This window comes from Mus caroli, unplaced genomic scaffold (genome assembly GCF_978045245.1).
Source record: "Mus caroli unplaced genomic scaffold, Mus_caroli_1 scaffold_15, whole genome shotgun sequence".
NCBI lineage: Eukaryota > Metazoa > Chordata > Mammalia > Rodentia > Muridae > Mus > Mus caroli.
In genome coordinates this window covers 82,990,655-83,061,596 of record NW_028227270.1, presented here as the reverse complement: position 1 = coordinate 83,061,596, position 70,942 = coordinate 82,990,655, and the positions used below count along the sequence as shown (strand labels likewise).

The following is a 70,942-nucleotide window of genomic DNA, read 5'->3' as shown; positions in this document are numbered from 1 at the left end:
CCTGCTGACAGAGGGGATTGACTAAGAACTTTTAGGATGACAACATGAGAGGGAGAGGGGAGGGAGAGAGGGAGGGGAGGGGGAGGGGGAGAGGGAGAGGGAGAGAAAACTTCATGAAGACCAGCCCGGTGCTGATGTACATTCAAGACAGAGAGTGTCTAGAGAAGGCCAGCCTGTTCTACTCAGGTAGCCATCAAGTCGCTGACCAGGGTGACAGCTATCAAAGTGAATAAGGACAAAAGGCAGATTAAAGAGAGGACAGCCAACACTCTTCGATAGTCTATGAATTCTTAGAGTGGCCATGTAAGCCAGCATCCCTGCACACTGACTCCTGAAGTACGATGATGTCTATGGAAATTTCTTGTTGAGTTCTGAGTTGGAGATGAGGCATGTTTGAATTGGAGGATGGATTGAGGAGTGTGGAGCACGTGGGATGAACTGATGAAAGCACTTTCTCACCCAAGGTTCCCTCTCTTCAGATGACTCTAGCTTGTGTCAAGTTGACAAAAACACTGACCAGGATAAAGTCAACTTTCATGGTTGTTGTGACTACTAAAGGTAGTGTGTGATCTGCCCATAATCTTGTCTGGGAGAATATTTCCCAAAGGAGGAACATGAAGTAAAAAAAAAATATATATATATATATAAACAAGCCTCATGCCTGGCAACCGTCAACATGAGTGGAAGCCTATGCCCTGCTGGCTTGGTTTTGGGGGTAGGAACCATGTCATGCAGTCACCTTCATGACCCTGCAGGACTGGCAAAATCCCTTTCAAGAACCAACTCCCAGGGATCCATTCCTCCAGCTAGGCTAGCCCACATCCCACTCTCCCCACAGAGCATTGCCAGCTGGGGACTGTGTAACAAGGAACATACAGAGAACAATGGCTGGTGTACATATATATGGGTAGGGGTTGGACTGATTTGTTCCAGGGCTTAAAGGATGCAGATGGAGCTTCTAGGCTTTCAGGGGGGAACTGCAGGCTAAGTAGACAGGAAAATGGAGGCATACACTGTTAGAATTTATCATCCAGGACCTGGCAAGATGGTCGCTGTTAGGGATAAGCACCAAGACATTGAACCTAATTTATATGGCTGTGAAGCCAGTTGCTTCTATGTTGAGTGTAGCTTTTGCTACCCCATCTAAGCTCCAGAAATGGGCCCCACTACCAGCCCCTGCCCAGAGAATATTGGATCTGTAGATGAAAATCAGACACATACACATTGCTTAATTTCAACCTGCCGTCTTGGCTCAACTGTTGGGTGCCTCCAGTCTACCCCAGCTAGTGTGCCCTTCCTACTACTCCCAGCTCAGCACTCTAAATCTGCCCTCAATTTCAGTTGCTCAGCTACCTTCAGACCCAGCTCAACACCCCAACCTCTCACCTGGAGAGGCAGCCTATGGCCACTCTGCTGGAGATCTCACATGGCTGGTTGGCTTTTCTCCCTCCTAAGCAAAAATTATTTTCCTCTTTCACCTGCATCTGCTAGCTTGCCTGTGGGGTGAGGGGTGGGGACCTGGAAGTCCCACCTATTCTGCCCATCTCATTGGCCACTAGCATCTTTATTGATGGATCAAAAACCAATTGGGGAACAGGACCTTAGCACCAGCACTGCCCTTACACTTCTATTGTATTTTCCTTATTGTAGAGTTATTATCACTCAAGTGTTTTCATTATATTTCTTTCAGAAATATAGAAAACAATTTGAGAAAAAAAAGGGTACAAGAAGCTATTCTAAGTTCAGAGCTAATTACTTTTTGAGTTTAAAGCCTGTGTGGTTAGGGATTGGTAAGAATCCTGGGGGTACCCACCAACTGTATGCTCTCTGACTGAAACAATCTAGCAACGTCATCCGGAGCACAGCACTTTTGGATGAAGAGAACTGAATTTGAATCTCACCCTTAGTGCTATCCTGTTGGCAAGCCTATCACTTCCCCTGAGCCTCTACAGCTCACAGCCCTTGGGTTGGTCTCCAGGATTAAGTCAGACAAAAGATGGAACAGTTAGCAATTATATCTGGAGCAGAGTCCTCCTAGTTTGCTCTCTACTGCTGTGATAAAACAGTCTGACCCAAAGCAATTTAGGCAAGAAAGGGTTTCTTTGGTTTCTCATAATCTACCACTGAGAGACATCAGGGCAGGAACTGAAGCAGGTCTGAATCAGAGACCAAAGAAGAATACTGCGTACTGGCTTGCTCTCCAAGGTTTGCTCCGTTTGCTTTCTTATACCCAGGACCACCTGCTCAGGAGTGGCACCACCCACACTGAGCTGGGTCCTCCCATATCAATCACTAATCAAGAAAATGCCCCTCAGACACGCCTACAGACCAGTCTTACAGAAACATTTTCTCAATGGAGGTTTCCACTTCTTACATGATCATAGCTTGTGTCGGGTTGACCGAAGTCTAAGCAGTGAAAAAAACTAACCTCCAGGTAGCTGTGACTTCTCCCTAAATGGTGGTGTGTGCTCTAGGGCAGAAAGGTGCGGTTAGGTGACAGATCTGGAAGTTGGAAGGACACTGAAAGAACAGCAGTGGGGACTCCACACGTCTGAACACTGCAGAAGCTTCTGTGGCGATCTTTTATGACAACCCAGAGGCTGACTTCTAGTATGTGAGTGTGGAAGCCTTGACGACCCAAAGAAATGAGTCCACGTCTGCCTTGCAGCACACTGGGAGGCCCATCCTTCTCCAGCAAGGAAAAAAAAAAGTCTCTATCATGAGACAAAGACAGGGTAGTGGGGGGTGTGACAGTGATGGTGGGCTTAGGAGGCATTGTGATATTTTTGAGGCTTAATTTGGGCCAGTATCTCTCTGGGAACAGTAGCAGTATTTCTCCTGTGCTAGAGACCTTGTAGGTTGAATCCCTCCCCCAAGATCTAAAAATGATGGGGTCTGGGAGTGTGTCTCAGTGTGGAACACTCACCTAGCATCACCAGGCCCTGGGTTCCATCCTCAGGACCATAAGAAAAACAAAAAACAAAGAAGGGACATTCTGATATCTGAAAGTTTTATAAAATGCACAGAGAAACAGGTCTGAGCCCCGCCCCTTCTATTTTTGTTTGTTTTCTTCTTCTTCTTTTTTTTTTTTTAAGATTTATTTATTTATTATATGTAAGTACACTGTAGCTGTCTTCAGACACTCCAGAAGAGGGCACCAGATCTCGTTACGGATGGTTGTAAGCCACCATGTGGTTGCTGGGATTTGAACTCTTGACCTTCGGAAGAGCAGTCGGGGGCTCTTACCCACTGAGCCATCTCACCAGCCCCTTCTTCTTCTTCTTCTTCTTCTTCTTCTTCTTCTTCTTCTTCTTCTTCTTCTTCTTCTTCTTCTTCTTCTTCTTCTTCTTCTTCTTCTTCTCCTTCTTCTTCTTTTTGAGACAGGGTTTCTCTGTGTAGCCCTGACTGTCCTAGAACTCACTCTGTAGACCAGGCTGGCCTTGAACTCACAGAAGTCTGCCTGCCTTTCAAGTGCTGGAACTAAAGGCATGTAACACCATTGCCCCAGCCAGTCTGCCTCTCAACAGCACTCTACAATCAATTAAAAAAAAAAAAAAAAGCCGGGCATGGTGGCGCACGCCTTTAATCCCAGCACTCGGGAGGCAGAGGCAGGCAGATTTCTGAGTTCGAGGCCAGCCTGGTCTACAAAGTGAGTGCCAGGACAGCCAGGGCTACACAGAGAAACCCTGTCTCGAAAAACCAAAAAAAAAAAAAAAAAAAAAAAAAAAAAAAAAAAAAAGACTAATTTTCCCCACAATATGAGGGACAACTGTTTTCAGCTTGGCATTCCATATCTGGCCAAATGATCAAATGAAGTGAATGCTGGAATAAGAAAACTTACCGACAAACGAGTCCCAGAAATGGACCATTTTGTGCGCATACTCGGTTGAGATTCTGGAAGACGTATGGCTCCAAAAGGAGGGCAAAAGTAAAGATAAGGAAAGCCCCAGGCCCCGGGAGAGAAGCCGTGGCTCACACCTGGCAGAGATCTGCTAGATAAAGGGTGAATCTCACTCAAGCTAAGGGGCTTGTTTCTAGAGCAGCGGCTCACTTGAGGATAAGCCAAACACTGCTTTCAGCTGCTTTCTTCAAGCAATGAAATGGCATAACTGATGTGAGAGCTTGCTTGCGTTAGGAAGATGATTGCTTAACTAGAGAGGAGCTTGGGGTGAGCTGATGATAACAGGCAGCTAAGCAAAGGGCAGGGGTGGGGAGGGTTACAGCTGTACGGGATGGGGAGGTTGTAATAGGGAAGGATTATGATAAACTCACTACATAAAATCATCCACCAGCGTTGTTTACAGTAGATGGAAGCCATCCAGATGCCTGCCAATGGATGAGCGGACAAAGAAGATGTGGTGTGTCCACACAATGGAATATTATTTAGCGTTAAGAAGGAAGGAAATTCCGGTACATGCTGTGGCATGGATAAACCCCGAAGGATTGTGCTCAGGGAAATATTCCAGACATGAACAAAGACTGTGTGATTCTACTCACAGATGATCTCTAGGGCCATTAGATTCATAGGGTCAGGACAGTAGGGTCAGGGATGGTGTGGAGGGAGGGACAAGGAGTTAATATTTAATGGAGTTTCAGTTCGAAATGATGACTAAGTTCAGGAGTAGATGGTGGTGATGGTTGTACTCAATATCACCAAGGACATTTATAGAGCAGGCACGAGGGCCCAACTTTGTATCCTCAGACCCATGCATACCACCATTGCCTCGGAAGCTCTCAGGCCAGCATCTGTGAACAAGAGACCTGGCTTAAACAAAGCTGGGCAGTGAAGCTTTATCCTCAGACCTCTATGTGCCTGTATGTGCCTGACGTATGAGCATCTGCATCCACACACACACATACGTGCACATAACCAAATGCACACACAAACACACATCATACAAGTTGTGTGTGCATACGCGTTGATTAAAGACATTTTCCATTTTGTTTTCTTTCATTCTAATAAATATGTACTCACTTCCTTAATATTTATTTGTAATTAGGAGGAACAACAATATGAACTAACCAGCCGGGCGTGGTGGCGCACGCCTTTAATCCCAGCACTCCGGAGGCAGAGGCAGGCAGATTTCTGAGTTCAAGGCCAGCCTGGTCTACAAAATGAGCTCCAGGATAGCCAGAGCTATAAAGAGAAACCCTGTCTCGAAAAACCAAAAAAAAAAAAAAAAAAAAAAGAGGCCTTTGTAACAATATGAACTAACCAGTACCCCCAGAGCTCCCTGGGACTAAACCACCAACCAAAGAAAACATATGGTTGGACTCATGGCTCTACCTGCATATGTAGCAAAGGATGGCCTAGTCGGTCATCAATGGGAGGAGAGGCCCTTGGTCCTGTGAAGAAGGTTCTATGCCCCAGTATAGGGGAATGCCAAGGCCGGGAAATGGGAGTGGGTGGGTTAGGGAGCAGGGGGAGAGGGGAGGGGATAGGGGATTTTCGGAGGGGAAACTAGGAAAGGGGATAACATTTAAAATGTAAATAAAGAAAATATCTAATAAAAATTTAAAAATATTTATTTGTAATAGCAACTGAAATAAAATGTTTTATATTGCCGGGCGTGGTGGCGCACGCCTTTAATCCCAGCACTCGGGAGGCAGAGGCAGGCGGATTTCTGAGTTCGAGGCCAGCCTGGTCTACAAAGTGAGCTCCAGGACAGCCAGGGCTATAAAGAGAAACCCTGTCTCGAAAAACCAAAAAAAAAAAAAAAAAGTTTTATATTAATGTAATCTCTTTAAAGTTGAGTTCTTTCATAGTTAAAAAGAAAACTTTCAGACATGTCCATTTGTATATTACATTTTCCAGGGAGGTAAACAGGAACATTGACTGTTTTTTTTTAAGAAGACAGGAGCTCCCCCCCCCCCCCCCATTAAAGCCTCCAACATATTTTTTTCCCTATTTAGTAAAGCGCAGTCAAAGGTTTGGGGGCGATGACAAATGACATTTCTTTTAGGTTCCATGGTGGGAAAGGACGCTTTGTTCCAGTCCACTTGAAGCCAAACTGCTAAGTAGTTAAAAAGGCAGGAGCAGTCAGGCTGGTTTGGCGAGAATGACGTGGCCCTCTAGACACCCACCTTTGTAAGACAAAACTGATTCACCAGTTTGTGGAGCCTGCGTACAACGTTCTTAGCTGTTCTTATGTTTGAAGTGTGTCTCTCTGCTGTCAGTTTGGCTTAGATGTTTCAGAGTGAAATCCTGCAAGCGTGTAGACATCGCACAAAGTGAATGAAGCTAAATGTGGGCTACAGAAACCATCCTTTGAGCTCTCCACGTGATTCGCGCATTTTTTTTCCCCCATGTTGAAAGGAAGGCATAAACTCACTTAAGTTGCGAGGCGTCGGTTCAGGAAGCTCGCTGTAGCTAGGGATCTTTCCTACAGCGAAGGTAATTTGCTCTCTGACACCTGTGGCCCATAAGCAACCGAGAGCCAGGGCTGTTGGGAACCTTACAAGGAAATGTCCGCATTCCTCAGGGTAGGATTGTTTTCTTAAACGCTGACTGATAGTGGTAGTAACTGCTTTCCACTAAGTCATTACTCCCCACCTTCCCACTCCTTGGTTTCCATCAAGAGTGACACCTACTTAAAATGGAGATGAAAAAAATTCTAGAACAAAGGTGAATTCATCAATTCCACGGGAGGTGCTGAGATGTGTGCTTGGCCACTTACAAAAAGCCTTAAACAACAACTAAACAAGCCCAAATCACAAAAACAAAACGAAACTAAACAAAAACAGTCACGAAAAGGCAGAGGAGGGGGGCGACGGGGGGGGGGGGAGGGGAGGAGGGAGAGGGAGGGGGAGGGGGAGGGGAGATAGATGGAGGGCGAGGAGTGGCGGTGGGGTTGACATAATTATAGATGAATTCCTTAGCCTTCTCTCCACTGATGTTGTGTGCACAGGAACTCACACGCTTTTAAAATCAGGAAGAAAAATGTTCTCCAAGTTCAGGTTTATCTAAGATAACTGATTTACTGATTTGTTAATTGGGTTCTTGACTCTAACTGGGGTTTGCTGCTTGGCTCAAGGTTTGGGAATTTAGGCAGTGACTTTTGCATGGGGTTTCCTTCCTGGGGAAAATTCTCAGGACCCTAGGCTAGGCGCCTCAGTTGCAATGCTCCCCCACCCCCCAGCTATTTAGATGCTCACTTGTGTTTTATAATCACTGCTGGTTGGTTGTTCTTATTTTGTCTCCTGCTTTCAGTGTCAAAATATTTGGACTTAGGGATTTGGTCATTTTCCTTTCTTTAGTCTCCCAGATGCCAGTGTTTCTGTGGTGGGGGTGGGGTGAGGGGACAGAGGATCACTGTGTACTTTACGGTAATGGTGCGGGGATTGGAGACTTGTATGTTGGGTGTTTGTGAATATCTAGGATGTTGTAACTAGATATGAAATCTAGTTTCACTTTAGAAACTAGATTATGACTTCAAACCTGAATCTCAGTTGTTTAGTATGCAGACCTCCAATTTTACTTTTTCTGAACAATGAAAACTATTTTCAAAACCAAACCAAGAGCAAAGGAGGCAGGAAGATGGCTCAGCTGTCAAAAAGTACCTGTCAGACTCTTGAAACCCATGTGAAAGCTGGATGCAGTAGTGTGTGTCTGTGATTCCAGCATTTCTATAGTGAGATGGGAAAGCAGAGACAGGAGGATGCCCCTGGAGGATCGCTGGCCAGATCAGTATCAGTACACAGTATAGTGGCAAATGGCAAAAGTCCCTTCCAGAGACAATGAAGTCAATAAAGACTGATGCCTGGTGTTATGTTCTGATATTAACAAGCATCACACACACACACACACACACACACAGACACAGAGAGAGAGAGAGAGAGAGAGAGAGAGAGAGATCACGCGAGAGAAATAAAAACAGTGTCTGTAATAGCCAGGAATGAATGGTAGGGTTCTCCTCAGATAGCAAAATGCACAGATGCTTAAGTCTCTTGCACTGTCTAAACAATCCAAGTTATGTATAATACCCAATACAATGAAACAATAATGATACTTATAAAGAAATAATGACAAAAATTCTGTACATGTTCAGCATAGAGGCTTCCCTCCCCCAATCTGCGTTTATTGAAAGTGGGAGGGGGAAGGGGTGTCACAGAGCTCTGTCTGTTCATGCTTTATGACTTGAGATCGCCAAGAAAAACAGGCCTAAGACCCGATATATGAATACCTCTGCTTTGTGTGACCTCGGAAGCATGCACATCACTTTATTATCATTATGTATCCAGACACCCCATTTACTTAGTTTAGGGAAATAACAATCAATAGAACACTTTCTTGGGTTCAGGGGATATGCTATCATGCTCAGAAATGTGTTCTTTCATGCCTGACTAGACAGGAATTTTGGCATAGTGACACAAGATTAGAAACAGACAAAATTCTGATATTCAAAATATCAGGTAACTCAGAGAAGTGCCTGATATGTCTGGGTCTCACTGCTTTCTTCTATTAAAATGTGGGCTCAGTTTACATGACACTTATGCTGGGGTAAACTCTTGTGTCAGAGCCTCAGCGAAGGCCTAGGAATGATGGGTAAGACCAAGACTGCCCAGGCTTTAGGCCTAACCCCATCATGATGTTTCTTCTACTGGCTGCCTTCACTAGACTTCAGGTGAGGAGATTTTACCACCCAAACAGACTCCATGAAGGTCAGCACAATTTATTAGCTACTTCCAGGTTGAAACCCAAGACAAGGGGCAGAAAGAGTGTGTGAGAATTTCATTACTGCAGTATAAAATGTATTTGAAATGTTCTTCTTGGACATTAAATTTTTACCAAGTATGCCACCTTCTTTGGCAACAAAACAAAAAACCAACAGATGAAAGTCACTGAAAACAGAGAAATTCTCCTGTTAATCGGGAAGCAAATAAAAATAAAGAGAGTTTGAGTTTAAATAGATTTTATTTGCTTTATCAAAATGCTTTCCCTAATGAAATCTCTGAAAAGTAGGAAAGATTGTATATACTTACGTTTTACACACACACACACACACACACACACACACACACACACACACACACTTGTAGTGTGCTGAATCAAGCCCAGAGTCAAATGTGTCAGATGAGTGCTTCTCCCCACAACTACATACTCTGTAACTAAAACATTCTCTGCCAATTTAATAGGCCGTTTTCTTGATTGCACAGACTTTTAGCCTAAGCTTTTGTCTGTTCTAATTTATGAAAATACTCTTCCTCTAGCAGGCAAGCTGGCCATTTTGAACTCAGGGCTGGAAATGGTTTTGGAACAAAAGTGTGCCACTTACTACAAAGAGATCATGAGGGCACCCATAGGATTCTGAGCCAGCGAATGGTTCCTGTTAACCTCATTGAAATCAAGGTGTTCTGTTTAGAGTTTTACATGTGCTCAGGATAAGGCCGAGGGCTCTCTCCTAGCTGCAAGGTCATTTCTAAGGTTAACCAGAGACAAGGTTGCCTGTCAGGAAACTGTCTCTGTCACTACATGGGAAGCTATCTACAAGTGGCAGGGAAAAAAATAGCTGACCTTGGTCAGCCCAGCAAGTGAAGACTTCCAGATGCTAAACCTGGTGCTTTTCAACCCCAGTTGTAAGCCAGGCAGTGGTGGTGCATACCTTTCCTTCCAGTGCTGGGGGAGGGGCTGTGGTGTGGTGTGGTCTGTGGGGGTGGGGGTGAGGGTGTGGGGGAGGGGGTATAGTGTGGTGTGGTCTGTGGGGGTGGGGGTGAGGGTGTGGGGGAGACGGGAGGTGTCAGCAGTATCTCTGAGATCAGCTTGGTCTACAAAGTGAGCTCCAGGACAGCCAGGGCTACACAGAGAAACCCTGTCTCGAAAAATCAAAACCAATGAACAAACTAACAACAAACCCCACAAACCTGGTTGGAAGAAACAGACCTTTCAGCCCTTTACTGGACCCTCATGATTCTAAGAAAATCATAGCATACACTGTTGTGATCTCTTTCCAAAAGCAGATTTTGATTTCCTACAGGGCAAGGGCTGGCTGCATCTTACCCACCTTTGTGTGTCTAACATTGAGCCTGTGGGCTGGCCCACGCTGATATCCAATATGACTCCTCATAGAATGCATGTCGACAAAGAGGAGATTTCTGACCTCGAGATAAAGATGGACACTTCGCACCTAGCCAAGAACTTTTGGTTCAGTAGTTGGCACCCTAAGCGTTGTATATAATTTCCATTTTTAAGAATGATTCCATGTGGTACTTCATCTCTGGTCCTTACTCTAGACGTTGGTAAGGCAGATATTCCATTTTCTGAGCTGAGCTCTAGCCTGAGTGAATTATAACAACATTATAACGATGGTCTTCTGATGTTCGCTCTTTAGCATGACCTGAAACAGCCTAGACAACTAATGTCATGTATGTGTCTGGAGTCCACCTCCCTAGCATGTCAACCTACTTATTTTACCCTTTTATCTTCCTGGCTCACCTTAGAGAAAGATAAATGAAATCACAGTCTTCCCAGACAGGCATGTTTGGTTAGTTTTAGAGCCACCAGTATTCTTGGGAAGACCTGGAGGAGAGCGAGATGCAATGAGGTAGGTCAGGAAGCAAGGATGGCCATAAACCTACATCTGGTGGGCTGTGTTTTCCCATCTTCCCCTGCTTTGTAAATAGATTGACCAGCTGTGAGTCTGGGGAGCGGGGAGTAGGGCAGCCCAGCTACCGACTAACCAATGTGAGCACTCAGATGTGCTAGCTATCTCTGGTGGAGGAGAGCCTTTCTTGCTGTGAGGTGTTTCATAGATGAATGGGTTGTATTTAAGATGAATTAGCAGGTTGACTGTGCATCCTTTTCAGGATTGGAGAAAGGAGATCTCCAAATGGTTGAAACTGAGGTTCTACTGTAGTATTTATGAGGACCGTGGCTGTGTGTTAGTCATCGCTGTCTTGCACAGTCTGATACAGGCCCTTCCATGCACTGTGTTATAGTTATCTGCTGGACAAACAAGATGCATAAGAAGGAAAACATTCCGCATCAAATTCCGTGCATTATTTACTGACGACCCAAACGCCTTCCGGATACTATGGGTTGTTTGCGTGGAGGCTGACTTGCGGATACGGATTCTATTTCTAAACAAAGCGCATTTGTCTACAAGCTCTTTGGTCAGGTGAGTTTGTTGTTAGAAACGAGAGGAAATTGATGGTAGTCGAACGGTGGTAGACTTGGGTGGTTGAGCTAACCGTGGTAAACTGTTATCTCACTGTGTGTTTGACTCCTTGGATTTAAGTCGGTCTGCTCTGGGCAATCAGGAAGCAAAAGTGCAAGCAAGATCTGTTGTCAAAAATTGTGTCCCAAACTTGGAAGTGTCATTGCAGAATTAGATAGATAGAGCACATATTTAGAAAACCTCCACTTCTCCTTTACAGCATACCAATGTAGTTTAGTATTTAGTTTTTGGGCTGCTTTAACCAGCTCATGAACATTCGAGAAATACATTGTACAAACAGGAAAGCTAACAGTCATTATTCAAGGAGACAAGAAATATTTATTACCAAGATCTTTAAGTGGTGTTTACTAGAGAGCATTTAACACCACCCCAAGTTATCTAAACCGCTTTTAATGGCTAGTGTACAGGGGTCTGTATCTAAAGTCAGTTTATGGCAACTATGGTGTAAATAGCACTCATCTGCTAACTGGGAGTGGCTTTGGAACAAATCGGTGGAATGTGTTACTCATCTGGAACGGTATCTGTTCAGGCTTCTTGGGAGCAGAAAGGGACCCAAGTTGGGCTCAGGAGTCTACAGGGGACAAACGTGCTCATGATTCTTTTAGAGAAATGGAAAACCGCGTCTTGTTTCTGTTTCAGGCAAAGTCCTGCTATGAAGCCCAGTCTAGCCTTGAACTAAGTCCCTTATGACAAATTATTTCTGGAGAAGCTCTTTTCGGGATTCTCTGTTAAATTATCTTTTACACAACAGAAATCGAACTCTTGGGGCTATTTAAATAGAAACTGGCATGGTTTCCTGGGATAAGCAAAAAGTCAACATTTCACTAGGGTCGTCCCATGGAGTGACCTTCCCAAGCCACTTTATTTCCGCCTCTTGGGGGAGTAGGAAATCCTCCAAAGGTGTGCCACCATGGCTCCTAGAGCCTGAAGCAAGTCCCGCGGGGTCGCAGCCCTCGGACGGGGATCCAGTCGCCAGGTCCCCGCCCCTCGCCTCTGTTCAGGCTTCGGTGGCGCAGGGCGGAGCCGCAGGTTGGGGAGGGCGGCCCCAGGCGTCGGTGACACGAGGGGGGGGGGGGGAGGGAGGGAAGGAGGAGGGCGGGGGAGGCGAGGCAGCCGCACCTCGCCCTGGGAAGAAGCCGACCAGGTGTGGCCTGGGCGCCGGGTGCCAGCGGGGAGGAGACTCGCGCCGCCTCGACCAACACCAACACCCAGGCGCGACCCAGCTCCTCTGAGCCCTCGCTGCCCTCCGAGCCACAGCTCCACTCCGGTTCCCGCGCCTAGCCAGTCGCCGTCCCCGTCTCCGCCCTGCTGGAGCGCTGAGCCCTCGCCAGTCCTCCGCGTTCCGCGCTCCTCTCCGGGAGTCCCTCGCGTGCTCCGAGGCGACGCCTCGCGTATGCCGCGACGCTGAGCGGCTCTCTTGAGTGACCGCAGACATGAGCTGCAACGGCGGCTCCCACCCGCGGATCAACACGCTGGGTCGCATGACCCGCGCGGAGTCCGGCCCCGACCTGCGCTACGAGATGACCTACAGCGGGGGCGGCGGCGGTGGCGGCGGTGGCGGCGGCGGGGGCACCAGCAGGACGTACCACTCCCACTCCCGGCGCTGCATGGTCAACGACCAGAACTCCGACGGCTACTGGTGGGTACCAGCCCGCCGCCACCTAGCTCAGTCCCAAATCTTGGGTGCGGTAGTGGCCCGCCTCCCGGGCCGACCAGGAAACCCAGGTCTAGGCCGAGGAAAGTGCTTTGCCCCAGGTCACGGAAGCGCAGGAACGGGTGTCCCTACGCCTAGCGCTTGCCACTGAGAACAGGGAGCTTGGGTGTGTGCCGGGACCCAGGCGACAGTCCTACCGTGAGCCTGCTCAGAGTCCCACGGTCCTCACCTCGCTTCTATCCTAGAAGCGGCTCCTTTCCACCTCCACTGTGTAGGGGAGCAATGGACGGCAGGGACGCTGGTCTCTCCTTGGTCGTACCCTCTTCCTCCCCACCCCCGGTTGTCCCTTGCAAAGTGGACCCGGTTGTGATTGCCTTTGCTCCAGCCCGCAGGTGGGAGGTCGGGCTAGGCGGAGCTGCGGCCACAAAACCCAGCTTTCAAACTAACGAAAAGTAAAACTTGTGAAGGGGTGGAGTTCCCTTTGCTGCCCGGTGGCCTCGGAGGGACTCAGGACTTGCAACTCATGGTCACCCCAGGGCGACGGCGGCGGAGGCCCTTAGGTTACTTGGCCACCCGAGGGTATCTGCATGGAAGTTGCGCCCTCCACCGGACCTGAAAGTCCCCTGTCACGCAAATGGGTTCCTTTGTAGGGATGGCCTCTGGGCACCGGCTGCAAACTTGGCCTGGACAGGTTTGTTCCGCTCGCTCCCCTTTCCCCACTCCGGCCACTTGGTCACTGGGATCGCACCAGAGTCTCCGCACCTTTAAAAAACAAATTGGCCTAGGTTCCTGGAGACTTTGTAGTAATTGTGGCTCTGGGCTCAGTATTAGTCATCTCTTTGATCTGTATAGAATGGGCTCCAGCTCTGGCTGAGAGGGTGACCCTGGAGAAAGCACTGTGGCGCCCAGGATTAGGAGCTGCGGAGGAACCCACGGCACAAAGGGCTGGGTCCTCTTCCCGGGATAGTTGGGTAAATACAGCGAGGGAGTCACTGGTGGGTGGGAGAAGGTAATGAGCATCCTTTCACACGGTCCCCACAGCTGCTTTCTGCAAGCCCACGTGAGCCGTGAGACTTTTGCGATCCGCCCCTTCCCAGCCCTACCCTGGTCGCGCCTCTGGAGGCGGCCGCCCCACTACCTTAATACTTCGCAGCGCAGTGGCCGCAGGCGGAGGAGGAGAAACCTAATGGCTCCGATGGCGTTTTTTGTTTTGCAAGCAGTTTTAGAGACCGGACAGTCCTTCAAGTTGCAACTCGTTTTCTGTTTAAATTTATTTATTTCTCAGGTACCAGGATACCTTTTCTCATTAGAGATCTTTGTTTTCTTAACAAATTGTGCCCCGAGATTTTGAGGAACGATTGTGTCCGGCAACACCAAGTTTAAAAACTTGGTTTTAAAGTATATTTTAAATTTTGGCGAGCAACCAGAATCTCAAATGTACTTTTGTGTCTTAGCCTTCCCGGAATTCAGTAGCCTATTCTTTTCAATGTGTGGATTACATAATTAAAGTCTGGATCAGAATATGGAAGAATTCTTTAGCAGTTCTTTTCAACACTTTATGAACCAAGTTATTGTCATTATTAATCTATTTAGTCTGATTCTACCAGCCTAGGTTTCTTAGCATTTGTTATTTTTGCTTTATTGGGAATCAGACCCAAGGTCTTACATACAGTAGGCAAGTATTCTACTCCTGACCTACACCTTCAGCCCTCTTACAGTAACAGCTATCAGTGCCTAGTAATTGGTTAATTTACTTCCTTGGTTCCTTATCATCTTATAGAGAAGCAATATTTTAAATTTATTCACTAATATGGGAGCTGTGTAAAGATAAATGTCTTATTAGGATTCTTCCTTAAAACAATTTGGAGAAAAACGATATTTTTTTGTCCTTCAATATTTCTGTGTCCTCCCCCCCTAAAGTCCGTTTCTAAACCTGTCAAGCTTTATATCTTCCAGAAGGCAAAACAGACAGAAGTGGGAAATGACCTCACTTTGAGAAAGGATTTTCCCCCCTAAGGATTGACGTTAGTCAGTGGCCCTGCAGGTTGTCAGAGGTGGCCAGTGACTCAGAGGCTGTCATTCTCTTGGGACCCAGGTGATAGAGTCCTCCCCCCCCCCCCCCCCGCCCCCAGCCCGTTGGACCTGTCATAGTGCTCAATAGAAAATAGCCCATGAGTGCTGAGTTCTGCATTTTCAGTTCATGGAGACTAAGCAGAGAGTCAGGCCGTGTCCCCGGACCTGTTTTTCTGGTAACATTTTAGTTTTGTATGAAGGGAGCTGTTTGGTCATCTCTTATGTTTTGCAGATGTAGGAGGCCCTGTCTGCCCAAGAGAGTTGAGAACCTCTGCTAAGTGAATGGTTAAATAATATTCATGGCTTTTTTCCTCCTCTCTCTACAAAAATCAGCATGGAAACTACTAGTTGAATTTTAAATTATTTGAATCTATGGGTTGAATTGATACAAATGAAATAATTTCTGAAATAAGTGTGTGTAACTCTTCTTTACGTAAACAAGTCTTGATAGAGAACTCAGATCTTATTTTTTGCTGTTGAAATCACCGGGAAATGTGTCTCCTCTGTGTCTTTTCCACAACTAACTCTTGGCCACTTTCAGAACAGTTTGAGATCACGTGTTCACTGTAAGGCCGTCTCCCCCACCCCCCCCCCACCCCCCCCATCACCACCTGCTCTGTGTGTCTTTATTTTAGGTTAGATGGGATCTATAATCACTTTAACTTTTCCTTGTGTTCCACTTAAGAAATAGTAAGTCTTACAGGCTTGGTAATATAAAAGGCAGGAAGTTTGAAAAGAAACTTTAGAGTTTTTTTTTTCTTTGCATAAGACGTCATATTAATGCTCTTTTCAGTCAAAGCAGAATTTCTGTAGTACTTTCTTGTAGCTTACATAAAATGCTAACCACCAAAGTATTTTCCGTCACCAAAGTAACCAGAGCTCACACTCAGCTCTATCACCGACCAAAGGGTAGATTTTTGTAGGATTCAAAGCGGTAGGCAGTAAGCATCAGAAATATGTGGCTGTAGTTGTTAAGGCTTGTTCTTGTCCAGATCTCATTACTTCAAAGCCAAAACAGGGCCTGAGAATATGCTCAAGGGACGAGCCCTTGCTTAGTACACTACACTCTCAGCAGAGCAAAACAAAATAATAATTAATAAACAACAACAACAATAATAATAAAGAAAATCAGAACTAGCAAGAGCAAGCCTCTAAACTCCGGAGTGAATAGAGTGCTGAGGACCACGCAGCCTCACTCGGCTCCCCCTGAGTTGACTTTTAGACTGGACAGACCTGTTGATGTATGTAAAATTTCCATGTCCTTTCATTGACTTAGCATCTTCTGAGCATCTGCTGCCTACATGCATGGAGTTTATGGAAAGTTAAGGTGAAATGAGCAAAAATATCTGAGAGGAGTGTGTACTCTGAGACCACACAAGTACAACGTACAAAGAGTAGAATTGAAGGTATAGCCAAGCCTAGTGCTTGCCCAGTGATCTCAAGGCCTTGGCTTACATACACACACAGCTTCAGAGCGTTCACAAGTAGAGATAGCATCTGCCATGGAGGCTTTAGTGAGTCTTTATTTACTTTTTTTAGAGTGGTGTTTACTTTGTGTAGTAATTCGGCTGATATACAAGGATGGACAAGAACACGGGAAAGTTCAAGAGGTCTGCAGAGTGGGCTCCTTGGTGAACACGCATTGAAGAGTGGAAAGCAGTAAGAAATGGAGGAAGGATCTCAGGAAAGCCTAGTGAAGGGGCTTGGCTAGTGATGGAATCCATGACAGGTTTTCATTGCCACCAGAGTCTCCTCCCGGCAAAGGTCACTGAGCCTCAGCAGGGTGGCTCTCTTGTGACAGCTCAGTGGAGGGTCTTGCTTTGTGCACAGCCTGCCAGAAATCTGGGTGAGATGGCCTTTGCTCTACCGCAGGAGGATGAGGGGAAAGTCTGGGTGTGGCAGGTGCAGTGGGATGGGAAAGTAGACACTGCCCAGGTGTGCTGACAGCTTCAGCCCACACCTGGCTGTGAGACATTCCAAGGACACTAACAGCTCAGAGCCTAGGTAACTCAGGATGCATATTGAAACAATGGTAGAAAAAGGTCCAGGCAAATTCAACTCACAACAGATAACACTGGCATTGTTATTAAACCTGGGTAAATTGTATACTTTATAAAAGGTCAGATCCCTGGTTAATGATAGTTCCCATGCCCTGCCAGACACCTGTGATAAATCAGATATTATGCAAACCTCATTTAATCTCATCCCTCACAACCAAGATCCCAATTTACAAATGGGAAACTAAGGTTAAAATAGTTAAAACACAAAACAAAAAACCAAAACCAACCAAACAAAAAAACCAAACCACTTTGCCCAAGGTCTCACAGCTAACAAGTGGTTGAATTTATTATCCAGGTTATCTCACCATCTGAGAAAAGCTCTGTCGTTAGAGCTCATCTTCTCTATTTGAAAACCCTTTTCTAGCCAGTACATCTCTACTTCTTTGTAATTCTTTTTCAGCCTCATTCTGCATTCGGTGAGATACGTATTTTTTGATGCATTGCTTTGTTTTATTAATACCCTTAGCAAGAGTTTCATGTGCTTAGAAAACCCCACCCAACATGAGTCTGCATTACGTAGACTAATTGTTGATTCTGTATTATGCTGTCTGATTGCTATTTAATAGGACAAAACAGCTTTCGACTGTAGTTTATTTTTTCTAAACGTGGGCTTGGTTTCATTGTAGTCCAGGACTGAAACGTCCTGGGAAGAGGTGTGCTGATGCTCTGATGGCTCAGTGCTGACTTCTTAAGGTGGAGCAGAGAGAACTTGGGTGTGACTTTGAGAGTCCAACCTGACTCGGGAAACCAGTCTTTCCAGAGGAGAAACTTCTAGAAAATTTTAGAAGCGTTTCAGTCTGTGGGAGTAATTGGGATCTCTGCTCCCTGCTCAGCCTTTCTCCTTCTCCATCCTAATGGATCCCAGTGGCCCCGACTCTTTTAAAAACTGAAAATGGTTAATTGTGGTGCTGGCGTTCAAGCCACAGCCCCGGAGATTCCCAAGACCAAGACACTAAGACATTGAGCCGTCCTTGGAAGCAACATCCTAAATAATGCTAGCAAAGACCCACAATCTATATCTCAGCACAGACAGGTCCGGTTGGAGGGATTCACATACTTTGCCACCATGAATGAGAACTATATTTCATCACGACAACAAGGCCCTTTAGAGAAGAGTGGCCACAAGCAATTGAAGGTTTGGCTTGGAAACAAGCTTTGTGACAAACAGCTTTATCTGCCGTCTTGGGGGGGGGGGGGGTGGGGAGAGAAGGATGTTTTCAGCGATGGCAGGACAATGTGTAGATGATTTTTTTTTTTTTTTTTTTTTTTTTTGGTGAGGTCCAGTAAAACAAGTGTAAAGTTTTGCACAAGAATATATTTCAAAACAGAGTTCTTTGTTTTGGCATTGAATTTGTTCGAAACAAATATTTTGGTGACATTTCCACTAAACGATAAAAACAAAAAAGGAAGACATCTTTCTCTGAGTTTTCTTACTCTTTCTTTTATACTACTAAAATTGATCATTCTCACTTAATTGCCTGAAAGAGTGCTTTTGAGTCTTACAGGACTCCTGAAAATACCCCATACTTTATGCCTAGTCTGTACCTCCCCACCCTTTCCCATTAAAATATAAATTTCCTTTAATGGCTACAGTACAGCATAAAATTGTATATATTCACAAGTACACTGCACAATTTTAATGTGTGAGTCCGCAATAACTTCCTTGGTTTCCTTTAGGTCTGTGTCTACTTTTTTTCTCTCTCTCTCCACACTGTCCTTAAAATAACAGCTTGGGGCAAAGACAGAAACACAAAAAGGAAATTTCAGAACAATGTCTTAACCGCAGGAGCAGCCACCACCGACAGACCGCTGGGCTTCAATTCTTCCTCACCCTGTAGACCTAACTGCACGCTGAAGCCCTGCCCCACCCCTGCAGGTGGGTGTTCCCACCGGTTGGAGATGCAGGCAATCAGGCAAACAGCTTGAGTGTCACTCCTGCATGGTTAAAGCTGGTTGTGAGCTCCACTGTGCCAGCCTTGGGGTCTCTGTGAAGGTTGTGGCAGTGTGGCCAGTTTGTCCCTTCATTTGCAGCAGCCACCCAGCATATGGAATGCTGCCTCCATGTTTTTGTTTGTTAGTTTGTTTGTTGTTTTTCAAGACAGGGGTTTCTTTGTGTAGCTATGGTTGTCCTGGAACTAGCTCTGTAGACCAGACCAGGCCGGTCTCAAACTCACAGAGATCTGCCTGCCTTTGCCTCCCCAGTTCTGGAATTAAAGGTGTCCACCAACACAGCAGCCACAATTCTTATATGGGTGCAAAATTTAAGGTCAGAGGAGACCTGCTCATCTAAATCTACAGGAGAAGAGAGCTTTACTCACTCATTTGGGTGGGATCAGCGACTGGCATGGGTGTACTCATAGGTTGAGCTCCTAAATCAGGGCGACCTGTTTAATGTCATCAAATGGTCATGTGCTTGCCTTTGTTTTTCTTCCGATTTACTGAGCCACACAAGCAGGCCCTGGGCACCTGCAGTGTACAGAGCTGTATGTTGTTAGATGCCTGTAGTAGGGGTAGCCACACCTGTGTGAATAAGTTCAAGAGAAGTGGGGGCAGAGTGAGCAGGCAAGCCCTGGGGAAGAGGCATTCTTGGGGCACCCAGCAACTCACCTGATGGCTGGGATCAACCTTATATGAGGTAAAATTAGGCTCTTTCTTTCTTTCTTTCTTTCTTTCTTTCTTTCTTTCTTTCCATTTTACTTAAGATTCTTTAAAAAAAAACCCAAAAAACTAAGAAACCTAACAATGTATGATATACAAAAAACACTTTAAAAATTATAAAGAGAGAATTGATTAGGCTTTAAGATTAAAGCATTATGTATTTATAATTTCCAACAGACATTTACTGAGGGTTTTTGTTTTTGTTTTGTTTTTTGAGGGGGTGGGGGTATGAGGCATTGTTTAATGAGCCTGAATACAGAGAGACATATTCTTTTATTTTGGGCACACATACATGACTCCAAACAGCCCAAAGGAAGAAGGGAGAGAGATGAAAAGAGAGGACGGGAAGATGTGACCCATGGAAAAGAATGTGTGCACACAGACAGAAATGCAGAAAGATGGCATGGGGGCTAGTGAGCAGTAAAGGTTATTATGCAGTTTTGTAAAACAAAGCATTTTTACCTCATAATGTTGCAGTCCAGGCATCGAAATTTCCTTTCTATACTATTCTGTCAGCAGATGTTCAGCAAATGCTTTAAGACAGCTCATCTTGGGATTTTTTTTTTCTTTCTTTCTTTGAGAGGAATGCCGTTTGAGCATGCTGAGGTAAAGTGCGGCTGGCTGGCTGCTGCTCACAAAGATGACCGTGACCTGCTTTGGGATTTAACTCCAGAACGCTTTTTCCCTTTACCCGCTGATGAAGGGAGCCTTTTACAGAAGCTTAGAGCCATTCTTGTTTAAACAAGTTTTAGAATGAATTCTTTAAAAAAAAATGTTTGTGCAGGCAGGTTCTGTGCAGGCTGAGTCATTTGTCTGAGTCTGAGGATGAAACATGTCAGAAGAGCTGCTCTTCCAAGGATGACTCTTTAATTTCCCAGGAATATCTATTAATTTTATCTTAGAAGTCAATGGTCTTTTTTTTTTTAACCCGAATGAGCTTTTCTCTCCCACCCCAAAGCATTTTTTATGTTCTTTGTCTATAAAATAACACACATTTTAAAATGGAACCTTAGATGCTCAGTGCTTGCTAGCTCAATCCTGAGTGTGGTTTATAAACCTCCCACTTTGAGCTGGGGTTGAAGCTCAGTCGTCAGATTGCCTGCCTAGCCCAGAGCTCTGGATAAATTCCCATCACCACAGAAACTGGGTGTGGTGGCATAGCCTTGTCACCTGCCACACAGGTAGAGGGAGGAGACCTAAAGGGTCTAGCCTGGGTTACAGAGTAAGCATGAGCCCAAGCTGGTGAGTGGAATACAGGAAGAAGAAAAGAAAGAAAGAGAGAGAGAGAAAGAGAGAGAGAGAGAGGAAGAGGAGGGATGGGAAAGGAAAGAAGGAAGAAAAAGAAAGAAAGAGAGAGAGAGAAAGAGAAAGAAAGAAAGAAAGAGGAGGGATGGAAAAGGAAAGAAGGAAGAAAAAGAAAGAAAGAAAGAAAGAAAGAAAGAAAGAAAGAAAGAAGAAGGGAAGGGAAAGAAGAAGAAAGAAAGAAAGAAAGAAAGGAGGAAAGAAAGAAAGGAAAAGAAAGAAAGGAGAAGGGAAGGGAAAGAAGAAAGAAAGAAAGAAAGAAAGAAAGAAAGAAAGAAAGAAAGAAAGAAAGAGAGAAAGAAAGAGAGAGTAGTGCGTTCCCTGAAGTCATTCCCCAGCTCTTGTGAGGGATCTGCACCCTGCGCATGACATAAAGATGAACAACACATAGACGTCAATACTTTTCAAGGTTTCAGACATCCCGTGGAGAGTCAGCACTCAGCCACTTAGAGAAAGGTGAAATAGGAAGATGGACAAGTAGCAATGGCAGAGTCCTTCCTTTCATTTTTCAATTCAGTCCTTCCCCCCCCCCCCAGTCTTAAAGAAACTTGATTTTTGTGTATCTCTCTTCTTCATCTGTTATGAAGCAGGCAAAAACACAGGGTTAGTGTATCAAGTGGAGGTGGTGAGCATGCCAGGCCCTTAGTGAAGGCTGAAGTCCCTTTAGAATTAATAACACATGGATTCTCCTTTTCCAAGAATAGGCAGATACGTGTGGGCAGGGAAGAGGGGAAGATGTCTTCTGTGGAATCCAGTGGATGTCTAGTGACAGAACTGCTTTCCAAAACTGGGGGTGGGGGGGATAACAAAGGGGGCAGCCCCCAATGTCCTGACCAAGTGTGTGGCTGTCCCTGCTCCCCGTCCCTGGAGGCAGCTCATCTGTGAGTGTCCACTGGCATCCGCTAGTAGTGAGCTTTCAGGAGATCCAGAACTACGTTTTGTTGTTCAAGGATTTTCATCTTGTAAATTGACTTAAAATGTGTACGTCACTTTGGATACATTTATTCACAATTGAATTTGAACTTCCTGCCCCTGTGGTATATGTGGTCTCTGTGTGTGGTGTGAGTGTGTCTGTATGTAGTATGTGAGTGTATGTGGAGTGAGTGTGTGTATGTGGTATGTGTGTGTGTGGTGTGAATGTGTATGTGTGGTGTGTGTATGTGGTATGGGAGTGTCTGTGGTGTGAGTGTGCATGTGTGTGTGTATGTGTTATATACATGGTTGGTGTGAGTGTGTGTGTATGTGGTATATGAGTGTCTGTGGTGTGGTCTATGCATGTGTGTGTGTATGTGTGTATATGTGGTATGTGAGTGTGTCTGTATGTGTGTGAGTGTGTAGTATGCATCTATCTGAGTGTGTGTGTATGTGGTATGTGAGTGTATCTGTATTGTGTGAGTATGTAGTTCATGTTTATCTGTGTGTGTGGTGTGAGTGTGTATGTATATGGTATATGAGTGTGTCTGTGTGTGTGAGTGTGTGGTGTGTGTATATGTGTGTATGGTGTAAGTGTGTATATGTGTATGTGGTGTGAGTGTGCGTGTATGTGGTAAGTGTGTCCGTATGTGTGAATGTGTAATGTGTGTCTATCTTTGTGTGTGTGTGGTGTGAGTATGTATAAGTGAGTGCATGTGTGTGTGGTATGTGAGCGTGTCTGTATTGTGTGAGTGTGTAGTGTGTGTCTATCTGTGTGTGTGGGGGGGGGATGCTGGGGATTGAACCCATGACCTTGCTCATGTTACCCCCATTCTTTACCAGCCAAACTTGCTGTTTTATCCATTTTTATTCTGAAGTAGATTTTGATTTATATGAAAGTTGCCAAGCTGATGCAAAGTTCGTATGCATGCCATACCCCATGGCCCTTAACTGTCTTCCTTATGGCTGAGTTTATCGTGTTTTTACCCTGGCACACCTTGTTAGATCTGTTGAGAAAGTCTGGCTTTTATTGTGTGGAGAGATAACTCCTTCCTTCGTGCACTTAGAACTGGCATTCTGTGTGGGCAGCGCCCCTTGAGTCACCTTGCTGAACAGAACTTTCCAAGTGTTTCAGAAGAAAGGTCCTCACCTTTCAATGAAGAAAACAAGCTGGAAGCCTAGTACTCAGGAAGCTGAGGCAGGAGGATTGCTATGACAGTGAGGCCAGCCTGGGCTACATAGTAAGAGAGACGATGTAGACTATGGGGAGAAACTCTGTCTCAAATAACCAAAAGAGTAAAGGAGAAAAAAAAACAAAGGAAGAAAAATAAGAAAAACAATTGTATTTATACAAGACTTTCCAATTCCCTCCTTCCTTTCCTTTCTACATTTCTCCCTTCTTTATTTTATGTAGAATCTCACTGTTGCCCAGCTTGGTTTTGAACCCCTGAACTCAAGCCATCTACCCACCCCAGCCTTTCGGAAGACTTTCGTGATTTCTTATTTATCCTAGTTTTTTACGTTTCCTTCCGCTTTCTGGCAGGTATGTTGGGCAAGTGTTCTCAGGCCGCTGGAATCCTGTACGTGTTAGGACAACAGATGTAGTCTTGTCTGTGTCCCAGCAGGACGGGAATCGTGCCAGATCCCCTGTGTAATGCTGAGTGCAAGCGAGCCTGTTTGTACTCATGGTGCAGGAGTCCCAGAAGCTGCCCAGGGTTTGACAGCTGGATGCTCAGGCCATCCGTGTGCTGCCTGGACCTGCCTCGAGCAGCCAGTGTCGTCATTTGGGAGTGGTTCCCAGGGAAGGCTGGGATCCTCACCCACATTCAGCTAGTGCTGGCTTGTTGGGGAGCCTTACTTGCAGGGAGGAACCCCAAATAAGTAGCAGGAAAAAAAAAGAAAGAAAACGCTTTCCTGTGGTGTGGTAATAATGTAGTCAGGCACTGTGGGAGAGGTTCCCATATTCATGTGAGCCTCCTCCTCTGGGCATGTTATAGCTATTGTTTTCTTAGCATTTTTTTTTCCCCCAGTGCTTTGCTTGTAACCCAGGGTACACGCCAGGCTACTGCTACGCATTGCATCTCCAGCTCATTATCCCTTTTCTTTTAACAGTAGAATTCTTGCTTTAAAACATACAGGGTGGGGTGGAGGTGGGTGCAGAGATAGCTCAGCTGTTAAGAGCACTAACTGGTCTCTCAGAGGACCTAAGGTCAGTCCCCAGCACCAGGATTGGGCAGTGTACACCCACCTGTAAGACCAGCTCCAGGGGATCAGATGTCCTGCCTCCTCAGCCAGCTGCACTCAAGAGCACAGGCACACACTCGTACACACAGGTTACAACTAAGTAAACCTTTAAAATAAGATGTAGAAGGACACACACAGTTCAGTTTGATAGAGGGACATCAAAATGACAGAAGCAGATGCCTATTGGAGCTGGTTGAAGGACCAGACACCTCTAAAGCCCTATAAAGATGCCCATTTAAAGGGTGTGTGAGCATATTCAGGTGTCCTTGGATGCCAGAAGAGACCGTCTGATCCCCTAGAATTGGAGTCACAGACACTTCACGTGTGAGCTGCCCAGAGTGGGTGTTGGGAACCGAATCCGGGTCCTCTGTGAGACTGGTGTACATGCTTAACCACTAAGCTAGCTCTCTATCCCCAAGTTCAGCATCGTGCAGTATATTTGTCCACCATTTTCATACATGTTAAACATAAATTGATGTGTTGTACATCTCTATTAAACCAAGTGGCAGTAGGCAGGACTGCGGCTTGATTGATAATCATCAAATTAAGAACGTAGAACGAGCCTCGTTGTGGCAAGAAACTTCTGCTCAAGAGCTGGTCCATCTTTTTCTTCACACCGAGATGTCCTTGCTCTTATAGCTTCTTGGTATGACTGTGGAAAATGTGTGTGTGGTTTTTTCTGGGTGGGGGGATTAGCTTTGCTCTTGTCTCCTGTGGCTGGCCATAGAAGGACATGTGCTGGGAACTTGGCTTGTGGGAGGGAGGGAGGGAGGGAGGAGGGATGAGGGACTGACAGGCCAGATGAGATCACCAGCTGCCCATGTGTCACTGGCCATGTGGACCTGAGGGAAAATTGCTTTGAAGGACATTTTGGGGTTAATTCTATGAGATTTTGGTAGCACACCAAAATTTGAGCTTGGGAGGCAGAGACAAGGAACTCTGTGAGTTTGAGGTCAGCCTGGTTTACCAAGCCAGGGATACACAGAGAAACCCTGTCTCAAACAAACAAAATGTTCTATAGATTAGAAAATAGTATGGCAACCATTTTAATTTCCCTGACTTGGACCATTGCCTTCTGGTTATATTGTTGTCTTCATTCTCAGGAAATATATACTGAAATGTTTTGGTTGAAAGGTCACTGTCATCAAATGGGTCAGGAAAAGGTGATATATTCACACACATACTTACTGGGGCAACCACCGCGTGAACAACTGTGGCGTCTGAGCTCACAGGACCACTTTTGTGCCAGTTTCACACGCAGCCTTTGTGAAAGTTTGATATTACTTTTAAATCGATAAAAGTCATCTCATGTCTGGGTTTCTTTGTCTCCACAGTCAAACCGGCACCATGTCTAGACATCAGAATCAGAACACCATCCAAGAAATGCTGCAAAACTGCTCAGACTGTCTGATGCGGGCGGAGCTGATAGCGCAGCCGGTAAGCTCCCCTCACTTCTCCAGTCTGATCCTGGCCCACGCTGGTTTCTGGGGAGTTCATGCCCTCATCGCAGCCCCTGTGTGGTTGGGCCTCTCGAATCATGAGTGTCTAGCGATGGTCCTTTCCGAACAGTCGAGACAGAGATATCATCTTAATCTATTTTCTGTTGCTAGTAACAACGCCACAGACTGGGGAAACTACAAAGAAGAGAGGTTTGTTTTGGCTTATGGTCCTGGCCCAATCTGAAGGCAGCATCTGGCAATGACCTTCTTCTTGGCAGAGTCCCTAGGTGGCAGAAAGCATCACATGGCAACAGACAAAGAGAACGCAACACTCTAGCCAAATTGGCTTTTATAACAGACCTACTCATAAGATAACCTATTCATCCACTAATCACATGAATTGATTAGTCACCTAATCAATTAAAGTTCTCCCCCGCCCCCACCCCACTCTCTTGGTTTTTTTGAGACAGAGTTTTTCTGTGTAATAGCCTTGGGTGTCCCAGAACTCACTTGGTAGACCAGGCTAGCCCTGAACTCACAGAGATCTGCCTGCCTCTGCTTCCCGACAGCTGGTATTAAAGGTGTGCCTCACCACACCCAGCAAGTTCTCGCTTTTTAAGAGAGTCTTTTAATTTTTATTTTCGGTGTCTGTGTTTTGCCTGAGTGTATGTTTGTGCTCCATGTGCCTGGTACCTCCTGAGGGCAGAAGTGGGTGTCAGATCCTTTGGAATCCCAGGTGGTGGTGAGCAGCTCTGTGGGGGCTGGGAATCAACCCTGGGTCGTCCGGAAGAGAGTGTGTTCAATTAGCCACTGAGCAATCTCTCGGGTCCTAAGTCCTTTTAAAGTGCTTGTGGGGCTTACAGTGGCTCTGGGTTTTCTAAAAGCTGACCAGAGAATGATGGGGTGGTAGTTACCTTTTCTGTCTTCTTCCTGAGTGACTATGTGTTGTTAGCACTGGAATTGTGATCTCTTCTCTCCAGGATTGACATTCATGCTTGGGTTATAGCTAGACCCTGCCACACTGCAAATGCTTTGACCCAAAACATTTATTTATTTATGGAAGACTATCCTAATGTTCTAATTTCTTAACTTAGATACCGAGTAGATTCTCACAGTACCCATTTAAAAGAATAGGCTGACACATGGCGACGATCACAGCCAGCACTTGGGAAGCTGAGGCAGAAGGATTCTAAGTTCGGGGCCAGCCTGAGCTGCATAGTGAAACTCTTATCAGTAAACTAGACAGGAAAGAGGGTACAGAGAAGTAGAGAAGGAGGGAGGGAGAGAAGGATGGGAGGAGAGGAGGGAGGGAGGGGAGAGGGGAAGAAAATACATATTTTTAGTTCATGGTAAAAGGGTGTGGTGGGCATGATACATGCTTGTGTATCATGAGTGAGTGACTGTCGGAGGATGCATCTGGAGGTCAAAGAACAATTTTCAGGAGTTGTTCTCTCTTTCCACCATGTGGGCCTTGAGCATCGAACTCTGATCCCCTGGCTTGGCGGCAGGTACTGAGCTATCTCACAGGCCCTGGTTTGTTTGTTTGTTTTTGCTTGTTTGCTATTAAGACAGAGTCTCTCTGTCTAGTACAGGCAGGCCTCAAACTCCTGATCTTCCTGCCTCAGCCTCCAAAGGGTTGGGGTTATAGGTGTGTACCCTCAAGTGCTCAGTACAGTTCGGAGCAAGCTGTTTGACTGGGGGGCTTCTGCTCCCCGCCATGTTTCAGTAGAAGGTTTGCTTTCACTGATGCACACGAGATCTTTCCGTATGGTCTTCCGTATTTTCATGCAACTTCTTCCTGATAGGAACTGAAATTCGGAGAAGGGATGCAGCTGGCGTGGAACCGAGAGCTGGATGAGTATTTTACACAAGCCAACGATCAGATGGAAATCATAGATGGCTTGATCCGGGAGATGAGGCAGATGGGCCAGCCCTGTGATGCGTATCAGAAAAGGTATTGCCTGCAGAGCACGGAGGGGGGACCCCCAGCAGGTGACTTCAGAGGAAGCCCACGTATTTCCCAAGAACAATTCCCTCACTTGGGATTTTGTAGCTTTATCCGGTTTAAAGATAAAGCTGCAAACTTCTTCTTTCATGGACCTCCACCCAGAGATGCTCTGAGAATTAAACAGACCTGCAAAACCAAAACAACAACAAAAAAAAGACCCTTCAAAAAACTCTAGCTCTTTCTGGAAATGGCAGCAGAGCCGTGTGATCCATGGTGTTTGGGAAATCAAGGCAGGAGAATCAAAACTTCAAGGCCTGTCTGGACAATTTAGTGAGCTCTCATCTCAAAATGAATTAATTGCATAGTTTTTTGATGTTTAAAGAAGGACAAAGGGCGTGGAAGAGTTCTTGCCTGGCATGCAGGAAGCTTTGGACTCAGTCCCCAATGCTATAAACCTCCAGGATGGTTTAAAGAACTGAATGGGTCATGAGCCCTCCCTCCATTTAGGCAGCAGCAGCAGAGGCCTCTGGTAGAGCTTCTGCCTTTTCAAGAGGCCAATGTCAAGCTTTATTTAATCAAGTGAGACCCTTGGAGTTGAAAGTGACCACTTCATAGCAGAGATGTGTGGTCTGAGTCTGCTCTCATGCTACTAAGGCCCAGGGTACTAGAAAGATAAATTCCCAGGAGGACCCTCAAGAAAGGCTGCCAGGTTAGGCCAAGGCAGTAACGCTTTCTTATGATGTTAAGGGTCCTGAGTGTCTTCTCAGCATTTATACTCCCGTGCAGTCAAGCTGGAAGGCATGGGTAGAGCAAAAGAAACCTTCCAGCACAGCCTCCTTACCCTGTAGACTGACCCAAAGGAAACCCAGAAAGGCAGTCATTTGCTCAGGATAGGTTTCTGTAGGCTGTTTTCTGGTGACAGCAGCACTTGTTTCCTTTCCTTTCAGACTGCTTCAGCTCCAGGAACAAATGCGAGCCCTTTACAAGGCCATCAGCGTCCCTCGGGTCCGAAGGGCCAGCTCCAAGGGAGCCGGAGGGTACACTTGCCAGAGTGGATCTGGCTGGGACGAGTTCACCAAACGCCTCACGGGCGAGTGTCTGGGTTGGATGAGGCAGCAGAGGGTAAGTGACCCTACAGGGCTTGTTCTTAGACTTCCAACCTAGGTAGTCTGGATGTAGACGGTGGCAGAGTCCAGCGGGAGCAACCTGCTAAGTCACGGGGTCATTGCAATTGACCTCATCTGTGTCCCACATAGTCTGAAAAGAAAGAAAAGAACTCCTCTACAGCTTGTTTGAAATAGTAACACAAGAGAGAGGACAGTGGAAATATTTTTTTTTAAATTATAAAATAATATCACGTGGGAGGTGTTAGACATTGTGACACTGGGTCTTCTGGTTTAGGCTCCATGGTTGCTTTTTGAAGTTTGGTTGTCCAGCTGTGTGAGTCTCACGTCACTTGTGTGGGTGTGGAGTCAAATAATGGCCCAAGAAGTATGTGCTGATCCTTTCCCTGCCACTGGAGTCCCTACAAAGTATTTTTCAGTGCTAATTACTGTTTTGTTGTTTTATGTAGTCATTAAGCCCGATAATGAACAGGTGGCCTGAGAAACATGCCATAATCATGCAGTTGGGATTTTATAATGAAAACCTTCTAATGAGCCATCCTTCTTTGAGAGGTGGATGGATTAAAATGGTACATTGTGGAGATTGTTATGCCAAGCTGTAAGAACTTGAGGAATTGTTGGGCCGATTTCTTAGTGGTTCCAAAATTTCTTAGCCACTTTAGCATGCCTCTTTTCTTTGAGTCTGGGTTGAATTGTGTTGCCATGGCTAGTCTCGAACATGTAGACTCAAGCATTCTCCAGACCAACCTCTGGAATATCTAGGACCACAGGGAAGGAAGGGCCCCTTACACCAAGTCTTTAAAAGGCTTGGGTGTACTCTTGTGCAGTGATTCCTTCAGACACTAATCATTCAGTTATTGTTTTATGTTTACTTTGTATTTGTCTTCGCGTGTGTGTTGTTTTGTTTTATAAATACATATATGCACCACATACATGCAGTGCCCAGAAGAGGGCTTTGAATCCCCAAGTCCCCCAGAGCTAGAAGGTTGAGAGCTACCATGTGCGTGTTGGGAATCAAACCCAGGTCCTCTGAAAGAGCAGTTAGGGCTCTTAACCAATGAGAAATCTCTACAGACCTATTTGGTTTTGTCTGTTTGTTTGTTGTTTCGATTTTTAAGACAGGGTCTTACTTTGTAGCTCAGGCCAGCCTTGAACTTGCGATCCTCCTGTCTCATCCTCCAAGATCCTGAGATTGTAATGTATTCTACTATACCCTACCCCCCAACACACACACACACAGACTTACTATAGAGACCATAAACTATTACAGAAACATCCCAAATGCTAAATGATCGCCCATGAGAGTATTCATAAAGCCTAGCTTAGAGAGTGACACTCTAGGCCTGAGGACGATTTGAGTTCGTGGGGCTTGAATTGTAACCTTCAACGATCCTTGTTCGGAGGCAAGACAAACTTTGAACCAAAGTAATTATGGGATATCATATCCCCTGATGTCTTCTAAGCCAGTGTGACAGTTAAGTGACAGGTCAGAATTAGTCATTTTCTGTATCGCTGTGGGTGTAGCAGTATAAGGATGCTTTGTAGAGCTGGGTGTGGTGGCGCATGCCTGTCATCTTAGCCTGGGCTACATAGGGAGCTTGGTCTCCAACACCAACAAATGGACAAACAGCGAGCACACACACAAATTGAAGCAAAGAAGATTTGACAGGAAAATCTCTACATCTTTAAACCTCAGGAAACGGCGTTCTCACGTGGCTGTATTGGTCCGTTGTTTTGTTTTGTTTTGTTTTTCTGACACCCATCAATGAGCCTTGCTTAGAGTTCTCAACAAACTAAGAGCTGTCTGAGTCCTGCTGGAGGTTTGCCCTGGCGGTCTGTGTGGCCATTTCCTTCTCACTCTCCCTTCCCCCACACATAGCCCGCATTCTTCACTCACTCCCAAGAGACCCAGCTGAGGTCTGTACTGATAAGAGACCCATTTTCCCCAGCACACACCTCCCTGCCAGGAGGCAGGCACACACCTCTCTGCCAGGCTTTGTTTCCCTGATCTGTGCTTCTGCTGATGGGTGAGCCAGATACTGTACACCTGGCAGGTAATGAGCCATGGGAGCTGTCCCTGGGTCATCTCTAGCTTCCCAGAGTAGCACCTGCTGTTTCCAGACGCTGGCAGTTGCCGGACAAGGCCAAAGTCCGGGCTAACCTTCAGTTCTCGGACTCTGAAATGGCTCCTCTCTGAAGCCTTGCCAAGGGCACTAGAACATGGGTGTGGCTTAGGACAATTGAGTTCTGTTCTTGCTGCCCGTCTCAGTATGGATGTTTGCCCTTGGCACGGCAGAGAGATGGCACAGGTGATTTAGAAATTTACATCTGCTCCTGCAAAAGGCGGAAGAGACGGTGGACTTGACCGGAATGAAACGTGCCCGAGAAGGAAACACTGTACTTGATTCTTACTGTGAAACAGTCTTAAATTTCAGACTTACGTGATAAATCTAGTTGGATTTCACATTTCAAGATCGAATGGTAGACCCATAATCCTGGTGTTGTTACCAACGTCAATCAGAATGAAGGATCTTGACTTTGTACAGTGTCTTCCCTTTTGAAATGGACCACAGAGAGTCTTTACGGTTCGAAAGGGAGTTTTCAAATGCTGAATTTCTGAGCCAAGAGTTAATATATAACATTCATCAGCATAACTTAGGGCTGGATATGTAGCCGAATGGTAGGGCACTTGGCTAGCTTTAGTGAGGCTGTAGGTTCAATCCCCCATATAGCAATAATAAACAAAAGATAATTTAAGGAGATGAACAATGGCAACTTCCATAGGTTAGGGATTTCACTTCAGAGGCAGTGTGTGACTGTATCATTAATGACTTCTAACATGCATTTAAAAATGAATAAAGAAGCCGGGCGGTGGTGGTGCACGCCTTTAACCCCAGCACTCGAGAGGCAAAGGCAGGTGGATCTCTATGAGTTCCAGGCCAGCCTGGTCTACAGAGTGAGTTCCAGGACAGCCAGGGCTACACAGAGAAACCCTGCAAAAGAAACAAAACAAAACAAGAAAAGAAAGGTCTATTAGTACTTACAATGTATCATAATCATATGACTAGTATCTAGTCATACAAATTCACATTCTATTTCTTTTATCCTCTTTTCAAAAGTGTGAACATTATTATTGTGTGTGAGTGCAGGGCATGGTATTGGGGGTCAAAGGGCAAGTTTTGGGCCTCACTTCTCTGTCCTCCTGTGGGTTCTGGGAATCAGGATCCAGTGACTACTCTTGCGTAATTACTTAGCCCTTTTACCGGCTGAGCCATTTCGCCAGCTCCACCCCCACACATGCATCCTCCTATGTAGATTCTCTTTCTTCAGAAGAATGATCTAGATGTCAAGGAACCCATGACTGAATTTCCTCCTCAGTTCATCTTGGGGCGGAGCCAAACTAACTGAGGATGTATTTGGCGAATCCCATTAGCTATTTGGTAATCTCGACCCTTTAAATTTTATTTTGGCTTCAGACATGGTACATAAAGGTTTCTGTTTCTTCTTCTTCTTCTTCTTCTTCTTCTTCTTCTTCTTCTTCTTCTTCTTTCCTCCTCCTCCTCCTCTTCCCCTTTTCTTTTTAAATTGAGACAGGGTCTTGCTGTGTACTTAGGCTGGGTTTGAACACCTGTGTTCAAGTAATCTCCCTGCCTTAGCTTCCTGAGTGGTTGGGCGTTTTGAGTTTTATCTGAAGCTGAGCCGGGAACAGTATCTCTCTCGATCCCCAAGGCCCTAGAGAAAGGAATCTGTTGTGAGGAGGGACAGTAAAGGATGTGCTCCCTGTCTCTCTTGCTGCAGGAGGAAATGGACCTGATGGCCTGGGGTGTGGACGCTGGCTCAGTGGAACAGCACATCAATAGCCACAGGAGCATCCACAACACCATTGGGGACTACCGCTGGCAGCTGGACAAGATCAAAGCGGACCTGGTACTTCTCATATTCACCACGGGGTCTACAGATGGGTGTATCGTTTAGGCAAATTTGTCTGAAACACGAGACTATTATTATCTTTCCAAGAAACTAGAAATTAAAACAAAACCAACCCCCAAACTCCATTGACTAAAAGGGAAGCAGAAAGAGATTTATGGGACCCGGAGAAGGAGCTGAACCAAATGTAAAGCGCATGCAGGGTATCACAAGTTTATGGTCTATAAATAAGTGTTTGCAGAGGTGCTAGGCAGAGAATTACCTGCAGAAAGCAAAGCATCACCTACCAGAAGAAAATGAGATTAGCATGTAGCTTATATAGCTGGTGAGTTTGTGAGTCGGCTCCTAGGTGGGAATGGAGTCACATTTGTCCTGAGGGAAATTGTGTCTCATATACCTCTCCTGGGCTGGAAAAAAGTCCGACTTGGGGAGAGTGGAGAATGAAGGCATAAGATAGTAGTCTGATCTCAGTGCTTGTTCCCCACCCACGCCCCTACCTCCTCCCCCATGTATGAAATCACTAAGTGTGCTCTTTAGACCAACGTTTTCATTTTCACTTTGCCCTGCCTTTTCAATTTAAACCTTACTCTTGTTCACTCGAGTATCTGCTCAGCTCTCCCCTTCATGGTTCTAAGATCCAGAGGATCCTAAATCGTATTTCCTTCAACAAGTTTTTAAGTGACAGAGTATTTACCTTGTGGAGAAGGGACAAGTGGCCAGGGAGGGGCCTCCAAACTAGCTGGGGAAAGGTCACTGTGGGCAAAAGACTCAATAGAGAGATTGCTTCTTTTTAATGAGAAAGCTGAGGCCAACACCTTGGAAGGAGACGTAGAAGGGGAGACACTTGATGTGGGGACCTTGATGAAGGGGACCAAATAATTACCTGCATTTTCTTATCTTCCAGCGCGAGAAGTCAGCAATCTACCAGTTGGAGGAGGAATATGAAAACCTGCTGGTAAGCTCATTTAGCCTCTGCTAATTCAGTTCAGTTCCTCAAGTGGTAAACATCTTTGGGGACCCATACACTGGCTTAGAGTTCAGCAAAGAGCTTGCATACACACTGGCCCCTGTGTTCATAGATTATAGTTTTGTTGTGGCTGGCTTTCTTTTGTACAACTGAAGTTTCAAGGTTTTGTTTTTTGTTTTGTTTTCTGAAGGCAGTGCCTAGCACTGTTCTGTTTTCGAGTTAAAATTTCACATCAATGACTCTTGTTAGATGCATCTAAAGTGACAAAGGATTGCAGACCTTTGAACAAGTATAAACACAAACAACATGTGATGTTTTCCCCGTATATCTTTATGAACCCACCATTGTCTCCTGACAGGTGCTATGTCAGCTGCTTGATCCCAGAGCAGAGATTTCCACTCTTCTATTCGTTTGCCTCATTTTATTTTTACCTTTTCCATATTTCCTTGCTGGCTATAGGGCTTCTTCCTGTTGGGATGAGCATGAGACTGGAACTTTAAGTTTGTGGGGGCAAAGGCTGACTTACCCAAGAGAGAAAACCTGATTTATCTAGGAGTCTAGTTCCCCCTTAATTATCTAAAGTTATTAAACCCAAACCATTAGCTTTTAAATTTTAATTTATTACAGTTGGTGTGTGCATGTGTGTGTGTGTGTATATGGAGATGGCATATGCTATAGTGGATGTGGTGGTCAGAAGACAACTTTGTAAAGTCACTTCTCTGCGTGGGTCATGGGAATTGAGCTCCGGTCATCAGGCTTGTTCAGAAAATGTTTTGCCTGAGCCATATGGCTGGCTTCAAATCATTGTTTGAGTCAAGGATCTTCATAGGCTGGAGATACTGCTCAAAAGCAGGGTGATTCTTCAGCACGAGGGAGGCCCTGAGTTTCTCCAGCACCAGGAGAAAAGCTGAAAATGACCGTTTGGAGTGGCTGAATCTGAGATAACCACGGCCCCACAGGCATCACCCATTTGGACAGGGCCTCTGTCCTATAGTGGGTGAATGCAGCAGGTTGAGAGGTTTATGCCTAGCTTCAGGTGGTTTCCGTAAAGAGCTCTTATCCGTACAGTCTGCAGAGAGCGCTGTGTCATTCTACTGTGGTTATCCTAAGGCCGCTCTCAACCCTGTCTGCAGAAAGCCTCCTTCGAGAGGATGGACCACCTGCGCCAGCTGCAGAACATCATCCAGGCCACCTCTCGAGAGATCATGTGGATCAATGACTGCGAGGAAGAGGAGCTGCTCTATGATTGGAGCGACAAAAACACCAACATCGCTCAGAAGCAGGAGGCCTTCTCTGTAAGATGCCCTGCGTTGTGTGTGTGTGTGTGTGTGTGTAGGGGGTGGTATAAATAATTTGATCAGCCATTTGTGAGTGGGTACACTGTTCAGTGATGTAAGGTTTATTTAGTTTTATTTTATGTGTTTGGGTGTTTTGCCTGCATGTGCATCTGTGTACCATGTGCATGCAGTGCTCAGAATTGCCAGAAGAGAGCACTGGATTCCCAGGAACTGAAGTTGCCAGAGCTTGTTAGCTGCCATGTGGGTGCCAGGAATCAAACCCAGGTCCCCTGGAAGAGCAGTCAGTGTTCTTAATCACTGAGCCATCTCTCCAGCCCTTCCCCCTTTATTTTTTAAAGAGATAGGGCTTTCCTCTGTTAGTCAGAAAGGATATTACATTTTGGAACTCAATCATCTTGCCTTATCCTACCAAGTAGGGACTACAGGGATGTGCTATTGCTGGCTAACCATCCCCCCACACCCAGGTTCATTGTTTAATATCCATGAAGAGTGTGATTCATGGGTAGCATGGAGACTAGTCCATCCAGAAACCCTAGAGTAGACAGTGCTAGACAAAACCTGAAATTTGGAATCAGAACATGTTATCTATTGAGCACCTGCAATTTGAAAATCTGAAATCCAGAATGCTCTCTATGAAACTTTTTGAGTGCCACCATGATGCTGTAAGTAGAATATTTCACACCAGACTTCAGGTGACAGGTGGCAGTCAAAATCCAGTGACCCCCAAAATACTATATAAAATTACCTTCAGGATATTGGGTAGAAAACAAAAATCTGTAGGTTTTATCTTTAGGCTTGGGTCCTATCTCTAAAATATCTCTCTGTATATTTTAATAGTAAATCCCAGGCATTTGGAGTTAGGGATGTTCAACATGTATCAGCAGCAATGCTATTAATTACGTTATTGGTCTTGGTCAGGTCATACCCCTAGTCTTGTATCAGCCCTTTAATGGACCTTAGTTTCCTGAGTGGGTGTGGTTCTTGAGGACAATGTAGTATGAGTCCTCAGCATCAATTGTTTCCAAAATGAAGTTTGGTACGTAGCCACCTCTAAATAGTATAAGGTAACAGAAATCTAACTGTGACTTGCTGTAAGGATTGGTCCTTTCTTTTCACAGATACGCATGAGTCAACTGGAGGTCAAGGAAAAGGAACTCAATAAGCTTAAACAAGAAAGTGACCAGCTTGTCCTCAATCAGCATCCAGCTTCAGACAAAATTGAGGTAGGCTTCACGGGATTTACATTCTCATTAGGAAAAAAAAATTTCGTAAAAGACATCTTTGTGGGTGAACGCTTCTTCTCCATTATGAAGCTGTGCCAACTTTATTTTCTAGTTTAGGATCAGCACCCTAGGCTAGGATTTGGCTTTTTGTTTCTTCCTGGAAAATCCAGAAATATTTTAGACTCTACCAGATGGTCTCTGTCACAGTTACTTAACTTTGTTGTTGTATCACAAAAAGCAGCTATGGACACTGTGTAAACAAACAACCATGGTCATGTTTCAATAAAGCTTTATTTATAAATAAAAGCAGTGGGCCAGATGTAGCTCTTGGGCAGCACTTTCTGTCTTTTGCTGGAGACTGCTACCTGTGAGTAGGACTCAGGGTGATGGCAGTGATGTGTCACACCTTCCCGTGACCTAGCTCCTGTCTCAGAACAGGCTTGGAGTTCCAAAGGGAATCCCACACTGGTGCTGTACCACGTCTGTTCGGATTGGTCAGAAAATACTCCATTAAGGCAAGACCTGTTTTGACTGGTGTCCCTTTGATGGTAGCTGCTTGTAAGAACTGTTTGTACCACGAAATCTCACATGGGACATTCTGTCTCCAATCACTAGACACTGGGTGAAATAAAGAGGCCTCTTTTTCGTCTGGCTCAGGGGTCTGTGCAGGAGGCACCCTTCTGAGCCTCTGAGTGGGCATGAGGCGGCTGACATCTTGGCGTTTTCTTCTTTCAGGCATACATGGACACTCTTCAGACGCAGTGGAGCTGGATTCTGCAGATCACCAAGTGTATTGATGTCCATCTCAAAGAAAACGCTGCCTACTTCCAGGTTTTTAGACACATCCTTTTTTTTTTTTTTAAATCTACATTCATTTGTGTGTGTGTGTGTGGTGGTGGTGGCTGCATGCCACAATGGGAATGTGGAGGTCAGAGGACAACCTGCTTGCGCTGACTCTCTTCTTCCACCATGTGGGTCCTAGTGATTGTCAGGTACGGCAACAGGCGTTGTTACCCACAGAACCATCTTGTCAGCCCTGTCAGATATATTAGAGCGGCCATGGAGCCATGAGATGTGTGTTGATAACAGTGATGAAGTCCAGCTCCAGCCTTCTGGAATTACCATGTAATTGTGTAGTTTTAGAACAAGTCACAACTCTGGGCTTCAGTTTCTCATGGACAAAACAAGGAGCTCAGACCCCAGGGTGATCTCCAGGGAGCTTTTCCTAGTCTAAAAGATTAAACCATGTGCATGCATTGTATGGCTGAGGCGTTTATAAGCATATATGCTGCACAGGTTTGGGACTAATGGGATCACGTGATTTGCAATGTCCTCACTACTTTGTCTTTTGAGTATGCTTTTGAAGGAAAGTAGCGATCTTACAGATAATGCATAAATCCTACTAACTGCCCTTAGTTGACAGGAAGAGAGATTTGTAACATGGTTAGCACTTACCCACCCTGCTACCAAGCCTATGAGTGTTCTCTGCTTCAATATTTTCCTTTAATCGCTTAGCAGAGGCTTATGTGGGGGTGACGGTTCTTGAAACGGAACTACTAAATGATCGTCTTGGTTGGATTTCCCCCAGTGTTAGCAAAACACCCAGGATAACCAAATGTTGATAACCAGGGAAACATTGATTTGGTTGCCAGTTGTAGACTGTGTCCAGACTGTGGTCCATGGTCTCCACTATTCTAGTTGGTGAAGAGGTAGCGACTCACAGTGGGGGTGTGTGGGAGTGCCAGAGAGCCAGGGGAGGAAGATGAGGAGTCTAGGGTCCCCTGATTCTCTCTGAGGGTATACCCCAGTGATCGAACCACCCATGATGCCCCTTCTGTAGGTGTCACTGTCCCCATTAGTGCCACCCCAGGAACCCAGCCTTTCGAACACAAGCCTTTGGGTGACATTCAAGAGCCAACACTGGCGTTTTTTCCAGTTCCTTTTCATTGACGAAGATTGTTGTCATCCCCAACAGTTTTTTGAAGAGGCCCAGTCAACCGAAGCCTACCTGAAGGGCTTGCAGGACTCCATCAGGAAGAAATACCCCTGTGACAAGAACATGCCTCTCCAGCACCTGCTGGAGCAGATCAAAGAGCTGGAGGTACGGTGACACACCCAGGCCCTCAGCCTGGTGAAGGGGGTGGGGGTGGGGGTCTAATGCACCCTAGACATAAGATGGGCTGTGATGTAATATAGCCCACACCTCAATTTTGTCATCTTTCTATGGCATCTCTGTGCGCCTAGCTACTGTATGGAAGGGCTTTTGCTTCAGTATCTCAGTAACTTACTGAAAACAGGAGTGGAGAGAACACCATGACTTGACAAGACCCTTGGGAAACACATCTCACATCTTCTCCACATGGCCCTCTCATGTACATAGTCTTTCCTGCTCAGTTCATTCAAACTGCTCACTGTGGGAGGCTATGTTACCTCATGATGTATTTCTGGCTTATTATCACTGATGGAACTGTAGCGATATTTAACTTTGATGTTGTGGCAGCTCCTTCAAGAGGTCTCTAAAGCTCACAGGGCACTCGTGTTAAAAGCAGACTGTGTTTGCAATTGCAGAAAGAACGGGAGAAAATCATTGAATACAAGCGTCAGGTGCAGAACTTGGTAAACAAGTCCAAGAAGATCGTGCAGCTGAAACCTCGGAACCCAGACTACAGGAGCAACAAGCCCATTATCCTCAGGGCTCTCTGTGACTACAAACAAGACCAGGTGTGTGTTCCCCGCTCAGAGGCCTAGCAAAGCCTTCCCTTTCTTTACATAAGCTCCTGCCAATCAAGAGGGCAAAACCCATCTTGGTTTCAATAAGTACCATGGTTGTGCCTTTTCTAAATAAAGCAGTCACCTAATGAGCCAATGCAGTAACCAGGAGCTGAGTCACTGGGAACTCTCAGGAATTAGGACAATAGCTGCTTCCTTTGGATGCTGGGGAAGGTCGGCAAAGCTTCAGGCTAGGCTGAGCACAGACCACCTCTGAGATCCACCCCTCATCTAGACAATGGTAGTCTTGAAGGTTTACAACCTTCTAAAGGTTGCCTTTTGCCTTCTTGTACTACCTAAACCTTACTTATTTGTGATCGCCCCACTGTTAAGTTTCAGAGGAGATAAATGCAAACGAGAAATAGCATTGCCATGGCTCTTGTTAAGTGAGTCTCCTGCAGAATTTTTAGCAGTTCTGGATCATATCAATCCTGTAGGCTCTGTGGGAAGTTTTATACAGGTTGATAGAGAGATGGGTTAGTTTCCATTCTTATCTATGAATTACAATAAAATTCTGAAGACTCTAAGGGACAAAATGTGTTTACTTAGTTAGAAGAGCTTTATGAAAGATGGGTCTGTTCTACCCTGTGGCATGTTCTAAGAACTTGTGTGGGGAGAAAGAAGTAAGTTGGGCTGAACGTGGTGGCCCACATCTGTAATCCTAGAACATGGAAGGCTGAACAGAATTCCCCTTACATAGAAAGACAGCCCAGGGAAGAGAGTGAGACCCTGTTTCAAGGAAAAACCAAAACCAAACAACAACAGAAACAAAAAGCCAATAACAACAACAAAGCAGAAAGGGAAGAAAGGAAAGAAGGAAAGAAAAAAGGAAGGAAGAAAAGAAAAAAGAAGGAAGGAAGGTAGGAAAGAAAGAAGGGAAAGAAAGACAGATAATAGTAGACTGGATTGAAATATGAGGTGAAAATTTATGTTTGGACGAACAGTTGCCTTAATATGCAGGTTGGCTTTTTTTTTTTTTTTTGTTATTTTGGTTTTCTTCTTCTGTGGTGTGAGGGGTCAGGATGAAGAAATCACTTTGTTACTAAGCTGCACCACCAGCCGTCAGTAGCCATGTTAAGAAGCTGTATACAGCCAGGTGTAGTGGCACATACATACCTTAGTCTTCACATTCATTCAGGAGGATCTCTGTGAGTTCAAGGTCATCGTGGTCTACATAGTAAGTTTTAGGCTATCCCACCCAGGCTACACAGTACAATTCTGCCTGTGTAAATAAATAAAGGGTGTGTGTGTGTGTAATTAATTATTTGAATTTATTTATTTATTTATTAGTGTATTGACCACTGAACCTAGGGTCTCACACATGGCCAGCAATCACACGACCACTGAGCTATATGTCCAGGCCTTTTTTGGAATTTATTATCTTGAGATATAGTCTTCCTAAGTTGATCAGTTTACCCTTAATCTTGCTCACACCCCAGGCAGTCTTTGAACTTGTAACCCTCCTGCCAATAGCCACCAGGCTAGGTAGAAGTTCACAGAGAAGGTTACTTTTTTTATTTTTACAGACTGATGTCAATTTAAGAGCAAATATGACTGAGACAAGTGACTCCCCCATATTAAAGTCTAATAAACAAAGCAGGAATTCAAAACAGGAAGAAAATAAGATGAAGTGTTTGCCTGTGGGAGAAAAGGTTTTCTCATACTCCTAGGCAATCTTCGAAGAGTCTCTTTCTCTAAGTCACGCAGGATGCAGCTGACTCTGCCGATCCCCTTTTGGTTCACATGTGTGATTTACGCACAGGTCTTGCTTGGGAGTGTCTCGATTGTCTTCATTTGATGGGGAAGCATAGGAGGACCGACAGGCTGTATGGCTTCATTTTCATCCCTGTTTCTTTGGCAGAAAATCGTACACAAAGGGGATGAGTGTATCCTGAAGGACAACAACGAGCGCAGCAAGTGGTACGTGACCGGCCCTGGAGGCGTGGACATGCTTGTCCCTTCCGTGGGCCTGATCATCCCACCTCCGAACCCACTGGCTGTGGACCTTTCTTGCAAGTAAGTTCTGAAGTTCCTAACAACTGTGACTCTGAATGGTGGGGCAGGAAGGCTGCTCACAGCAGTGTTTTCTTATTGTAATCGCCCCCAGAAAATGCACTTCCTGTAGTCACAGGTTTATGTTGAAGATTTTATTATGGATAAAAGAGAACATCTGACCATATCAGAGAGCCAGAGGCAAGCACGAGTGACATTTGCCATGCCCTTTGGAGCTTCTGGTTTTGACATTCTTTCCTTTTCTTTTTCTCTTTCTTTGTAAATCAGTTATTTCAAAAGTAGTCACAAATATGACATGCCCCTTATGGCAGCAATTGTTCAACAGCCAGTAGAACATACATTTTATAGGCTGTCCACATCAGATTCTTTCACATGCTTTAGACTGGAAATCTTGAGCCCCACATCGAGTGGGAAGTATTGGGAAATGCCCTCCCTTCCTCTCCTGCCCAGGGTTCTGGAGTTGTCCGAATTTAAGCCCTTTGCAAATTAAAACGCTGCTAACAGTCAATATAACAAAGAATTGGATAGCCTATCTCAACCAGGGTGATCTGAATGAGCTATATGACTATAGATAAAGTCACGGGTCTACTTCGGGGAAGAAGGTTAGTCTCAATCTATTGACATGTTGGCAGTTTTGAAAATCACACAATCCATAAGGTTTGGTTTAGATTATGGCAGTTGTGCAAACCTGTCCAGGTTTTCTGTTTGGGCTGGAGTGTTTTCCCTTTCTGCCTCTCAGGATTGAGCAGTACTATGAAGCCATCTTGGCTCTGTGGAACCAGCTCTACATCAACATGAAGAGCCTGGTATCTTGGCACTACTGCATGATCGACATCGAGAAGATCAGAGCCATGACTATTGCCAAGGTATGTCTCCAGGGCTGCCTAAAGGGCCATGTGGTCCAGGGTACCTATTCACTGGGCAGACGAAGATTTTGTTTCCCACCACCTGAGGCCTTTAGTCTTTCACAGGACTGGTTGGTCCACTGCTGCACAGAAAGGGATGGGACTCGGGGATAGAAAGATTGCTTAGTGTGCATGAAGCCTGGGGTTCTTAAGCTAGTACCACAAAACAAGGCAGAGTCAGCACAGGGCTGGTTGTGAGACAAACAGACATATCCCCTGAAGAGACCTGACAAGCCAAAATACTTAGGGAAAAGATGGTGTGGGCCCCCATCTCCTTAGAGATCATCGGAATGATATCATATATATCCACTAGAACAAGACAGAAGGGGAAGTCAGGAGGAATTCTTGGGAGAACTCTGAAAGTATCCCTCTGAGGCAGAGGTCCTTAAAGGTGTGGTTGGCAGAGCTGTGGGTGGAGTAGTCCTTTAGTGAAGTGATAAATGAAGAGAAGGAGACAGGAGAGGAAGTTTTAGGTCCCTTGAGGCCCTTTATCTTTTAGAATGGCTATTTTAAATGGCTGTGTTTGCTTTATTTACAGTTGAGTTTCTGCATACTATTGTTGCATACTATTGTGTTTGAATAATAATAATAAAAAAAATCTGTGAAGGAAAAAGCCACTGGCAAGCTACTGCTGTGTTTCTTAGAAACACTGATGAAGCCTCCAAGACCTTTTCTATCTTAGCCTATGACGAGGGTTGCCCTGAGCACTCTGTCTTGCGTGGGGGATATGAGGGCAGTCGTGTCTCCCCAACTCACTGTGCCCAATTCGCTTCTAGCTGAAAACGATGAGACAGGAAGATTACATGAAGACCATCGAAGACCTTGAGCTCCATTACCAAGACTTCATCAAGAACAGCCAAGGCTCGGAGATGTTTGGAGACGATGACAAGCGGAGGATGCAGTCCCAGTTCACGGATGCCCAGAAGCATTACCAGACCCTGGTCATTCAGCTTCCTGGCCACCCCCAGCACCAGACAGGTCAGCCTGGACCATCTGTTTCCTTAGTATCCGTCACATAGGTTAGTTTGAAAAGAGAAAGCCACCTGTGTAGAACTGTTTATTTGAATGACGCTTAGTATGCTATGTGTTGAGAGAATCAAATACCTGAAACTGGACAAGTGGTAAAGAAAGAACATTTATTTAGTTCGTTATTCTGATGGCTTGGAAACAGTATGGAGCCTGGTGAGTGATCTGTGGCTTTTTTGTAACTCAACAGAGGAGCAGAAGTGGGAATGGTGGCATGTACAAAGGATGGAATGCCTTTAGAATAAATCACTCTATTGAGGTCTGAATAGTGCCAGGGACTTAAACATCCCCCAGGAGATGGACAGTCATGCTTGTTGAGGGTAGTACCCTAATAATCTACTAGGCCTACCTCTTAAAGGCCCTGCTACATCAGGACTTTTACATTAGGGACCAGTCTTCTGGCACAAATACTTGAGGCACAACAAGCTTTATCTACTACACAGCAGATATATAAAATAATTTGTATCCCAGAGTTCTAGAATCTAGTCACAGGGAGTAGGAGTATTTTTATACAGTTGAGGTACCTAGCACCTTGCCCGCTTGGCAGTCTCTCATATGTATGGTCCTAACTTATTTTTATAGTCACCAAAACCGAAATCACTCACCTGGGTACCTGCCAAGATGTCAACCACAATAAAGTGATCGAAACGAACCGAGAAAATGACAAACAGGAGACATGGCTGCTGATGGAGCTGCAGAAGATCCGCAGGCAGATGGAACATTGTGAGGCCAGGATGTCGCTTAAAAATCTCCTGCTTGCAGAGCAAGGCTCTACACACCATATCACCGTGAAAATCAACGAGCTCAAGGTAGGACCTGCTAACGTTAATCTCCTGATTCTGCAGGTCCTTAGGCTTATCTGTAAATAAAGAGAACCACCCCATGGTGTACATGTTTGTAGGCTAGTGTATTTGATTTCCATTGCTACACTAGAGATGCTTTTAAGGTTAAAAGTGTTAAGAATCACACAGCTACAGTGCAGAATGTGTGTGTGTGTGTATATACACACACATATGTATATCCTAAACTTGTGGTATATTTAGACTATGAAAGATATATTTATTTTAAATTATGAAAGGTCAGGGAGGTTACAGGTATATGAGTATGGGTTCCCACGGAGGTCAGAAGAGGGTATCAGATCCCCCATAGCTGACGTTATAGTCATCTGTGAGCTGCCCCAGGTAGGTGCTGGGAAGCCAACTCGGGTCTTCTGCAAGAGCTGCAGGCCCCCAACCACTGAGTTTCTCCAGCCCAATGTGGAATATTATCCAGTTTTTAAAAAACGAAAGAAAAATTGAGAACTGTGTGAACCTAGGGGATGTTAGGTTGAGTGAAATGGACCAAGGGCAGAAAGACAGACAGTATGAAGTCTCAATTACATGTCTAATTTAATAAGGAGTCAGACATATAGAAACACATGCCTAGTGATGACCAGGGGTGGGCCAGGGAGAAAGTGCAGAGAATGAAGGTCAAAGGGTGCACGTTTGCAGTAAGATCAATCTGAGATCTGGCGTGAAGCAGGGGACTGTGGGTAATAATGTACTCATTGAAAGTTTCCTAAGAGAGTAGATTTTAGGTGCCCTTACCATACACATGTATATAAGCAATATGACAGGTACCTGACAGGAACCTTTGTTTTGCAGAGCAGGACAGCATGCTGGCATACCTTAAAGCGTCCGATTAAAAATGACTTCGAAAGAGTTGCACAGCTAGTGACTTGTGCTCCCCTCCTTTCTTGACAGAGCGTACAGAACGACTCCCAAGCCCTGGCTGAGGTTCTCAATCAGCTTAAAGACATGCTTGCCAACTTCCGAGGCTCTGAAAAGTACTGCTACCTGCAGAATGAGATATTTGGACTCTTTCAGAAGCTGGAAAATATCAATGGTGTCTCAGATGGCTACTTAAACAGGTGTGCACTGCCAATGTCGCTCAAGAACAGTTGGCACTTTCAAATTTCCTTTTGCTTTCCCTTTTGGTGTGGGGGATAGAGCCCAGGGTGACTGTTCTCTCTACAACCCACATCCCCAACGCTGTCAAGTTTCGTTCTTGCCTGCTTTTGTTCATTATATGCTTGGCCTATTGGAGATTGTGCCTTAAAGACACCCGCCCTCCTCTCAACTGCTTTTACATCGCCCAGTTTCCCAAAAGTGACTGAGAGCCAATGGTAACCATCTGATTACATCACTGGAAACTTTAGCCACATCTTTTGTGCTTTGCAGCCTGTGTTCCGTGAGAGCCCTTCTCCAGGCTATTCTGCAAACGGAAGACATGCTGAAGGTCTATGAAGCGAGGCTGACGGAGGAGGAAACTGTCTGTCTGGACCTGGATAAAGTAGAGGCTTACCGCTGCGGGCTGAAGGTAACGTAAACAGTCGGAACGATAGCCTGGACCCCGAGAAATGACGGAGAGCTTGGCCCTCTGCTGCGAAGGTTCACTAAGTTTTCATGAGTATTTTATTTTTAGAATTATTGTAGGTTTACAGGAAAGCTGACAGGATAGAGCCCATATACACTGTACCTAGTTTCTTCTAGTATATCAGTGTCATACATTTGTGTGATCTACTTGATGTGATTGGAGAGTTGGTAATGACATATTGGTATAGGCTAACACCCATGCCTTTTGTTTAAAAAGGAGGCTCTCATGTAGGTCACATAGGTCTCAAGCCGAGGCTAGCCTAGAACTCCAGCTCCTCTTATCTCCACCTTGTGGCACTGGGATTATAGGGGTGCACTACCCCACCCAAGATGTGCAACTGGGTTTCGTGGGGCTTGGGGCCTTTTTGCTTTTATTGTCCACACATGACTAATGTCTGTCATTGACAGGGAACTCTGTTTTCCAGTGCCCGTTATCAGGAACAGGATGGAAGTGATTTGTAGTGGGAATCGTTGGTGAAGTCCTAAATTAGAATGATGTCTACACACCAGAGCCTCTCAGCCATGAGTGGTAGTTTATGCCTGTAATCCCAGTAGTTGAGAGGCAGAGGCAGGGGAATTACTATCTTAGAAATACTGAGGATCAAATCCAGAGCCTTGTGACTGTTAAGCTTCTCCAACACTGAGCTATGTCTCCAGGTCTTCCTCTTTTAAAGTCAGTGATATGAGCCAATATGTATGTAGCTAAGAATGGTATTTTGCCTCAGCATCAGAAAATAAGTAATAAATAGCGACTCGGGGGGTGGTGTACAGTGGTGGAGGAGGAGATTAATTCATGTGCACCTTTTCCCCCTTTAACTTGCAGAAAATAAAAAATGACTTGAACCTGAAAAAGTCGCTGTTGGCCACCATGAAGACGGAGCTGCAGAAGGCACAGCAGATCCACTCCCAGTCCTCTCAGCAGTACCCGCTCTATGACCTGGACCTGGGCAAATTCACTGAGAAAGTGACCCAGCTGACGGACCGCTGGCAAAAGATAGATAAACAGATAGACTTCAGGTGTGCTGGCCTCCTTCCTTCCCCGGGGTCCTCCTGTTCGGTGGTTCAGATTCTACGAGTGGTATTGCTGTCCTTGGCCAGCCTGATTTCTGTCCTTAGTCCTGACTATTCTGAATAGTTTATACAAACGCACTTATTCAGGGTGTAGGCTTTTGTGAGTGGCTTCCACACGGTGTGTAGCTTCCAGGCGCCCTATCTCTTGTGGCATGCTTTGTGCGTCTTGTTTATTTAATCTTAGTCATTTATTGCTGTGGGAGTGGGGATTGAACCTGGGACTTTCCGTATGCTGGACAAGCATAGCTTTGAGGAGGTACCTTTGAGCTACTCCCCAAACCCCCTGATATATATATTTTAAATTGGGTCACTGAGTCATGCTATATTGCTCAGGCTGGTTTGGAACCTAAGCTCTCACTGCCTCAACCTCCTGAGTGCTAGGATGATTGGCATGTGCCTGATATCACATCTGAGTACTTTTTTAATCTGCCTTTAAAAAATTAAATTAAATCCTCCCCCCAGTTAAATTTTGTCTATTTTTTTTTTTTAGTTTTTTATGGGGGAAGCGGTAAGATAGGATCTTATGTAACCCTGGCTGTCTTCCAGTGCCTGGTGCAGTCAAGATTGACCTCAAAATCTTGATCCTCCAGCCTCTACCTCCCGAGTTCTGCCACACACAGCTTTTTCATCTCTCTTTATGGCTGGCAACTGTTCCCTTGTTTGGAAGTGCATCATAGTTGATAGATATTAGGGGTTTTAGTTTTGAGATATGATGAAAAAATGCTATGATAAACATTCACATATAAGCTTTTGTGTTTGTAGGATTTCAGTTCCTTTACCTCGACACCAAGGAGAATTGTTGGCTGACTTAATGTGCTACATATTTTAATATGTAATAAGAGTGTCCTAATAATTTTATGCATTTTTCCATAGATTGTGGGACCTGGAGAAACAAATCAAACAACTGAGGAATTATCGGGACAACTATCAGAGCTTCTGCAAGTGGCTATATGATGCCAAACGCCGCCAGGACTCTCTAGAGTCCATGAAGTTTGGAGATTCCAACACAGTCATGCGGTTTTTGAATGAGCAGAAGGTAGAGCCCGACTCCAACGTCCTGTTGAGATTAGTTTTGTTTAAGCTGGGTTTGCCACTAGTTTGAAATGATGAATATTTCATGTTATGAATCCACCTTGTGAATGTTTAAGGAGTGTGGAATATTAGAAAGGAATATGACTGAAGAATCGTGATAGTGGGGGTGGTTTTGGGATCTAGTAAAGAAGCGTTAGAACTGAGACAGCGAGTGCGTGCATTCCCTGTAATCTCAGGAGCTGGGGGTGCGGGCAGAGGTAGGAGATTCTAGAGTTCAAGGCCAGCCTTGACCCTCTCTCAAAAAGGAGAGAGAGAGAGAGGAGAGGAGAGGAGAGGAGACCTATACAGTAGTGCTGAGTGAAAGTCTCCACTTAAAAGTAATAAATTGGAGGCTTTCTTCTCCTGTCTGAATGGAGAAAAGTTCTCCTCTCAAGCCTTTCCTGAACATGAGTCCATATAGTAATAGACTGAAGGGGTGGGGGGGGACCACCGTAGAAGTAACACTTAGATTTGTATGATTTGTATGCTTTAACATTTGAAATATTTCATTCTGTATAGAACCTGCACAATGAAATATCTGGCAAACGAGACAAATCAGAAGAAGTGCATAAAATCGCTGAACTTTGTGCAAACTCAATTAAGGTATATCGGTTCCATTAAGAATGATGGCACACTACTATGGGAGGGTGTAGAATCTGAATTCGCTGTATTCACCTATGAATATACCAAAGGATTAAAAAAAGAATGGTTCGTGATGGTTGGCCAGATGGCTCACTTAGGCAAGGGTGCTCGCCACTGAGTCTAACAACCTGAAGATTTAAAAGAACGTTGGTATTTCATCAAGAGTGTTATTAATCACATTATTTGTTGTTTTCCTTTAAAGCCTATAAACTTATTAAAGGTAGTGACCATCTATATTCTGTCCTGAAGAACCTGTGTAAGTTTGCTATTCACTGAGTTCAGGGTAGAGAGATAGCTTAGCCATTCAAGACTCACACTTCTTTTTAGAAATAATTTATTTATATTTTATGTGCATTTGGTGTTCTGCCTGCTTGTATGATTGTGTGAGACTATCAGATCTCTTGGACTGGAGTTACAGACAGTTGTGAGCTGCCATGTGGGTGCTGGGAACTGAACCAGGTTCCTTTGGAAGAACAATTAGTGCTCTTAACTGCTAAGCCATTTCTCCATCCCCAAGGTTTACAGTCCTAAATGGCCAAGAGTTTGGGTCCCGTTTATTTTACTTCATTGCACTTTGGAAATATCCCTGTGGAAAAAGCTAGTCTTTATTCATTAGATTAGCACTCTGTGAAAAAAAAATGAACAAATTTCATTTATTAACAATATTAACTGATTATTGTTAAGGGCCTTTGTGAGAGATTCTTCGAAATAATTTGATGATGTAAATCGGTGGAATTATAACTGCTAGTGACTGAGGCAGGAGTATTGCTGTGAATTCAAGGCCAGCCTGGACCAGACAGTGAGTTCTAGACTATTCAGGAACACAGTGAGACTTTGTCTCAAAAACTGAAAACGAGCAAAGATGGGTTTTCTAAGGAGTGGAGTATATAGCTTCGGGATAGAGTATTTACCTAAGCAGGCAGGATCCTGGGTTTGAATCACTGCCAACACAAAGATGCTTTTCCTAAACGTTGTTATTCTGCAGGATTATGAACTGCAGCTGGCATCGTACACCTCAGGGCTGGAAACTCTACTGAACATACCTATCAAGAGGACCATGGTTCAGTCCCCATCCGGGGTGATTCTGCAAGAGGTATGTAGTAAGTCATTACCTATCTCAATGTCGACCATCATAAGCCATTATGTATCTCTTAATGTGTGTTGTCGCTTCTACCTGTCTTTGCTCTGTTTCCTACCTTGCTGCAATAAATGCATCTCTGGTACAGAGTATCCACCTTAATCCAGGGCTTATACCCGTCTCCCTTTGGTGTGAGTCAGTACCCACGACACAGTTTAGGAAATCATCTGTGGAAGTCTGAGTGTGTCGTTTATACACTGGACGGGACTTGCCGAATTTGGTGAGGTGGACCTAAGTAGTGGAAGTTGTGTAGTAGATTTCTAAAAGACAGCTTTCCCCACAGATGTCAGAGAAGGCCAACTGGAGTGGAGAGGACGGAACACAGATGGCTCGGGTCCTTTGTTTTGCTGGATCTCTAGATTCTGGGTCCAGCAAAACCGATAGATGGGAATTTACTGTTAATCTTATAATACCACTGTTTTATTTATTTTTTAATATTTATTTTATGTTTATATGAGTATACTGTTGCTGTCTTCAGATACACCAGAAGAGGGCAGTAGATCCTATTACAGAAGGTTGTGAGCCACCGTGTGGTTGCTGGGAATTGAACTCAGGACCTTTGGAAGAGCAGCCAGTGCTCTTAACCTCTGAGCCATCTCTCCAGCCCGTTTTATGATTTTAAGAAGGCAAAATTATTCAACTTGTACAGAATTAAAAAAAAAAAAACAACTGATATTTCTTTTTCTCTTTCCCCCAAGGCTGCGGACATTCATGCGAGATACATTGAACTGCTTACAAGGTCTGGAGACTACTACAGATTCCTAAGTGAGATGCTGAAGAGTCTGGAAGATCTAAAGGTAATTCATTTCCTTGAAGGTTTTGTTTTTGTTTTTGTTTTTTTTTTAAAGAAAGAAATGGCATAGAACCTTGTCAACTCTGCTTCATTATAATACAGTTTGGTCAAATTGCAGTGGTTGGTTTGATGCAGTTTGAGTGTGGGCTCAGCACTGTGTGTGCTCTTGAGTGGCTGCTCCAAGTGGACTTAGGTAGCATTTGCCGAATTGTGATTACTTTGTCAAAGCCTTATGGTTTCATTTAGTGCTTTATTTATATGAAAATTTCTTTATTTATATAAAATTTCAGATCGACTTATAGACTAGCTGGATTTTAATCTTTAATGCCAAATAATTATTCAATATATTCTCCCTTAGTGAGAGTAGAGCTGAATTCATATGGATATTTGCTCTATACCATTGAATGCATGCCATATGATGGATGGATCAAATCAAAAGCTTTTTGGTTTTGCTTTATGAGACCAAACAAAATAAAATGAAACAAAACAAAAACTAGGCTGGCCTCAGATTGACAATCTTCTCGTCTCTGCCTCTAAAGTGTAGGATTACAGGATGTGCTACCATGCATAGTTAATCACAAGCTTTTGATCATGGAGAAAGTTATTTCATTTTAAAAAAAAATGAGGAGACTGGAGTTCAAAGTTGATGTATCATTCCCTACAATCCTGTGAACAGCCAATGGAAGCATTGTAGGAGGCATAGAGGGCCTTCGATTGTTTTCTGGTAGTTTTATCTGATACCAGTTGTGTGTATGTGTGTGTAAAATACATATGGCTCTGAAGAGAAAAGGTGTTGTTTCTTCCTTGTGGTCCAAAGTGCCTTCTTTTCAACATGATTTCTGATTTTTATATCCACAGCTGAAAAACACCAAGATTGAAGTTTTGGAAGAGGAGCTAAGACTGGCCCGGGATGCCAACTCGGAAAATTGCAATAAGAATAAGTTCCTAGATCAGAACCTGCAGAAATACCAGGCAGAGTGTTCCCAGTTCAAGGCAAAGCTTGTGAGCCTGGAGGAGCTCAAGAGACAAGCTGAGCTGGATGGAAAGTCAGCCAAGCAAAACCTAGACAAGTGCTACGGTCAGATCAAGGAACTCAATGAGAAGATCACCCGGCTGACCTATGAGATCGAAGACGAGAAGCGCCGGAGAAAGACCGTGGAGGACAGGTTCGACCAACAGAAGAATGACTATGATCAGCTGCAGAAGGCAAGGCAGTGTGAGAAGGAGAACCTTGGCTGGCAGAAGCTGGAGTCTGAGAAAGCCATCAAGGAGAAGGAGTACGAGATAGAGAGGTTGAGGGTTCTGCTGCAGGAAGAGGGCGCCCGGAAGAGAGAATATGAAAATGAGCTGGCAAAGGTAAGAAACCACTATAATGAGGAGATGAGTAATTTAAGGAACAAGTATGAAACAGAGATTAACATCACCAAGACCACCATCAAGGAGATATCCATGCAGAAGGAAGACGATTCCAAGAATCTCAGAAACCAGCTGGACAGACTCTCCCGGGAGAACCGAGATCTTAAGGATGAGATAGTCAGGCTCAATGACAGCATCTTGCAGGCCACGGAGCAGCGAAGGCGAGCTGAGGAGAACGCCCTGCAGCAGAAAGCCTGTGGCTCGGAAATCATGCAGAAGAAGCAGCACCTGGAGATTGAACTAAAGCAGATCATCCAGCAGCGCTCAGAGGACAACGCCAGGCACAAGCAGTCCCTGGAGGAGGCTGCCAAGACCATCCAGGACAAGAACAAAGAGATCGAAAGACTCAAAGCTGAGTATCAGGAGGAGGCCAAGCGGCGCTGGGAATACGAAAATGAACTGAGTAAGGTAAGAAACAGTTACGATGAGGAGATCATTAGCTTAAAAAACCAGTTCGAGACGGAGATCAACATCACCAAGACCACGATCCACCAGCTGACCATGCAAAAGGAAGAGGACACCAGTGGCTACCGAGCACAGATAGACAATCTCACCCGAGAAAACAGGAGCTTGTGTGAGGAGGTCAAGAGGCTGAAGAACACTCTAGCCCAGACCACCGAGAACCTCAGGAGGGTCGAAGAGAACGCCCAGCAGCAGAAGGCCACTGGCTCAGAGATGTCTCAGAGGAAACAGCAGTTGGAGATCGAGCTCCGACAGGTCACTCAGATGCGAACTGAAGAGAGCATGAGGTACAAGCAGTCCCTCGATGATGCTGCCAAGACCATCCAGGATAAGAACAAGGAGATCGAAAGGCTCAAACACCTTGTAGACAAAGAAACCAATGAGAGGAAGTGCCTGGAGGACAAAAATTCCAAGTTGCAGAGAGTCCAGTATGACCTGCAGAAAGCCAACAACAGCGCCACGGAGGCCATGAGCAAACTGAAGGTTCAGGAACAGGAGTTAACGCGCCTACGGATTGACTATGAGAGGGTATCCCAGGAGAGGACGGTGAAGGATCAGGACATCACGAGGATCCAGAGCTCCCTGAAGGATCTGCAGCTGCAGAAGCAGAAAGCAGAAGAGGAGCTGAGTAGGCTAAAGAGAACAGCCTCCGACGAGTCCTCCAAGAGGAAGATGCTGGAGGAGGAGCTAGAGGCCATGAGGAGGTCTTTGAAAGAGCAAGCCGTCAAAATCACCAACCTGACCCAGCAGCTGGAGCAGGCATCCATTGTTAAGAAGAGGAGCGAGGATGACCTCAGGCAGCAGAGGGATGTGCTGGATGGCCATGTGAGGGAGAAGCAGAGGACCCAGGAGGAGCTGAGGAGGCTCTCCTTGGATGTCGAGGCTCTTCGGCGGCAACTGGTCCAGGAACAGGAGAATGTCAAGCAGGCTCACTTGAGGAATGAGCATTTCCAGAAGGCCATAGAAGACAAAAGCAGGAGCCTCAATGAGAGTAAAATAGAGATCGAGAGGTTACAGTCGCTCACGGAGAACCTGACCAAGGAGCACTTGATGCTGGAGGAAGAGCTGAGGAACCTGAGGCTGGAGTACGACGACCTGCGGAGGGGCCGGAGTGAAGCGGACAGCGATAAAAACTCAACCATCTCCGAGCTAAGGAGCCAACTGCAGATCAGCAACAATCGAACCCTGGAGCTGCAGGGGCTGATTAATGATTTACAGAGAGAGAGGGAAAATTTGAGACAGGAAATTGAGAAATTCCAAAAGCAGGCTTTAGAGGTATTCACAAATATTTGATCAAAGCTTCACTGTTTCTCCCGTAACTGACCCCAGATCTAATCTCAACTGTTGTCTTGCTGCTTCCAGAATGTCTAATTTCTCTCTCTTTTTTTTTACTGCTCATAAACTTACTACTCAGATCTATACTATGGCTTTAAATTCATTCCCATACCATTCACTCTTCAGTGCATTGAATGCCATTCTGTTGGAAACCTGTGCTTGACTCTACTTCAAAAACCTTAGCATGAGAAAAACATCTAAGAGACTTCCCACAATGTTCTGCTCTTGCCTGGGGTTTCCAGTGAGTGCAAGATCACGCACTTAGCTTGCATAAGGTCCTGGGTTCCGTTCCCAGCACCAACATTTTAACGTTGTAAAATACAAGGTGGTTCTTCTTATCTAGTGGTCTGACTGGACGTCATCTTTAATTCAATTTTTTCCTCAGTGAAATTGATTATTTCTTACAAAATTTTTAAATTTCCACCTCACTTAGATGTCTTTTCTGCATGCATTACCCTGTTGTCTTTTGATTATGAGCCTAACGTCTCTTTCTGTTTGATGTCTTCTAACAAGCCCTAATTTAAAAATGACTTCTAATATATTTGACTTCTATAGACAATATTTGTGTGGGGCTGGGCTGTGTGTGTGTGTGTTTGTATATTTGTATTGCTTTGTTAAATGTGTCAGTACAGTGTACCAGGTGAAATGTAGGTACAGCAGGGATGGTACCTTGGAAGAAAACTGCTCTCCTTTTTTTCAAACTTCATTACTGTTAAAAGTAAGGCAGGCCTACGACTTCTAATTCTGTCTATGGAAAAGGAACACAAAACAGTAAGTATGAAGCCATTTACCAAACTGGCAACCGACATTTTCATAATTTTTTCCAGTAATGTGTCAGGTAGCAAATTAACAGGGAAAATGCAGACAGGGGAAAATGAGACTATGTTTAAAATACATATGTAGGAAAGGAGGTTAAATCACACTGATCATATGTTAGCATCTAAACAATATTTTTTCCCCATTTCTTTCTTTCTTTTTTGAATTCTAGGCATCTAATAGGATACAGGAGTCAAAGAGTCAGTGCACTCAAGTTGTTCAGGAGAGAGAGAGCCTGCTGGTGAAGATCAAAGTCCTGGAGCAAGACAAGGCGAGGCTGCAGCGGCTGGAGGATGAGCTGAACCGTGCCAAAGCAACGCTGGAGGCAGAAAGCCGGGTGAAACAGCGTCTGGAGTGTGAGAAGCAGCAGATCCAGAACGACCTGAACCAGTGGAAAACTCAGTACTCCCGCAAGGAGGAGACCATTAGGAAGATAGAGTCGGAAAGAGAGAAGAGCGAACGAGAAAAGAACAGTCTCAGGAGTGAGATCGAGAGGCTCCAGGCGGAGATCAAGAGGATCGAAGAGAGATGCAGGAGGAAGCTAGAGGACTCTTCTAGGGAGACTCAGTCCCAGCTGGAATCTGAACGCTGCAGGCTTCAGAAGGAGATCGAGAAACTCAGGCAGCGCCCCTATGGGTCCCATCGGGAGACCCAGACGGAGTACGAGTGGACCGTTGATTCCTCCAAGCTGGTATTTGATGGGCTGAGGAAGAAGGTGACAGCAATGCAGCTCTATGAGTGCCAGCTGATTGACAAGACGACGCTAGACAAGCTGTTGAAGGGGAAGAAGTCAGTGGAGGAGGTGGCTTCAGAGATCCAGCCTTTCCTGCGCGGCGCAGGGGCCATCGCCGGGGCTTCCGCTTCTCCCAAGGAAAAGTACTCTTTGGTGGAGGCCAAGAGAAAGAAATTCATCACCCCAGAATCCACAGTCATGCTTCTGGAGGCCCAGGCAGCCACCGGTGGTATCATCGATCCCCATCGGAATGAGAAGCTCTCTGTGGACAACGCCATAGCCCGGGATCTCATTGACTTCGACGACCGCCAACAGATCTACACAGCGGAGAAAGCCATCACTGGTTTTGATGACCCATTTTCGGGCAAGACGGTCTCTGTTTCAGAAGCCATCAAGAAGAATTTGATTGACAGAGAAACCGGAATGCGCCTGCTGGAAGCCCAGCTTGCTTCAGGGGGTGTAGTTGATCCAGTCAACAGTGTCTTTTTGCCAAAAGATGTCGCCTTGGCCCGTGGGCTGATTGATAGAGATTTGTATCGCTCCTTGAATGATCCCCGAGATAGTCAGAAGAACTTCGTGGATCCAATCACCAAGAAGAAGGTCAGCTACATGCAACTGAGAGAAAGGTGCAGAATCGAACCCCACACGGGTCTGCTCCTGCTGTCAGTACAGAAGAGAAGCATGTCTTTCCAAGGAATCAGACAACCTGTGACTGTCACTGAATTGGTTGATTCTGGCATATTAAGACCATCCACTGTAAACGAACTGGAATCTGGTCAGATTTCATATGATGAGGTTGGTGAGAGAATCAAGGACTTCCTCCAGGGTTCAAGCTGCATAGCAGGCATATATAATGAGACCACTAAGCAGAAGCTTGGTATCTATGAGGCGATGAAAATAGGCTTAGTTCGACCTGGTACCGCTCTGGAGTTGCTGGAAGCCCAAGCAGCTACTGGTTTTATCGTGGATCCTGTCAGCAATTTAAGGCTACCTGTGGAGGAAGCCTACAAGAGAGGTCTGGTAGGCATTGAGTTCAAAGAGAAGCTTCTGTCTGCGGAACGAGCCGTCACTGGCTACAACGATCCTGAGACCGGAAACATCATTTCTTTATTCCAAGCAATGAACAAGGAGCTCATCGAAAAGGGCCATGGCATTCGCTTGCTGGAGGCACAGATCGCAACCGGCGGCATCATCGACCCGAAGGAGAGCCATCGGTTACCGGTTGACATGGCATATAAGAGGGGTTATTTCAATGAGGAGCTTAGCGAAATCCTCTCAGACCCAAGTGATGATACCAAAGGCTTTTTCGATCCAAACACTGAAGAAAACCTCACCTATCTGCAACTGAAAGAGAGATGCATCAAAGATGAGGAAACAGGGCTCTGCCTGCTACCTCTGAAAGAGAAGAAGAAACAAGTGCAGACTTCGCAGAAGAACACGCTCAGAAAGCGGCGGGTGGTCATAGTTGACCCGGAAACCAATAAGGAGATGTCTGTTCAGGAGGCCTACAAGAAAGGTCTCATTGATTATGACACCTTCAAGGAGCTATGTGAACAGGAGTGCGAATGGGAAGAAATAACCATCACAGGCTCAGACGGCTCCACCAGGGTGGTCCTAGTGGACAGGAAGACCGGCAGTCAGTATGACATTCAAGATGCTATTGACAAGGGCCTCGTTGACAGGAAGTTTTTTGATCAATACAGATCAGGCAGCCTTAGCCTTACACAGTTTGCTGACATGATCTCCTTGAAAAACGGCGTCGGCAACAGCAGCGGCTTGGGTGGGAGTGTCAACGATGATGTTTTTAGCAGCTCCCGACACGACTCCGTGAGTAAGATTTCCACCATATCCAGTGTCAGAAATCTAACCATCCGAAGCAGCTCTCTGTCAGACCCTCTGGAGGAGTCGAGCCCCATTGCAGCCATCTTTGACACAGAGAACCTGGAGAAAATCTCGATCGCAGAAGGTATAGAGCGGGGCATTGTGGATAGCATCACCGGTCAGAGGCTTCTGGAGGCTCAGGCCTGCACTGGTGGCATCATTCACCCTACCACTGGTCAGAAGCTCTCCCTTCAAGATGCAGTCAACCAGGGTCTCATTGACCAAGACATGGCCACCAGGCTGAAGCCTGCCCAGAAGGCCTTCATCGGCTTTGAAGGGGTAAAAGGAAAGAAGAAGATGTCAGCAGCAGAGGCAGTGAAAGAGAAATGGCTTCCCTACGAGGCAGGCCAGCGCTTCCTGGAGTTCCAGTTCCTCACCGGAGGCCTTGTTGACCCGGAAGTGCATGGGAGGATCAGCACCGAAGAAGCAATCCGCAAAGGTTTCATCGATGGCCGTGCAGCTCAGAGGTTGCAGGACATCAGCAGCTATGCCAAAATCCTCACCTGCCCCAAAACCAAGTTAAAAATCTCCTACAAGGATGCCATGAATCGCTCTATGGTGGAAGACATCACTGGGCTGCGCCTTCTGGAAGCCGCCTCCGTGTCCTCGAAGGGTTTGCCTAGCCCTTATAACATGTCAGCCCCAGGCTCCCGCTCTGGTTCAAGGTCCGGATCTCGCTCGGGCTCCCGCTCTGGCTCTCGCAGCGGGTCTCGGAGAGGAAGCTTTGATGCTACGGGCAATTCTTCTTACTCCTATTCCTATTCATTCAGCAGTAGCTCCATTGGGGGTTACTAGTGGTCAGAAGTAGTGGCCGTACCTTAGGATCATTTGTATGAATGTCTACTTTATCTTAACAAAGAAAACCTGGTGCTTGCAGTATAGCTGTAGAACTTTCTATGCTCAAAACGTAGCTGCAATAAAACCCCAGTAGTAAAGGCTCATTTAGCTCTGTAGCTTTCGGCTCAATTAATGTACTTCCATATAGTGAATGAGAAGCGGTAGTCATTTGTAAGGATAGCACACATTGAATTTGGAATTTACTTCTTCCGTGTTTTGATTAATTCTCTGTAACTTTTCTTGGCTTATAAGGTCCAATTTCTGTGCCTGGAGATATAAGAAATTACACTGACTACTGGTGGCTTAGTACTTATGTTGTCTCTCACCTAAATAGTTCCACTTTCTGCATTAGGAGAAAACTGCTCCCCCTTCCCAAGTATTTTGGTTCAAGTTTCCTTTAGTTTGAGAACATAGATTGTATCACCCATATATTCTTGAATACACTTGTTTGGTTTGGTATTACTTTGACTATGTCCACAATAGCAGCAATCTTTGCTTTTTGTTAGCCAAGGTGTTCTGTTTATTTGGCTTGTCATCTTCCATGTGCTTTAAAAAGGTGTTGTTTTGAAGTTTGCTGTTCTGGCAATAAACTTTCAGACCTTGGAAGTGCTTGTGTTTTGATTTATAATGCATTTATGCGTACAAAGAGATTTAATTGCTGATTTTTATATGTCATAAAATCGGTCTAAATCTACTAATAACCTAATAAGAAAGCCCATCAAAATACTAGTTGGGATTTTTGTTTTTAAAAAGAGATGGTCTTCTACATTTAGTTTTTTCAACTTAGCTCTTTGGAAAGAAGCTAATGAGACTAGGTCATCCTAGTGACCAAAGCCCTGCTCTGTCTTATTCTGGGTAGTAAGTTTCAGAAGCACCAGCCAAAAGTATCATAGGACTGTGGCAAGAAGGACTGTGGATAGCCTCAAAATAAAAAATGTTGCATTTTATCACCCGAAAGGAAAAACAAAATGGTTCTTGAATCTATGGAAAGGATCCATTGAAGAGTTCTTGGCTCTACACTGAAAAATAAGGAATGATTTATTTTGCCCCATGGTTTCAGTTCATAATCCTTGCCTCCACTGCCTCTGGGTGCATCTTAAGGCAGAACCTCATGGCAGTGGGATAGATACCTTAGGGTGGGCAGGAATGGGAGGGGAAATGGAAGGAAGAGACTTGCTCCTCGTGGTCTACTTCCTCTAGGCTCCGCTCCCTAAAAATTTTCAAGTCTTTCTAAGTAGCTCTACTTAGACCAAACCTTCTATATCCAGCCTAAGGAAGACCTGTTGTGTCTGGTATTGGGCAAGGTACTGTGAGAATTCATTAGAAATTTACAAGTCCACAAGAAGTTTGCAGTTTGGGTGGGGACAGGAGACACATAAAACAATCAGAGGAACAATCTGCATCCATCAGCGTGAATTGCACAGACAGATAAGATGGAGAACAGCAAATAAAGTGCAGAACAGCAAGAACAAGAGCGGATATATGGATGCTATTGGGGGCTTTTGGTACCAATTGAACGCTACCTTTATTTTCAATGAACAGGGTATTTTTCCTTCATAGTGGTACTTCTCTCTCTCTCTCTCTCTCTCTCTCTCTCTCTCTCTCTCTCTCTCTCTCACAGTCCATCTCTTCTTTGTCCCCATCTCCTAATTTGATGGACTTGAAGTTAGTTTCATTCACTAATGAGTTCTGTATGGCATGCCATAGGTCTTAGGTTAGAAAAACATAGTATAAAAATAGCCCTTGTAACTCTAAAATAAAAGGAAGAAGAAAACTGAAGAGACTGGAGTGGGGGGAGGGAGGGAGGAAGGGAGGGGAGTGAGAGAGCTCAATTCTTTCTTTTTTTCTTTCTTTATTTTTATTAGGTATTTTCTTCATTTACATTTCAAATGCTATCCCAAAAGTCCCCCATACCCTCCTCCCAACTCCCCTACCCACCCACTCCCACTTCTTGGCCCTGGCGTTCCCCTGTACTGAGGCAGATAAAGTTTGCAAGACCAAGGGGCAAGAGCTCAATTCTTAATCACCTCAGGCTTCTATCACATAGCACTGAGCTCCTGCCTCTAACAAATGCATCACGCCTGAGTTCTGGAGGCTGGAAGGCCACAATTCGGGTTCTGCAGAGCTGACTTCTGCTGAGACCGATGATAGCTTGCGGCTGAGCATCCTTTTCATCATGGCATTTGTTTTACTCTCATTTGTCCCTCTTACTCCTTCTCCTCCCCTTGCTGGTTCCCTTTCCCCCAAAACAGCCCTTCCCTCCTCCTTTGTTGTTGTTTTGTTTTGTTTTTCAAGACCGGGGTGTGTGTGTGGGGGGGAGTGTTTCTGTGGAATACTCCTGGCTCTCCTGGAACTCACTCTGTAGATCAGGCTGGCCCAGAACTCACAGAGATCTGCCTGCCTCTGCCTCCCAAGTGCTGGGATTAAAGGCATGAGCCACCACTGTCTGGCCCCTTCTGCTTTTATGTCACATGTATTCCATCACTCTCCCTCCCTTTGGGTCATACCTCCTCTCGATCCTTTCTCTTGTCACACACACACACACACACACACACACGAATCTGAATTCTGCATATGAGGGAAACCATGGTGTTTGACTTTCTGGATCAGGCTTACTTTGTCTAACGTAATGGTCTCCAGTTCTGTCCACTTCTGTGCTGCACCTTTATTACACATGCCGCAGCTGAGTAAAATTCCGTCATGTGTATTTACCAGGTTTTCCTGGTACCCATTCATCTGTTGATTCCTAGACTGCTTCTGTATCCTAGCTGCTGTGAGTAGCGCAGCAGTGAGCACGGACATGCCATTATTTTTGTGGTAAAAAGGATGGAATGCTTTGTGGGTTTGCACGCCACTCTTGCACAGAGTCACGCTAGCCTCTCTCTCACTCCGATTTGTGTTGTGTGAGAGAGGTGTCTTTAATAAAAACTTACCAAAAAAAAAAAATAAGGACCTCAACTTCACACTGTTGCTTGATCTCATCTCCTTAATAGCCCTACCTCCAAACAAAGTCACGCTGTGACTGTTTGAATATAGATGTTGGGGAGACCCCCACCTCAGCCCATAATAGAAGCCTGCATAGAAAGACTATTGGGGATACATCAAAGACACATGCGGGCACATCTTAATCTGGCCTCCATTGACCAAACATAGGGTGACTCTAGTATCAACAGGAATAGTAAGTATACTTTATATAATATAATACTAACTTTTAAAACTACATCTATTTAATTGAACAGAACTCTTGTTGAAATAAGCAACAGGAGGAAGCTGATGAAGCAGTTTCATAACGTTAGTGTGGAGTGGTTCCTCGGGTTGGAAGAGCAACCAGAGACATAGGGTTAGCTGGGGAATCTTTCCTACATTCTCCAGGTTTCCATAAAAGCTGTCACTAAACTCTGAGATGAGATGCGACTGTTGGGCTGGCAAGATGCCCCAGAGCATAAGAGTGCTCTGCGGTGCAAGCTTGAAGCCTAGAGTTTGATCCCTGAAAGCCATATAAAGTGGGAGGAGAGACCTGAGTCCACAGAATTGTCCTATGGCCTCCACACCCATGCTGTGGCACTGACCAAAACCAACCCGGAGAGGAAACGACTTACTACATCCCATAGGCGCGAGCTCAAGCAGGAACCATGGAGGGTCACTACGATAGCTTGTTTGCTTTTATAATCTTGGACTTTCTGCCCAGGTGTGGCACTCCTGGCACCAATCATTAATTGAGGAAATGCCTCACAGCCAAGCTTACAAGCTAACCGGACAGAATCAAATCCTCAGCTGAGATTCCCTCTTCCCAGGTGACTCTTCACGTCAAGTTGACAAAAGCTAACCAGCACACATTGATAATACATTCTAAAGTTTTTTTTTTTTTAAACAAAACAAAAGAAAACAAAACCAAAAACCACAGGGCTGTCTGAGACACAGCTCATGCTTGACCTGGGCTGAGTTTTGACTTCTTTCACACACACCGGGCAGCCATAGAAACAGAAATCTAACAACAATCATCTTGGCATCTCCAAAGTTGTTCTCACAGTTTCCCTGTTGGTACAAGCAACAGAAAAAGGGAAGAAGCTGTGGGGTTGATAAATAAGGAAGCCAAGACCCATTTCTTTCCATAATGTGGTTTATTAGAGAGAAAACCTCACAACCACTAGGGACCATGATCAGGCTTTGGGGTAGGACAGCATTAGGAAAGAAAGCTTTAAAGTGGAAGAGTAGAAAAGATCTCCCTCATGAAATCGTGGACAGGGAGGGAGAACTGGAGCAGACAATACAGACCTCCATGGAAATTCCTCAAATAAAGGAGACTCTCTGACTTTTAGTTTGGGAGAGTTGGCATGAAATTCTACTTCGTATTATTTAATCTGCTTGGCTTACATGCCAAGGAGCCAGGTACTGGGTAGAACCATAAATTTACCTTGCAGATATGGGCATGGGAGGGGGTTAGGTTGGCTTGCTTCCAGCTCATCTGCTGTGTGCTCTAACCTCCACAGCAGGCATTTATCAGCTGCAGCCAGAATTCTGGGAATTCTTGGGAAGGGGCGGGGAAGGGACACAGTTAGCTGGTCTGTAATCTAACACCTACCACTTGGCTATGAAACTAAGATAAAAAGGACAGCATGAGAGGAGTGTGACTAATGGCTCTAGAACTCAACCCTGGCTGTCTTTTGACTGCTGCCATGTTTTCTTCATAATAGTCATTTCTTATCGGTTAGTGACTAAAGTTTCTTCTTCTTTTTCTTCTTCTTCTTCTTCTTCTTCTTCTTCTTCTTCTTCTTCTTCTTCTTCTTCTTCTTCTTCTTCTTCTTCCTTTAAATTAAAAGGTGGGAACTATGCCATCTGCCATTGGAAATGATTGGTAGCCAAAATTTCCCTTTCTATTTCTTCCACTGGTGGTAAACGACGTGGGGAGGGAAGCAAAGATCTGACATGGAGGCAAATGTGATTCAGTTCTGGGGATCAAAACAATACAGGGGGATTAAATGTGGAGTCGTACAAGGGAAGAGATACACTTGTGTATAAAGCAAAGCACATGACACTATAATAAAAGAGCTGTGTCAAAGACATGGGGGATAGAAGAAGATGACTTCCACTGGCCAAAATTCAGACAAATTTGGATAGTAACAGGAACTATTATGATAATAAAATAATAATGCTCAATTTTAAAACTTAAATTCATTTCCCCTCCCCCTCCCCCCACCCTCACCCCCACCTAATTCTACAGTGAAATAAGGAACAAAATGGAGATGTGACCAGAACACTATACTATGTTGGTTAGTGTTAACTGTGAAGCTGACAAAATCTAGAATCGCCTGAGATGGGCCTCTGGGTATTCCTGTGACGATAGTGGTTTTTTCATGTAATTTTTATTATGAACATGTAGCATGTGTCTTTATTAGCAATGACCTTTCTTTAGATAAGCACGCCGTGATCATCCATAAGGTCTCTGCTTTTGACACACTTGTTATTAAATTGGTTACTTGACACAACCACATGGCGAGTTCCAGGATGGCTCATAAACCTGCTTTCGATAATTTTATTATAAACAAAAATGTTTATATTTGGTTTTTATTGAATTGAGCTTATCTATATCAAATTCCCCTTTTAGAAAAATGACTGCATAGCTAACTGCTACTCTGGCAACAGGCATCCATGTGGTACACAGACATATATCAAAATATATGCAAAATATCATAAAATGCACTTTTTACATGAAAAATATTCAAGACAGCATGTATGACTACTACCTGAGAGTTACAGTATTCTATGTTGTTAACACCATTATAAATGTACAGGATGCTTTACAAACTGTTAAACTGTCACTGAGCTAACATTTAGTCTCAGTGAATACAGTGTGGCCAATGACCACCTAGTGATTTCTAATATAGCCACTGGAAGTTCAGGACCACCACTCTCAGGAGGAGAAGCCAAATGTAACTCAGACAGGAATTTGGTCTCTTAGATACCCCAGCACAGTGGCTGTGCCTTTCTTTAATGTGATTTCTCAAGGAACATGGAACAGATTTTATGGAGCAATAGTGTTTATAACACACAGTCCCCCCCCCCCCCCCTCATTGACTGAGGTCCGTGGAGCCAGAACTGCTCCCCCTGTGGATAGAACCCAGAACTGCAGGCAGCTCTTTGAAGTTTGGCTAGCGATGCCTATGTCTTCAAGCGGAGAACTTAAAAAGTTCTTCCCCCAGTTCTGAAACCATCCAACTGTGAAGAATGTCTAATTCCTGGAGTATGAAGGAAAGCTTGTCAAAACTTAATTTAACTATGAAAGGGTGGCAGGAGTGGCCCGGAGAATTGATAAATCCAGAAGAAAGAATATGCTACAAGACAACTGGCCTAAGTCCTAAGTCCTTCACAAAGCCAAATAACTCAATTTTAAAAGAAGGAGAGAGCCCAGGCTGCTGGTGCAAGGCTTTAATCCCAGTGCTAAGGAAGCAGAAGCAGGCACATCTTTGGCCTGGTCTCCAAACTGAGTGCCAGGTGAGAGAGTCAGGGCTAGATAGTAAGACTCTCTTAAAGAGGAGAAAGTAAATGGAGGGAGAGGGAGAAGAGAGGAGGCTGTTTTCTCTCTCTCTCTCTCTCTCTCTCTCTCTCTCTCTCTCTCTCTCTCTCTCTGCTTTCGAAACAGGGTTTCTCTGTATAGCCCTGGCTGTCCTGGAACTCACTTTAGACCAGGCTGGCCTTGAACTCAGAAATCTGCCTCCCTCTGCCTTCCAAGTGCTGGGATTAAAGGTGTGTGCCACCATAGCCTGGCTCTTGCTCTTTCTTTCTTTCTTTTTTCCTGGCTCTTTCTCTTTCTTTCTTTCTTTCTTTCTTTCTTTCTTTCTTTCTTTCTTTCTTTCTTTCTTCCTTAAAGATCTATCTATTTATCTAATGTATAGGAGTACACTGTAACTGTCTTCAGACACACCATAAGAGGGCATCAGATCCCATTATAGATGGTTGTGAGCCACCTTGTGGTTCCTGGGAACTGAACTCAGGACACCTCTGGAAGAGCAGTCAATGCTCTTAACCAGTCCTGTTCTAAATTAAGAAATAATAACCAATCATAGCCAATTGGTTAAAACATAATTGCTTTAAGAAGAATTTGAAGAGCTGTTTCAGGAATTTTCTGTTTGATCATGCATTGTGATTATGTAGGAAAATGTTCTGAGGATGTGCATGATAACATTTTGGATAAAGAATCTAGAAGTAATTGTAAGAGTGAAAACGCTGATGAGCTGGAGAAAGGCTACACTGACACTTTTTGTGTTGTTCTTTAAACTTTCCTGCCGATATAAATAATTTCTCCTAAAAACATCGAAGGAGCGGCGGAATGATGCTCAAAGCTAGGACGCAAGTTCTAACCTGCCATGAAAACTAAACCCAGAAGAGCGTGGAAAACACATTTCAAAACTACCGCCTCCGCCCTGCCCGCCGGCTCTTCCCGATAGGCTGGCGCCATCCTGGGGCCCCGCCCACGGTTCCCAGAAGCCCGTGCGCGCCCAGAAGCCCGTGCGCGCCCTGCAGTTCCGCCTATTCCTGCCTGAGGTGAGCTGCCATCATGGAGGCCGAGCCTCCTCCTCTGGAAGAGCGGCGTCGGCTCCAGGAGGAGCTGAGCGAGTTTGTGGAGAGCTGCTGCCGGACGCTGGAGGAGGTGACGGCGTCCCTGGGATGGAGCCTGGATCAGCTGGACCCCGGGGACGAGGCGGAGGCCGAGGTGAGGGGCGAGGTTGCCTGGCCCTTCCCGGGCCGCTGACTTCTCGCCGTGGGAAAGGCGCCGGTGGAGCCCAGGTCTCTCCATCCCGGTGCGATGCAGGGGAGGACAGGGCTCGTCGGGTGCATATCCCGGGGGCGCTGCTGCTGAGGTTGGCGATTTGCTTCGTCATGACATAAGGATTCTGCATTGCGTTAGATTCAGTGTTCACTTTTCTCTATCTTAAACCCGGACGCTTCCCACTCGGACAGGACGGATTGTGGGACGATTAAAGGGCGCCACCAAGGAATGGTAGCTAGCAGCTGACCCCTAAGGAGTGTATTAGAGTGAATTATCCTGACTTTTATTTAATAGGTGCAGGATAGAGGGAATTCGCGTTGCGCAGTGATTTCTTATACCCTCTTTATTTACTATGATGCAGTAACAAGGTTTAAGTCATACGTCGATGGAAATATTTAAGATATATGCAATTTACGTACAAGCTAATCACCATTGTCCTAAAATTGAAGTGGAAATTGGAAAGAAAAGAAAACCCTTCATTGTACCTTTACAAGTATATTTGGAGTTGTGAATTAACCAATATAGTTCATGGCTTAAAGCCTAGTAACGAAGCTGTAAAGATGGATTTGGGGGACAACTGAAAAAGTTTGAGGTATGAATTGATAATTTTATGAAATTTCCAGACCATTGAGAATGGAGGGCCCCACCACTCCTTCATTTATTATCGAGATATCAGTCAGCATCGTGAAATTAACACTTAACCTGTTCTATATTGCACTGCATTACTTCATTTAAAATTCATATCCCAAGGAGGCTAGAATAATTGGCAGCATTTTACAAATGAAGAAACAAAAACATCGCAGTGGGATTGGCAACTGGGACTTGCAGGCCTTCTGATTTCTGAGGTGTATTGTGCTTAATCGCTATATAAAAGTCCATTGTAAAACTCCCAGATTAGACAGTAAACCGTGAAGTACATGATTATCTGGTACTCACTGTTGTAACTGGCTTAAAAAAAATCTGGTAAAAGACTTTGATAGTTTCGAGGCTAGTCCAGATAATTAATCAATTTCCATGTTTCTGCAATAGTGCTTAGAAGATAGCAGTGACCGACCGTCTGTGCACTTGTAGAGTTTGTCATGGGAACAGGGGGTGGGGGTAAAGAAATGACAGCTGTTATTGTGTGGCAAAGTCTGTAATGGGTAGAGTTGAAATTTTTGTAGTACTGGTTATTATACTATGATGGGTCAGAAAAAGCATCTAGAAAAGTATATTCTTTAAAATCTGCGTGGGGCTAGGCTAGAGAGATGGCTCAGCGGTTAAGAGTGTTGGTTCCTCTTCCAGAGGTCCTGAGTTCAATCCCAGCAACCACATGATGGCTCATCAAACCCTATGGGATTTGATGCCCTCTTCTGGTGTGCAGGTATACAGGAAGAACACTCATATACATAAAATACCTAAATGAATAAGCCTTTAAAAACCTGTATGGAGCCGGGCGTGGTGGTGCACGCCTTTAATCCCAGCACTCGGGAGGCAGAGGCAGGTGAATTTCTGAGTTCGAGGCCAGTCTGGTCTACAAAGTGAGTTCCAGGACAGCCACGGCTACACAGAGAAACCCTGTCTCGAAAAAACCCCAAAAAAAAAACAAAACCAAAACCTAAACCTGTATGGATTGGGGGGGGGGGTATAGCCTGGGTAATGGGTCCTCAACTTTTACCTTGTTTCTGGTCTCTTGTTGTCTTGATATTGCATACACCATTCTAGCTGGCCTGTGAGCTTCTGGCTATTTTCCCTTCTATCTTCTATCTCTGTGGGAACACTGAAATTGCAGATGCATGGGTTCTAAGGATTTGAACTCCAGTCCTTTTGATTCCTTTACTGAGACATCTCCCCAGCCCTGACCAAAATAACAACAACAACAACTGAGTAGAATGAGTTAGGTCAAGCACAGAGAAAGCATCAGCACACCTAGAAGTCCTGACTTAGATGATAAGATTAGAGAGCCTCAAGTGCTTAAGGATGGTTAGAACATTAGGAGGAGAATTGCGTGTAGCCCGCCTGTGCTACATGATCTAAATGGGAAGTACAATGGTAGCAGGTAGCGGCTGTATAGGTTATAAGGAGCCTTATAAAGACCCTTGTCAGGCACATTGGAGAATCTTGTTTTCTGTTTGTTTGCCTTTTTATGAAAAAACAATGGCAACAGGGGAGGCATAGACAGACTTTAAGTCAGGGAATATCCAAATTAAATTTGTGTTTTAATAAAATACCCACTAATATGTTTTTAGTGCAGAGTACCAAGCCCTGCTTCAAATGGTTTCTGTGTATAAACCCAGATATTTATATTTATTTAATCTTTATGATATCTTTGTGAGATAAGGGTCCATTGCTTCTTTTTACAGAAAAAGAAAATAGCTCAAGGAGAAGTTAGTTATGTTACCCAATGTCTTATAGTTAGTAAATGGGAGAGCTGGGGTTTCCAAAATGGCTACATGGTGGAGAGTGTGGTAGAATGTAGTAGAGAGCAGCCATCCTGGAAGCAGAGATGGGGAGCAGTAAGATAGCTGTTGTAATCCAGAGAAGGAACAGGACATTCTGAATTGGTCAAGTGGCACTGGGGCTAGAGAGAACTCTGGGATTTCAAAGACCCTTAGGAGTTAAAATGTCAGGACTAGGTGGCTGCTTGGATGTGGATGGTTAGGGAAGAGGCAGGCTTTTCTTGAGCAGGTGGCACCTTTCACTGAAATGGGAGAAGGCAAGTTTGAGTGCTAGGAGGCTTTTGTGTTGTTGTGATTAAAACACCCAACCACAGCAAGGTAAGAAAGGAAGGTGTGATGATCAGTTTGACACAATGCAGAGTCATCTGGGAAGGGAGTCTAGGTTGGCCTGTGGGGTCCCCCCTCCCTCCCAGGAGGGATTTATTCACTGGGTTAATTAAGGTGGGAAAATTCACTCTGAAGGTATGCAGCACTATTTAATGGACTAGGCCCTGTACTGAATTAGAAGAAAAAGGCAGAATACCAACACTGCATGTGTTCCTTCTGTCTGCCCATAATTCTGGATGTGAATAGCTACTCCAAGGTTCTGCCACTCTGACTTCTCTGCAGAATTGCCTGTAGCCTGGAATGATGAGCCAGATACACTTTCCTCTAAGTTGTTTTTGCAAGGTGTTTTATCACAGCAACAGACACAAAACTAAGAAGGCTTACAGTTTAAGGTAAAGTCTATTATGATAGGGAAGTCAAAGCTATAGGAGTGTGAAGCCGTTGGTAACATTACATCTGCAACCAAGAAGAGCAATGAGTCTTTGTGCTCAGCTCATTATACAGTTTAGGAACCCGGCCTAGGGAATAGTTCCACCCACAATCTTCAACCTCAATTAACCTAGTCAAGGTGATTCTCCATAGACCTAAGCCAGAGGCCCACCTCGTAGGTGATTCTAGATTTTATTAACTTGACAGCCAAGATTAACCATCACATAGACCATGAATATATTGAATTTATTTTTGTTCATGTTGGACTTTTAGTATAAGGTACTTAATAATAATATAAAGATTAAAGAAAATTAACTGTGTGTATATGGTGTGGGGGTCGTTCAGGGCATTTGTGTGGAATCTGTTTCTCTCTCTTTCCCTGTGTGGGTTCCAGGAGTTGAGCTTAGGCCATCAGACTTTCTTGTTGAGTGCCTTGCCCACTGAGCCACTTGTGGTTCCTAGTGTATGGATCTAAGAGAGAAACATTGGCCTGATGAGATGGATTCAGGAAACGGAAGCAGAGTGAGAGCTGAAGGCAGAGTATTGCTGGGAAGTGTAGTGTTGAATGACAAGAGGTTAATGATTAGAATTAATGAAGTACAGACTGCAGGAGACCAAAGAAGAACCAGACAGGTAGAAAGACTGAACCATTTATCAAGAGCTAGATGCAGTGAATGGCTGTAATCCCAGCACTCCAGAGGATGAGTTAGGATTGCCATCAATTCAAAGCCAGCCTGGACTACATAATAGGAGCCTGTCTCTAAACAAGCAAGCAAAACAAAGGCTGCGACGGTGACTCGGTTGATAAAAGTGCTTACTTCAGAAGCATGAGATTTCCTCAGAACCAGTGTAAACCAGGAACAGCAGTAAAAACATCTCTGACCTCAGTGCTGGGGAAGTGGGGGATTTGCTAGCTAGCTGGTAGAGTGACTGAGAAAGGCCCCTGATATTGGTCTCTGGCTTCCACATGCTCATTGACACATGATCCCTACACACATATGCCTATGATCAACAGAGAGAGAGAGAGAGAGAGAGAGAGAGAGAGAGAGAGAGAGAGAGAGAGAGAGAGAGAGAGAGAGGAGATACCAGAGAGAGAGAGAGAGAGAGAGAGAGAGAGAGAGGAGATACCAGACTGACAGCACAGCTTTGGATAGTAGACCATGACTAGGGACTCTAAGACAACAAGTATGACATGTTCTTTGGCATCAGTGGCAGTAAGGTTGCTGGTGGCTAGTGCCAGTGAGGTACTTGTGGCAGAGGTGAGGAATGGCTATTTGTGAGGCTGTGGAGATAGTGAATGCTAAACTTTGAAGGGCTGTAGAGAGGACAGAGGCTTTAGAAAGATGCATTGAGAGAACTCCCTTTCTTCCTTCTCTCCCTCCCTCCCTTTTTTAATACAAACACCCACATTGGATTGAGGCCCACAGAAGAGGAAGTACTAGGCTGTTGTTTAAATGCTATTTTTCCCCCTTGTGTTAATTTTTACAGGATGAAATCGTCATATGTCCTTATGATTCCAATCATCGCATGCCCAAATCATCACTAACAAAGCACATGGAATCTTGCAGATTGAGGAAACTGGGATATACCAAAGAGGAAGAGGTAGCATTGTTTATTATATACTATCAAGAAATTCATTCATTAGTAAATCAGGAGAGTGTATTGTGAGCCTTTGTAGAGTAGATGGTATTGTGTTTAACATCACAAATTGTTATTTATTTAAATAGTGGTATTATTTATCTCAAATCTTAAAACAGCCAACTGTGCAATCCTTAACAATATTAATTGAAATTTGTTTTTGTTTTTTCACTATCTAGAATGAAATGTACAATCCTACTTTTTTCTATGAAAATTTGAAGATTCCTTCAGTTACTTTGAGTAAGTATATTAGATTATAATTGAAATTAGCCTAGTTTTGTATTTTTCTTTTTAAATTAACAAAAAAAAATTGGATATTATAGACAGGCTTATGACCTTGAGTTCCTTAAGCTTAAAGAATTAACACAGTAAAGCAGAGATGTGATTTGAAAATGAACTGGGTTTATGTTAACTGGGAGTAAAGATCCTGGAACATTTTGTATAGTGGCCAGGATGGTGGGAAGGCAGAGGCAGGTAGATCTCTCTGAGTTCAAGGCCAACTCTGTTGCAATAATAGATCCCATCTTACAAAAACATACAAACAAATTATACAGTAGAGTACATGCCTCCTTTCTTGGTTATAACAAAAATATAACTGAAGATATGAGGGAGGGTGGGCTCACAGTCCATAGAGTGGACTGAAGATGAGGGAAGATGGAAATGTGTGCCAGCTATGTGCAGTATATGGCTAAAGCCTTGATGGACCTCAGGATTCCACTCAGATGGTTGTGTAACTTTTGACTGCCTGAGAGTCTTTATTAGTTTGTGTGGCCGTGGAGATTGAACCTAGATTCTCTAGTCTGCAAAAATTATGATATATTTAATAGATTTCAAGTGGTGTCTGGGTTCTAATTGAATGTACTTATTAGTTTCTTCAACTTGTACCTGTCAATCCTGAATGCCTCATTATATTTTTCTGAACTAATTGAAGTCTGATCACTTCTTGGGCTCTGAAAGAAATTTTATTGAAGTTATAGGCAATGATGTTGGTTTTTCTTTTTCAGATAAGGATTCACA

The 70,942-nt window shown here is 44.8% G+C and overlaps 2 protein-coding genes across 4 annotated transcripts in view; both read left to right on the top strand.

Annotated features, from left to right (window-relative positions):
• The first annotated feature begins 12,293 nt into the window (after positions 1–12,293).
• On the top strand, positions 12,294–57,931 carry Dsp (desmoplakin). Of its 3 annotated transcripts, none has more exons than XM_021180003.3 (24): positions 12,294–12,813; positions 25,412–25,514; positions 27,322–27,470; positions 28,412–28,586; positions 32,387–32,515; positions 33,420–33,470; positions 34,616–34,777; positions 35,899–36,003; positions 36,739–36,834; positions 37,979–38,104; positions 38,572–38,724; positions 40,634–40,788; positions 41,525–41,651; positions 42,467–42,668; positions 43,299–43,525; positions 44,459–44,625; positions 44,936–45,074; positions 45,954–46,147; positions 47,075–47,237; positions 47,792–47,875; positions 48,900–49,007; positions 49,751–49,849; positions 50,704–52,998; positions 54,047–57,931. In XM_021180003.3, the coding sequence occupies exons 1-24, from the start codon at positions 12,608–12,610 to the stop codon at positions 57,281–57,283; spliced, it is 8,652 nt and encodes a 2,883-aa protein (XP_021035662.1). In that variant the 5' UTR covers positions 12,294–12,607; the 3' UTR covers positions 57,284–57,931. The 3 variants fall into 3 exon arrangements, with proteins under 3 accessions (XP_021035662.1, XP_029324198.1, XP_029324199.1); XM_029468338.2 differs by having other exon boundaries at positions 12,295–12,813; positions 50,704–51,669; XM_029468339.2 differs by having other exon boundaries at positions 12,296–12,813; positions 50,704–51,201.
• Positions 57,932–64,844: 6,913 nt separating this feature from the next.
• The window catches only part of Snrnp48 (small nuclear ribonucleoprotein U11/U12 subunit 48), a 23,218-nt gene continuing 17,120 nt past the window's right edge, over positions 64,845–70,942 (top strand). The window contains exons 1-4 of the mRNA XM_029468601.2: positions 64,845–65,036; positions 69,776–69,889; positions 70,105–70,165; positions 70,930–70,942. The exon at positions 70,930–70,942 is cut by the window's right edge and continues 62 nt beyond it. Of these exons, the coding sequence (XP_029324461.1) occupies positions 64,881–65,036; positions 69,776–69,889; positions 70,105–70,165; positions 70,930–70,942 (344 nt within the window). The 5' untranslated portion in view covers positions 64,845–64,880. The remainder of the gene's footprint in view (positions 65,037–69,775; positions 69,890–70,104; positions 70,166–70,929) is intronic.

Bases quoted from the DNA above. Each gene is read 5' to 3' on its own strand.
- Dsp (XM_021180003.3), top strand. From the start codon at position 12,608: ATGAGCTGCAACGGCGGCTCCCACCCGCGGATCAACACGCTGGGTCGC. The intron at 45,075-45,953 runs GTAACGTAAACA...TTTAACTTGCAG, and splicing joins CTTACCGCTGCGGGCTGAAG to AAAATAAAAAATGACTTGAA. The intron at 46,148-47,074 runs GTGTGCTGGCCT...ATTTTTCCATAG, and splicing joins GATAAACAGATAGACTTCAG to ATTGTGGGACCTGGAGAAAC.